Source organism: Lytechinus pictus, chromosome 16 (assembly GCF_037042905.1).
Source record: "Lytechinus pictus isolate F3 Inbred chromosome 16, Lp3.0, whole genome shotgun sequence".
Classification (NCBI taxonomy): Eukaryota; Metazoa; Echinodermata; class Echinoidea; order Temnopleuroida; family Toxopneustidae; genus Lytechinus; species Lytechinus pictus.
Window position 1 is genome coordinate 12,070,095 of NC_087260.1, and position 72,089 is coordinate 12,142,183.

At 37.1% G+C, this 72,089-nt stretch overlaps 3 protein-coding genes across 8 annotated transcripts in view; 1 reads left to right on the forward strand and 2 right to left on the reverse strand.

Annotated features, from left to right (window-relative positions):
- The window catches only part of LOC129279093 (coiled-coil domain-containing protein 28B-like), a 14,293-nt gene extending 6,978 nt beyond the window's left edge, over positions 1–7,315 (forward strand). The window contains exons 4-8 of one of the 3 annotated variants that reach the window (XM_064111171.1): positions 262–415; positions 1,524–1,623; positions 3,113–3,173; positions 5,067–5,089; positions 5,511–7,315. In XM_064111171.1, the coding sequence (XP_063967241.1) occupies positions 262–415; positions 1,524–1,623; positions 3,113–3,173; positions 5,067–5,089; positions 5,511–5,568 (396 nt within the window). In that variant the 3' untranslated portion in view covers positions 5,569–7,315. Of the gene's footprint in view, positions 1–261; positions 416–1,523; positions 1,624–3,112; positions 3,178–5,066; positions 5,090–5,400 lie in introns of all 3 variants that reach the window. The other 2 variants (XM_064111173.1, XM_064111172.1) reach the window with 2 other exon arrangements.
- A 19,671-nt stretch (positions 7,316–26,986) lies between these two features.
- On the reverse strand, positions 26,987–38,890 carry LOC129278475 (S-formylglutathione hydrolase-like). 2 transcript variants are annotated; one of them, XM_064111174.1, is made up of 9 exons: positions 38,373–38,890; positions 35,040–35,131; positions 34,076–34,164; positions 33,410–33,633; positions 31,476–31,540; positions 30,903–30,957; positions 30,250–30,348; positions 29,158–29,328; positions 26,987–28,386 (listed from the first exon to the last, which is right to left on the reverse strand). In XM_064111174.1, exons 2-9 carry the CDS (start codon positions 35,108–35,110, stop codon positions 28,309–28,311), a joined length of 852 nt encoding a protein of 283 aa, XP_063967244.1. In that variant the 5' UTR covers positions 35,111–35,131; positions 38,373–38,890; the 3' UTR covers positions 26,987–28,308. The 2 variants fall into 2 exon arrangements, with proteins under 2 accessions (XP_063967244.1, XP_063967245.1); XM_064111175.1 differs by lacking the exon at positions 38,373–38,890 and adding an exon at positions 36,547–36,674.
- A 1,989-nt stretch (positions 38,891–40,879) lies between these two features.
- On the reverse strand, positions 40,880–59,609 carry LOC129278487 (S-formylglutathione hydrolase-like). 3 transcript variants are annotated; one of them, XR_010296036.1, is made up of 10 exons: positions 59,477–59,600; positions 56,512–56,590; positions 54,088–54,176; positions 53,037–53,260; positions 46,959–47,023; positions 45,610–45,664; positions 44,510–44,608; positions 43,728–43,895; positions 41,951–43,151; positions 40,880–41,814 (listed from the first exon to the last, which is right to left on the reverse strand). XR_010296036.1 is itself a non-coding variant. In XM_054914635.2 (9 exons), exons 1-9 carry the CDS (start codon positions 59,484–59,486, stop codon positions 43,077–43,079), a joined length of 864 nt encoding a protein of 287 aa, XP_054770610.2. In that variant the 5' UTR covers positions 59,487–59,609; the 3' UTR covers positions 40,880–43,076. The 3 variants fall into 3 exon arrangements, 1 of the variants encoding a protein (XP_054770610.2); XR_010296037.1 differs by having other exon boundaries at positions 41,281–41,814; positions 41,971–43,151; XM_054914635.2 differs by having other exon boundaries at positions 40,880–43,151; positions 59,477–59,609.
- Positions 59,610–72,089: the final 12,480 nt, after the last annotated feature.

The window sequence follows — 72,089 nt, forward strand, 5'->3', positions numbered from 1 at the left end:
TGTAGTATTGATATAATGTATTAAGTTGGTGGGGAGGTTTTTAGGATATATATTGAAATATACACAAAGAATGCATTTTCAATTTATTGTTGCTGTTGTCAATAGGCCTTTAATAAATCGAAATTGATGACGTACAAGGGTTTTCAATTCTTCTAATAAAAAGGGGTCTAGCCTAAATCCCAAGTGTAAAGCTTACCTTAAGGTAGAAGCAAAAATCCTTTAAATCCTTGAAATTGATTTGACCTCATTGATCTTTTGCAGGAGAAGTCTAAGCATAAGACCGTTGTTGATGGTGCCATGGAAGCTGGGTGCAAGGAGCATAGTTTCATCACCAATGCGTCGGATATAAGACAGATGCAGAATGGTCTTCTGAACCTCCTGGAGGAATTCAACTCTGGCAAGCTACAGGCCTTTGGTAAGTACTCACTGTAAACCTACCGACTTTCTAAGGATATTTTTTAAAGATTGTTTCATGAATCAAATAGCAATTTTAATTTTGAAGGCACCGATTTTTGTGAGATTTTTGGTTCATTGAGGGGGAGGGCCAGACTAGCCAGGAGGTTCCTAGAGAGTAAAAATAATTTACTAACGTATATTTACTCTGCACGGAGCCAGGGATTGTGTCCCATTCATGTAAGTGTAACGCAAAAATCTCGGGGGCGAAAGTTTCAGTTTCCGTGTTACACGCACATGAATGGGACACAATCCCTGGCTCCGTGGAGGGTAAGCATACGTCAGTAAATTATTTTTACTCTCTAGGAGCCTCCTGGCTAGGCCAGACAATGTTCTCACATGGGACACGTGGAGATCTTCTCATTCTTCTGGAGTATCTTGTATTTCAACTCTGACAAACTACAGGCCTTTCTTGAGTACTCATAGTGCACCTGCAGAGTTTCTTAGGATGTTTCGTAGGATTGTTTTATGATTTTTTTAAAATCGAATAGTTCAGTGATTTTTGCTGACCCTAGTCGGCAATTCTGTCAGGTCTTTGATCCACTGAGGGAGGGAGATGACCCTCTCCCGTAGGACACGTCGGGATTGCCGCCAATGTGACCGATTTTGCCCTGACCTAATTCGATGAGAGGATTTCAGTAGCTTATAACACTACCGGTAGTCATTGAAAATCGGTGACTGTTTTGTGAAATGCTCCCAGGCCCCTGAAAAACACTTTCCTATGGATAGTTTGAGAACGAAATGGGGGCATGGATAGCTCGGGTTGTAGAGTACAAGTTATGCAAGGCAGGGTCCTATTTTTTCTTTTGCATTCTTTCTCTGAGAAAATGTAATTTTTCTATGGATATTGATTTCCTTCAAGTTCATTTTTATTGCATACATGTGAAGTTATTGTTGAGACAGAGTAACTCATAATTTCAGTTTTGCAGTAAGTTGCATAATGGACCTTATTATAATTAGGACAATATGGAAATGTGTTGATCAGTTCCATTTAAGTTTTTCTTTCTATCACTGCTGAACAGTCTCTTTAATATTTCAAAAAAACATCACAAATTTTGATATTGTAACAGATGAGAGCTGTTCATATGAGAAGATGAGCAACGTGAGAGACCTACAGGAAAAGCTGGCAAGACTCCATTTTGAGATGGACGATCAGTTACAAGCTCAAGGGTGAGTTGATATGTTTGTCCTTCCCCCAACCCCTGCCTACTATAATGATTGTCTTGCTCCACCCCTCCCCCAGCTGCCTACCCCTTTCCTCAATATTCCTGCGATCTTGTCCCTTTCTTACTCCTATGCCCCTTTCATACTTACTCCACCCCTCTCCTGTTTGCCCAATCAGAGGGTGTTTCACAAAGATTTAAGTATGACCTAAGTCGCACTTAAATACCGACGCGTACATGATATGCAATGTGCGATCTTATTGATAGATACGTAGTAGTGCGCGTCCTCGTGACAAGATCTGACCAATGCAGTCAAGCCTTTCATACCGAATGCAACTCTAAATTTTAGTGCGACTCCAAGTCATACTTAAATCTTTGTGAAACACCCCCAGTACAGTTTTCGATTTTTGACACCATGCCTCTCCGTTCTCTAACTAACAAAAACACTGCATTAATGTTTATCTTTGTCCATCCACCCTCCTTACGTATACCCCTTCCCTCCTTACCATCTGCCCTCTCCTTCTTTCCTTCTTCCCAAACCCTCCCCCACATGCCTTTTCTCCAGGGAGAGAAGTACACATGGCTGGGGCAAGTTAGTCCCCCAAATGCCCAAAAGAGCCCTGGAAACCAATAGAGGAGCCCAGGGAACTGTTGCACAAAAGTTACCATTATGGTAACTTTGCCAACCAATAAGCCAGTTCACGGTTAGCTCATGATCAACTTTTCTCAAATGACCTTTGTGATTTTTCATTAGGATAAGCACTATCATTTTTAAATGTAGATGTTACGTAAGCTTTACCGGTAGAGTATTCAAATTCTAAGAACAAAAGGCATTGTATAGACCAGGTGACTAGAATAGTACATCAGGGATAAAGTTTGGAAATCTGTTTTATTGTCTGCCTTTGGCACATTTGACTATTGTTTAGGCTACTGTCAAATACCAGTGATTATGAAGGCTCTATTTATTACCCTTCAGCTTGGATGTGATAAATATTTTGAAAGGAATACATGAATAATCATCACAAATGCCTATGTCAGTGGATTTGAAAGCCACCTTCATGGTTGTCTCCAATGACCTTTTTCTGCTCGTGGGCAGTTAATTTTTACAACCGTGAACAGGCTTATTGTTACTTGACTTGAATCCTTGATTTTGATTGGTTGTTGAGCGTTGTTACCATATGATGGTAGTTACCAATGGATGTTAAAGTTACCACAATAGTAACTTTTATGCAACGGGGGCCTGGAAATTATCATTCGTTGCAATGTTAAAGGTTACCCAATGTTGCAGATTTAGGCAACAAGTGAAAAGTAGCCCCCCCCCCCACCAAAAAAGAAAAATAATGATAATTTAAATATAATAGAAAATTGTGTTTTTTGCCTGGCTTACTGCATGTATCTCCCTTCCCCTTTCCCATTCCTTGTTTTTCTGGACTTGCCACACTTTCCCACTAGGGATTGATGATATTAACAAAGGTTTGGTTTCTTCTGCTTTACAGAGTTGGAAGCAAAGAAGCCATCACATTGGCCAATCAGAATATGGATCACTTATTATCAAATGTGAGTATATCCTGTAGGAATGATTTCATTAGCCAAGCAGTAGGTCAGTCTAGAAATACAACATATAATCCAGACCTGCCAACCAGTACGTTTTAGCCGTATTTAGTACGTTTTTGCAACCAAAATACGGCAGTACGTTTTTTCTTTGAAAAATACGATTTTTGTAAAAAAAACAAAAAACTAAATTGTAATTTGAGAAAAAATATCTCTATATGTCTCTATTTCATAAAACGTCACAAATATGGTTATTAGATCAATGTAATTTCAGGTAACTTGTTTTTTTTTCAATCATTTTGTTAAAACCAGGGTGAAGATATACACATGTTTTAATATATTTTTTTTCCATCTGCAAGAGCAGTGCGCATTTTAGCTTGCATGCAGCTTGAGCGCCGCGATGAGCGAGTGCGCCAAGTATTTTATTATGAAATACACTTTTTTTTGGAAAATACAGTTTTTTTTATCACAGAATACAGTTTTTCATTCCCAGAGGTTGGCAGGTCTGATAATCCCTCTCCCACCTAGTGAGACCTGTCAATTTATAATAGCTTGACTGGCTCATGATATGCAATTTAAAAGAATAATGGTTGTTGGACATTCATAAATGTAGATTATTTTAGATTTATGTATTTCAACTTATATCATTGTAGGTATGTGTGTGTGTGGGGGGGGGGATAGTAAAAAGATTGACCAATTACTGACTTGCACATAATTATCATGACGGTAAATTTACCAATCTGAAAGTTTTATGTCCAAATTTTAAATGAGAATCAATTCCAATGTATTAAATATGTTGCTCTTTTTCTGCTTTTATGCAGGCTTATTTTAAGGGTAGTCTGTTTAAAGGATGTAGTTCTCTGTAAGATGCTTACTTAAGGACGTTCCACAGTTATGTTTGTGCGCATTATTATCTGCGCATATTTTACACTCTGCGCGCTGACGTCACAATGGATAAACAGGCGATTAATTAGCTGTGGTTATGAGCTGATTTTTCTCATCATCTGCATGCTAACTACAGATCCGATGCGTTATTTTATGAAGCTAAAAATCCGGAATTATTCCATGGACCATTTTTAAAAATATGTCTACAATTTTGAAATACTTTACTCTGCAATGCTGCCAAGAATCACGAATATGACCCCGTGTTTGAATAAATGGTAGAGTGGTTTTGTTTTTTTTCTTCACATAGATACAAAGCATTTGGCGCATTTTTGGTGTTTTAAAAAGCACATTTGCTCTAATAAAAATACTGATAGTTTTAAAACAAGCACATGAACCCCTATTTTTTAATGTTTGCACCTCTTATGTATACCTTCCTCTACAACTTTGCAAATTTTGGTGAAAATGACATGGATTTTGAATAAAGGGCAGCATTTTTTGTACTTTTGTAGTTTGTTATTGAAATTTCACATTTTTGAGATTGGGTTTTTGTTATCTCTTACGCCATTTCTAAGAACTGACAGTGCTGTTAGACTTAAAATTGCAAATTACAAATAGCACTATAAATAGATTCTCCATTCTAACAATACAATGATTAACTCTCTTGCAAAATTTGATGACTTTTTCATGTATCTTGACTGAGTAATATAGGTTTAAACTCATTGTAGTGATCTTGCGAGGTCTAAAAATGCCAAATTCTTTTGAATGCGCAATTCTTAAGAACATCCATTTAGGTGAACTTTGAAGCTCTATAGCAAAAAATCAAGCACATGGACCTATGCTAATTTTTGCATATTTCAAATATTCAGGTTCTAAAGTATCTATGTGTAAAGTTTGGTGAAAATGACATGGATTTCAATTTAACTGTGGAACGTCCTTAATAGACTCCCATCAATAAATTGTACATTTCACATTGTTTATTCTGTTTTCTTTAATTTCTCGTCATATCGCATGTAGCTCGACCAATTAAGTATTGCAGTGTATCCTCTTATCATGTGACTTCCAGACTTTGTCACTTATTTTTATTTGTTTTGTTTTTGGTTATTACAAATTTATTTTAGTTTCAAGTTAGAATCAGTTGTTGACTAGCTCTCTCTCCTGCGCTAGCTTTTTTCTTAAGGTCACTTGTAAATAATACAAACAGTTCTTTTTTTTTTATAGAAACTTTTCAGGCTGTGAGTTATCAATATGGAATGCAAGAATTTCACAAAACATTTTATTTCAGACAGACATTTAGATGTTCTTAATAATAAGATTAATAATAATTGAAGTTATATATCACTTTTTCCAGAGGATACAGAGTGCAACAGGCTTAAGCTCGAGCTGCCCCTTCATCAATAGCAATTAGCATATTCAAGGATCAAATGAATTTTTCCTTGACTAGATTTTTATTCCAATCAGACGTAGCTTACATCCTGCAGGTGAAAACAGCGTGTTTCCACCGGAACCGCGTATGTGAAGAAAAATCATCGCCAATCCTTGTTCATTTCCTTCTCTGAACCATTATCGTCCATCCCATCTAAGACTTCTGAATCCATCGCGAGAGAGGTTGAATGGTGTTCATGTTCTCGTGTTCAAGGTTTTATCATTTTTAATATTCTTTATGCTGTCATATTTATAGAACCATGTTACTTTATATGTAATATCCATTATTTGAAAAAAATATTTTAAAAACAATTTTTAAAGCTTGCACAACCGATTAAGGGCAGGTCACGAGTGTGGCATGCATCTTTTACTCTGAAAAATTGTACACAAGTCTGAAAAGTAAGACTATCATTTGAGGGGTGTAGAGGAGCTTTGAGTGATGCCTATATTATATTTGTCTGGGCATATTGAATAGGGTAAACCTTTAACAAACCTGTTTTGGGAGTCTATTTTCCATAGAATTGGTTAACAATGATATTATTATTCAAGTCAATCACCAATTTTTATAAAGTCATATTTGAAGATGCATGCCACATCAGGTTCTCGATGTATCCCTTTACTGAACCACGTTTAGTTGTTAGCCTTACAGAACATCTCTGGATCTCCAGAATCGTGTATTAGTCCATCGGTTTTAGACATATTGTAGCCTTTAAATAGCAAATGACAATTAAGGACAAATGTGCATTTTATTGATATTCTGAACTGCACTGTAATGCATATTGCTACATGCACATGATTTCATTCATATAACTGATTGTTTTGACCAATGGCATTTCCAGGGTGTGCAAATAACAGTTTTAAATCTGCACAGAACTTATTACTTTTGGTATCATTGACGCAGGCTTTGATCATGATTTGCATATTCAGTAAAGCCTGTTTCTGAAAGAGTTTCTATTAAATGCAACTTCAATCAGTCAGAAGCGTCAATTCGGGACTTGCGTTTAATTTTCTAAGTTGCGTTTAAATGGAACTCTTTCTTCAACCTACTCTTGAACCCTGAAGCTCAAAAATAAAAGATCATTTGCTAATTGGTATTAAAGAACAATTCTGATTTGTCACTGATCAGGCTTATCAACAAACTATGTATGTAACAATGATCATGATTGGCCAGCTTGGGATTGATTTTAACTGTTGTAATAGTTACTGGGCCCAGATTTAAAATACAAACATTAAAATTAATGGCCTGCCATAGTTTAGTGCATTTTTAGTTGGCCTTGGCCTATGTGGAAACCACCCCCATGTTTATCAGGTAGCTCACATGTATACCACCTGTATCCTTTCCTTGCCCTTGTGTAGAATAGTTTGGTTGGTTTACACAATAGAATATGAATTGAGCAATACATATTTAAAAAAAAAGAAACATTCAACTATTAATTATAAGATTATTATACGGAAATGAAGGTTAAATTGAAGGGATAGCCTGCTTGCTTGAGATTAACCATGAATTGTCCCAACTGTTTTTTTTTCTCTGGGTTAGCTCATGTAGCATTGTGGAATGACTTCGACCTCCAATGATAGCCTTGGTTTAGTTGACTATGACATTAATTATGAAGTTTTTTTTTGGGGGGGAAGCATCCTACTCTGCCTTCTTAACACTTCTCATAGATCTGCTGCGTTCTGATCTGAATGCTCTGTAGGTTAATAGCGGGTCTGATTTTTTTTTTTAGTATTGCTCTTGCGGCATCTTGCATATTTGGTTATCTGACTGCTTGTGTTACTGTATTGTTCCATAGCTTCTGCAAATTTGAAAAAAAATAGAATATGACACTAATGAAAGATAATTAGACCCGGATCCTCTGTTCTTGCTTGTTTTGGGGTGAAACTTTTTTGTGTTTATCCTGCAAATGAAAGGTTCATTGGACACGGATCCTCTATTCTTGCTTGTATTGGGGTGGTAGGATCACCATGCCCAGTAGTGGATCTGGAGAGCTCCGTCGCTGTCACAAGAGCACTTCAGCCAGTCAAAACCCCATGCTTTCACGGCAGCTTCGCTTGACACAGGTTTTGTTTTTCTTTTCCTGTTCGCGTCGGTGGCGTCACTAGTATTTGTCTTTTTCTCCGACACGTCTGACTTGTCGTTCAAACGGCTCGAGTTGTTGGGAGCGTTTGAGCCCCCGGCTCGAATGAGAAATCGATCCATGATGGCGCCTGTGCTGGCTAGCTGCCGTTAGCATTGTATGTATTGTGCGACCCGCGACAATTCGCCCATAAGACATATCACCTTGGGAGAGGTTGCCTGGGCGTATGTTCGGCGACTTATCTCATCGGTTAGGACGAGTTCAACTTGTCTCGCTTACTAAGCGGTATTGCAGATCATGCTGACGAATCCTGAAGAAAGTTTTCAGTATCATGTGTGGTCGTTGGCAAGACAACCATACCTACTACACCCCTGAGACGAATTGCTGTCATCTACGTGAGAACGAACTGTCTCAGGGCGACCTGTCTTGAGGGCGAATTGTCTGGAACGGATAGCCCAATTCGCTGCTGCATGCCGGGCCCACCTCGGTTCTATCCCAGCGAGCTAGTGCATAAGTCAGCTCGTTAGCTCATAAAGTGTGTCAATCGTCATGCAAGCGGAGCTCGAGCACATGGCGCTACATGTAGCTTGATAGCGAATCATGCACAACGGTCCGGCTGGCTTGGGGCCGCTGAGCTAGCAGCGCAGCCTAACCAGTTATCACTCTGCAATAATTTTAGGGGCGACTTCCAGATTTTATGCCGCCCCCGATAGGGAAATAAGGCTTTTCCGGGGCGAATTCGCCCGCCGCCCCCATTTTTTTCCCCGCTGGATTAAAGCCTAGAGAAAAGGATGTCCAAAATTCTAGACGAGACAAAATTCTCAGTTCAAAATGCAATCAAAATATCACACACACTATCTAGATAACAACAATGAACTACACTACAAAATCAGAGATTGTAATGAGATAAATTAAGTTGGATTACTGGCTCGTTTGCCTCGTGGAACCTGATAAAAACACCTTCAAAATTTTCTCATATTCTTTGTTTCTGTGTACATGTACATTAACCCATACCATGAAAGGACAAAAAAACAGACATAAAGGAACAAAAAAATTAGATATTTCTTTGCCAGTCATAGTTACTATTTACTTTATTCATATTCATACTGCCCAAAGCAGAATAATACTTTTCCATTGGGGCACAAAAAACATTTAAGGGTATTCCGGTCACATTATATCCCACCTTTCTGCATCTGACCGCTTACAGTGGCACTGGTTGGAGGTCTTTCTTCCTTTTGAGGCCTTGGTAAGTGAATATCTAAGGGAATCTTGACTCTTGAATTCTTAATTTCATTAATTGATTTCTACAACTTTTTGATGAACAAATAAAAAAATACAATAAACAGTGTATGTAACCAAATATTTTGTTATAATTATCCCAATACAAGAGTAAATGGGATCTATATTTTTTTTAATCCATAAATATAGTTCTAGGCCCAATTGTTGGCCATACTGATAAGACTTGGCATGCTTATATGAAATCCGAATACAATAAAATATATTATGATAATTCAAAAAAATGATGTAATGAAATTAGTGGCAATAGAATCAAAATGCTCCAGAAACATATTTCTCACATGGGTAATACCCTACAATCTAGCACACAGAGGGACCGTCTCTACAGAAAGCTGGGGACTGGTTTCGCCAGCCCCAGCCGCTTGCAACTGGATTTGTCGCTCGTCAAATGACGAAATTCTTGACACCAAAAATTGTACTAAAACAGCTTATCATCGACCCATCCTTTCAATCCTTAGAGTCAGTACGGTGAAAGCAGACTTGCGAATTGGCGCCTTGGCAATTCGCGCAATCATGAGCTTAGACCGATGTGAGACAGGCGGTTCCACCCGAGCCTCTGCAATTGGCAACCTGTTGTTTGCTTCTCAATTTGTGCGATCTCACTTGCAGACGACCCGGGCACGCACCGGGCGGCCGCCCACAGCACAGCATCCCCGCTGCGATCCGCCGTGAGGGGCACCTTTCTAGGATCCGAGGGATTCGTTAGGGCAGACGAACCCCATATATTAGTAACCAGTGAATGATATACTGTACATCAAGTAATGACATGAACAATATCCTGATGGTGGATAAATGTAAATGTTAATTATCACATTGCAAATGTGTTGTAAATGTATCTATGTGTATAATATATGATTATATGAAATAAGTTCCAGAGTCTGGAATGGGTAAATACCCCATCCAACTGCACCGTTAAAGTACTGTACATATATACAAGTATAAAATATATAAATTGAATCCGACAAACATCGTATATGACAAAATATGGACTGTGAGTTACATAGTCGTCCACTAATACCAGAGGTATTTATAAAGAACATATACATATATTGAATTCGACATAACATGTATGCAGTAATAAAATGAATATTAAAGAGTTTATGCTACTGCGTGCATATCCAGTTTCCATCCAGAGTCGAACCTTGATCAATGTCACCCCAGATTACGGGTAAGTCATGGGTGGAGCAAGATTCCTTATCTGTTCATAAAAGCCTTCACCATCCGAATAGTGTTGCATAGTACCTTTTGCAGTATCATGCTGACACGGCCTCTACTGAGGCCTAAGACCTTCACCACCTCCTCGTTGAGCGGACACCAGGTGCCCTTGGCTCCGCAAACGAACCCGAAAAAACGTACCGTGGAGGGGTTGTATTGTTCCATTATCACCGGTCTCAGCGGTGTGTACTTTTGCACTTTTCCAACCATGCCCTTCGTAATCTGCTTGGGTCGTCATCCCAAATGACTCCAGGGTCTATCACATAACAGGGTCCATTGTTTCCTGCCGTGAACACAAGATCTTTCAAAGAGGGGCCCTCCGAGACCCGGAGGCCTGCCACCTCAGCGGCCTTAACCAAAGCTTTGCAGACTCTTTTGTGTCTGATAAGACGCAATTCCTGTACCTTTTCGCAGAATCCGGAGATATGTCCAACCGTTTCTGGATAGTCTTTACAACTTCGACAGTTGGTGTTTGCACCAGCCGTTCCTCCGGCCATCTTAACTCTAGTAGGAACGACATTGACTCGAATTTTAAGAGCCCACAGATACTTTTTTTTTTTTCAGGAAACTGTCTCCTGATCCACCTATTACCTTCACGATACTTGTAGCATTGCACCCCTTTACCCTGGCTGGGTTGGGCCTTCCAATTTTCACGTTGCCTTTTTCTCCACTTTTCATGGGCTTTCTTTTTACTAATTGGTAGTGGGAGATCGGCATTCACCCCTATTTGCCTAGCTTTCTCTTCCAACTGTAAGGCGTTGGCCATGTCTGCCACAACCGTGTCTTGTGAATTAACTATCTTTACCAATTTTCTCATGCGTTCTGTCGGCACGTAATCGGCCAAACAGGTGATTCCTAATCCACCTTCCCTTGCTCTGGTGTACAGAAAACCATTGGTGGTGGAACAACCACTTTTTGACGAACGACTTGATTGAAAGATCAATCAACCTAACCTTGGTTATGCTGAACCCTCCTTCTATTAACATATATGATATCTTAGGAATAACCTGGGTTGTCAAAAGATGCAGGCGTTGTCTCGGTTTAAGACACGCTTTGTCTATCGATTACCTTCTCATGAACCTGCCCTATCCCGGGCCATGGGTTGCTCCTAGGACCCAGTCTGTTCCCCATGAAGAGTCCATTGGTTCCCTTCATTAACAAGGAACGACTTAAGAATTGGTGTGATCAGAAAACCCTCGCACTTTCTGACGTTTAGTCTTTAGCCACTCTCGCCCAAGTACTCGATAGTTTTATTTAGGTTCCGTTGCATTTCCTCTTGGTTCTCAGCTAGGAGAGCCATATCATCAGCGTTCGCTAATGTTGTGATGTTGTGCCGACCCAGTCGGACTCCTCCATGCTTTTCCAATGTATTCAGTAGCGGATCTATGACCATGTTGAACAGCATGGGGGACAGTGAGTCCCCCTGCTTGTCTCCATTGCTAATTTTAATGGGCCTTGTCTTGCCCTTTTCTGTCTGGAACGTAGTGAAACCTCCTTGATAGAGGTCGTGAACAATCTGCGTGAACTTATCGTCCACTCTGTGTCGCTGGAGTGCTTTAATTATGTGGTCATGCGATACTGTGTCGAATGCCTTGCGAGGTCCAGAAGGACTACCGCGAGGCCTTTCCCCTGCCTCTTTCTCGAGGCTATCAACTCCCTCAGGACAATTGTATTGTTCTCGATCCAGCTTTCTCCATGAATCCTCTCTGTCTGGGACAGATCGTGACGGCTTTACTCGATCTCTTTGCCAGGATTTTCGAGTATAATCTGCCAATTGTGCTGTTATGTGAGTGGTCTAAAGTCGTTCACGTCTCGAGAGCGTGGATCTCCCTTAGGAATGAGTATTGAACGATACTGTTTGACTTGGCTAGGAGTCTTGCCGACAGTTAACCACGTGTTAAATATGATCTGCAGCATTAATACACCATTCTTATGACCGCAAATGGTCTCGTACGTCTGCTTAAACTACTAAGCCCCTAACCTTCGATCAGCCCTTATGGCGTCTTGGCTCGCCAAAAAAGACCTGGCGGCCTTGTCTTACATTCTCGTTTCTAGTATTACCATCGCCCTTCGCAGAGGGACCCGGAGTTGACTCTGAAGCTGCCGATGCAGCGTTTATGGTTACATTGCTAAACCGAAATTGTAGTCTGACGACTATTCCCTAACTCTTTCTCAATTCAAAGGTTATCAATGTTTCTTTATTGCCACCCGGCTGTACGGCTAGACTCAGCTTGAGCTGCCTTCTCTTAATAGTCCGCAGACTATTGTTCCCTAAATCCATTCTTATGATCCCTCCCCCGAGGGGATATTGATCAAAGTTCTCTTTGTTGTCCAATTGTGGACTTGACTGCAACGCTCTTTCAATAGATTGAAACTTTTTCCACTCAGACTTCAATATTAGAATCTCAGACTACCTGAAAGACACAATGTATACGATACAGTGGTTACTATGTTTTACACAACACTCAAAACATACAAACATATATATACATATCAACCCACTGGGGGTCAGAAAGTATACATGTTATCGTAATCACCATACACCCCAAACTTAAAAGATGGGGAAGAGCATTTGCATATAAAAGCGATCATTACAAAAGTTGGCTTAAAAAGCATCTTTTCCCCAGGTTTCCGATCGCATAAGGCGCTCTTGACCTTGGTCCAAAGGATTCTCCTGCAGTGCCCCAATCTGCAGGCCGTTCTATGAATGTTTCCAGCGGGAGCCACGTGGAGGCCCTCCTCTCTGTAACCAGGACTCTTGTATGGGGTGCTCGCCGGGGGCGATTACCATACCTTGTCCAAGAGACTTGGACATCCCAGCCCCGGCCCTGGTTCAATCACTATTCTTTCCTTCATCCATCCTTGCAACTTGGCTCTAACCATATTCCATTGTTCCGTCAGACTACATTTCCTTTGTGGGGAGTGTGCCGTCCTCCTCAGCTTCTTAACCGAGTTCCCCTCGGGATAAGCCAATGCGCTCGGTAGTTGTGGGGTGTCCCCAGCCCCCTTATAGGAGTATGCCGTCCTCCTATATCCTGGTTTATAAAGTATACGAGTGTCGAAAAGAGTCAGTATGTCGCCCCAATTAAGGTTGGAATCCGTACCAAAATAGGATAACCTAAGGCGGCCGCACATACCTGTGGACAACGACAAGATTCTTGTTGGACTCGCCTTGCATTCCCCCCAGGTCGACAGATCGATGGTGTGCAAGTTTTTAAACAAGGTTGTACCTTGAGCCAGTCGATGTCCCCTGAGGAAGAATGTGACTGGCCAGTCACCGATCCTTGTGCATTCCGATTGCCTAATCCTAATAGTAACCTGTTTCCTTCTGACCCCGTGTGGTCATGGTGGAGATCACTCCTCTTATGTCCAACCCCAACCTGTGGACGACTTACTGGAAGGTGCCACCGACTCATCCCCCAGGCTATCCATTGGCGCAACAAAACAGTGTGGTATAAAATAAAATAAGCAAAAGACCGAGATAAGACAGACATTCCGAAGAATATCTGTTTGGGAGAGACCCATCAAGCGCTGCGGATCTCCCCGGCGAGCGTTTCCACTTAAGAGAGTCATAGTTACTCCCGCCGGTGGTACATATTTCGAAACTTGCTTAAAAGACAAAATAATGGCGGTGGTATCGATGAGATCGCCGTTTACACGTTTTTTTATTTTTTTAACGGCAGTCACTCCTTGAGGGTTAAACTCATCAAGGAGCTCCTTGTCCGTGACTGATTGGGTAATGCCTGTAATTACTCTTTGCTGGCGGGTTTTGCGTACAAAGTAAAGCTTATAAGTGCATGTTATCCAGGCTGTCTAGGTTTGAGGCTCTTCTGCCTTTCATCTTTGCACTTTAAGAGGATACAACGTCCCCATTTTTTTTATCTCTTTGGTTCCCCTATTTTCGATTTAATCTCATTTGCAACATGAATGGGGTTACTTCAATTTAGAAATTGATTTTTACTGCTCAATTGGAGCAAGGCAAATTGTTTGGTACATTGAAACATTGGATTGAGCCTCGCTCTTTTCTGGCGAGCTGTTTCTCGCTCTCTTGTGAAATCATCGGAATCATCAACACCAGCCATTATTTTGAATTTTGGGATGTTAGTTGGAGGGACAGGTTGGGGGGGGGGGAGAATTCCAATAACCTCCTACCTTGTCTGCAAGCTGGGTCCTGTCACCGGTATCTCTGACAATTGATAAGCAGAATTAACTACAAACTGGTCTGTGAGTGAGAAGCGAAGGTGAAGGCCTAAAACAAATCTCCAGAAGAGTGTGAATAGTAACAATAATGTCGCAGCAATTTGGTCGTCTGTGTCTGGTAGAAGACGAGATGAATGAGGAATGCCTGCATGATAATGCTATTCTATTATTTTATTTTTTATTGGCACGTAAGTCAATTTGACTATTTGTGCCAGCTAATAACTTAAATTTGTATTTGGCTTTAATGCCTGAAAAATGAATTTTGATTGGCTTTTGTGCCAGCCTTTGATATTTATGCACCATTTATCAAAACATGGTGTTATATTGATTTTGCTGCACCATTTATGTTTTCATGGTGTTATTTTCATGCACCATTTATTATCATGGTGTTATAATAAGAGTTATTTATGGGTCTTATATGGTAATATTATTTTTCAAATCAATTTTCATTATCTTGTTGCGACAAGTCAATCCAGGTGAAAAAAACAGATTGTGACCGAAATTACTCTGGAAAAACTGTGAGAGACTTTTGCAAACCCCCCACTGAATATGTTTATTTCACATTTTAACATCTGCCGTCACGTCGTGACGCTAGTAAGCAAAATTATGTTTGGAGCGTAACTGCCCAGGAAGATCAATAATGATTATTATGAATTTTGCCCGGAGAGGTCGTAAATTTTGGTGGCTTTTTGGTCCCCTTGAGAAGAGCAATTTGATGAGGTAATTTTGTGCCTGCTTAGATGGTAATTTTGTGCCTGCTTAGATGGCAAATTTGGCTGGCGTTAACCTGGCGTTAACGCTTTAACCCTACCTTAAATCCTACCAACTTATAGAAATTGTTAGTTTTTTGTTATCAATTTAATGTTTACTCATAAACGCTTATTGATTTTTAAATTTTCTATCAATGAATTATTTTAGTCGGGACATTAAACCCACCTTGTTTCTCGTATACACTTCTGTTACGTGACTATCTTGCCCCTCACTGTAAAAATGCTGTTTAAAAGTTAAACAGCGTTTCTATTGTGTTTATCTTAGTACGCATCTCCCATGCTAGGCCTCCACGCCCCACCCCATTGAACTTTCTCACACTTGTACTCCTAGCGAGAAGAATTAAGCCTTAAGCTTATTTAAAAGTATTAACGATTAAAAGTTATAATCGAGGTCGTTGAGATAACATGTGCTATAGATAACAACCGTTTAATTTCAAAGAGGCCGATTATCTTTGCTTTACTTTTGGATTACAAGTCATTTATTAGTCCAGTCGCCCTTACAAAATATATGAGAGACGACTGACCCTTTTCGCTTTCAAATAATGTAGATAGTGATATTGGTATATTTGGATCTGTTTGTAAGAATTTTGTTCTAGCGTTTTGGTATTTTCTACAATGGAGGACATAGTGCTCCACATCATCATTGGTTTTACAAATATCGCAAAGGCCGTTTGGATGCCTATGGATTTTGAATAGGAAATAGGCTGTTCTAATCCAACCTGTACGCAATCGATGTATAATTATTTCATGTCGTCTACAATAGCAATTAAGTAGTGGTTCTTTTCTGAACGCCCGAAATTGTTGTTTCAGTGAACTGATTTGTTCACTTACATTTGGAGAAATTTCGACATCGATATCTGGTTTGGTTAAAGCTAATTTAGCTAATTTGTCTGCTTCTTCATTTCCACTGATACCACAGTGTGCCAGTATCCATACAAATGTTATCTCAACACCTAGATAAGAAAGTGCCCTACATTTTGTAAGTATTTCTAATATTAGGGGTAGCTTAGTGTTTTCATAGTTAGATATCAATTGCAGAGTGCTGAGAGAATCAACTAGCAATGTTGCACGTAGAGGGCGGAAATCTTCCAGCCAGGTAAGAGCCATAATAATTGCTGCCTGTTCAGCACGGCAGACCGATACAGGTGAAATACGAAGGTATTTTGAATATTTTAGGTCAGGTATATAAAATGATATGCCTGTTTTGGATGAAGTAGGATCTTTAGACCCATCAGTATATATTCGAAGGGTGTTATAATATTTTGAATAAATTGTTTCATAAGAGCTTTGTTGTAGTACTTAATGAAGGATTGTCTTTTTTAGAAATCCTTTGAGGCTAAAATCGATTTCCGGAGGAGGAAAGTGCCAAGGTGGTTGTGGCACTGTAATAATCTTTTCCACAGATGGTGAGTACTCCAAAGTTCTCATTGGTAATGGTAAATTAGTAGGTGATTTGTAGTTGTACTCCCAGCAGTCTGCAAAGGATTCTCTAGTTGGATGATATGAAGTTGAATGAAGTATATTTAGTTTATATTTTTTCGAGAGGAGTTCCCTGCGGTGGCTAAGTGGCAATTCGCCACGTTCAATTTGGAGATTTTTTAAAGGATGTTGAAGGCAATGTGCCTGTATTAATCTTTAAGGATTGGTATTGGATGGAATCTAGTTTATTCTAATGAATTTGAGGAGCCGAATCAAATAAAAAGCAACCAAAGTCCAACAGAGGTCTTATGAGAGCTCGATACAAAATCAGGAGCGTTTTGGTATCCGCTCCCCAATGGGTGCCAGTAATACACCTTAATATGTTTATTCTTTTTTTGCATCTAATTAATAAGTCACTGATGTGGTATTTCCACGTGAGCTCAGAATCTAAAGTTAAACCTAAAAATTTGAAATTCGATACAACTTCAATTTTATCGTCTTTAATATAGACATCAGTGGAAGCATTTTTCGTTTTTTTAGTGAAAATGATGATTTTGGTTTTGGTAGCAGATAATTTAAGTTTCATTTTGCTTGTACATTCCGCAATGGAATCGATATCTGTTTGGACTTTTTTGGTTGCAATTTTAAGGTTTCGACATCTATACCATAATGCAATGTCATCTGCAAAAATAGCTATATTCGAATAAATGCATGAATGCGCCAAATCATTGATATAAAGATTGAACAAGAAAGGACTTATGACTCCCCCTTGGGGGAGCCCTTTTGTTATTTCCTTTCGATGTGAAATGAAATTATTAACCCTTACTCTATAAGTTCGATCTTTGATGAATTCGGTTATCCAATCAAGGATATGACCTGAGAAACCAAAAGTTCGTAATTTTAATATCAAAATTTCGTGGTCAACATTGTCAAAAGCCTTCTCAAGGTTGAGGAAAGCTGCTATAACAAAATCGTGATTCATGAATGATTTATGGACATCTGTGTCGAGTCTTGTTAGATTATCAAAAACACTTCTATTTGGAGTGAAACCAGATTGAAGGGGTGATATCAGATTGTATTTTTCGTTTAGCCAAAAAAGTCTTTTGGTTATCATGATAATGCAGGCACCTCATCTAATATTTATAGGGATGCATCGGGTCCGTAACACCATCGCTAATTATGGATTGACCAATGAGCAGGAAGCTCGTGCATTCTATTGTCTCCGGTGCACTGAACTGGACATAAGTCCTTTCTAGTTCAGTGCACTGTTGCTGATCAAGTGCCCTCTATGTTTGCTGGCAAAGATCTACTCTCACTGTCTGCTTTCGGATTAATTATTTGTTCTTAAACAGAGCACGGCCGTGGTGCATCTACTCACTGTCATCGTATGACGTTGATGGTGCATGGTGCAAGACCGACCCTAGCCGGCCAGCATACATGTACCACTCCACTCCGCCGACTTGTTTTGATAGTGCAATAATCAAGACTTGATCATTTGTTTTTGTTGTCAACAATAACAACAAGAAATAAACATACATGTATGTACCTTTTCGTGATCTGTTCTTTCACGTCGTTGATGGGTGGATCTCCTTTGGTAGGGGAGTTTCCGATGGGGAAATATAATGGGGATGGCATTCGACTTCAGGAGTTTCTTTAACGGAGTATACCCCATCACCTTGACTCGGATATCCTCCTCGAAATGATCCTCCTCGAAATGGTCTTCGCAAACCACTCGATTTAAGTTGTACTTGCATGTTTTTATGTTGAATTTGTCTTTGCCAGTATTGTTCAGCCACTCAGCACACCTCTTCCTCTCTCTAAGCGGATGTGGTATGGAAAAGCGCTTTTACTGTTGCCTTCTCCAGGCCGAATCGTACGGCCGTAAGCCTTGCACATAGCGATCTTGTAGCTATGTAACGTCTTATGCATCAAAGTGTTGCGAATCAAAAGTGGGATGGTACGTTACAGGGTCGTGTGACCGATCTCAATTCTGTGTGCTATTCTTTTCCCACAAAACTGTTACGAGAGTGCTCTTAGGAATCGCCAAAGATGAGTTTGGAAGAAATACTTGATGATATTACATGTACTTCTATAATTATTTGCTACAGGCCCTATATTTTTTTGTGCTGGCCTGGAGTACACCTTTAATATACAAATAATATAACAAATGATAAACAATAAACAATACAGTGATATATATATATACTAGTACCCTTTGGGCAACTGTTTCTGTAGAAAAACTAATAAATTACAGTACATACAGAGGCTTTAAGTTTCCCAAACCAAATGCCTCTCGTGTTTCCTGCGTCTGTCAATTGTTTAAGATAATCACCCCATGACTTCTCTACACACGTGCATCGGACAGTAGTGGTAGCAATGTTATAAATTATCCTCTTATTGTCCCTATCATCCATCAGTAAACTGACAAATGACAGAGACTGAAAGTTTCCCATACCGAGTGCCTCCCAAAGTTTTCTGCATCTATTAATTAATTGGAGTTAAATCATACCATGGCTGGCTGTGCTTACATGTATATGCCATTTGGCAAGAGTGGTAACAATGTCACAAATTTTACCTTTACCTCTTCCCCTTCCCCTACCTTGGGGTGGCGTGTTGGTATTGTTCCTGGCTCTTGTCGCTGGGGCATGGCCAGGAACTCCTTGAGTTACTTTTTGGGGCTTAGCCTAGGAGAATCCCTTGACCCCACCCTAAGCTGCCTTTTAACCCTACGTAACTTACATGTACGTAGCCATGTTTGTTATCCGTCCCAGGTGGTGGTGCCGGACCCATCCTTGCTCTCAACTCTGGCATAACGCTTAGGGTGGCGAGAGGACACTGCTCCCAGCTCCATTTCAGTATTTTCAATGTAAGGCTGTTCTTCCTTGGGGATCATCAAAAAGCCCTTCCTCTACATTGATTTGAATTTCAACCTTCTGAAGATAATTATGTGAATGAAGGCTTCTCGTCCAAGTTGCTTTACGGTACAATTCCATACAACTTTGTATTTCCATTACATAACATTCACGTCTACACATATACAATCTTGTACATGAAGAACTAATTGTAATAACTTTAACAACTCTTACATTTTTTAATTTTATCATGCTGCCTGGCTTAAAAGACAGTGTAACTAATAGATTTGACCATAACAGGTAATTTTACTCCCGTCATTGGGCTTGTATCACGAAATAATACGAAAATAAAAGACAACTCTGGGCAATACTTTCCCACGACGAGGCAAATTAGTGACACCCCCAAAGCGGTCAAATTCAAATAGATACATGTATATCTCACTGCTGCAACATTACAAGAAAATAAGAAACTATAGTTTTGAATGTGTTGAAAAAAGTTGGAATTGCTGCTTCCAAAAACACAATTTTAAAGAGTAGCATATGCAGCATTTTTGAAGGGGGGGAGTTCGTGCTGAATGAAAAGTTGACAAGCAAAATAAAAAGTCTTCACCAAAAACAAAGTGTAGGTCATATTGAAGTCATTTCGTACCAAAAAATTAACAAACAAAAAAATGAAAGAAAAAAAAGGGTTTCAAAAAATTTGAGGTGGGGGATTTGAACCCCTGCAACCCCTCCCCTGCATATGCTACTGAGTTTAAAGAAACAAGAGGTGACAATTTTCATAAATAGCTTTGGGCCAGTCACATTCTTGAAAAGTAGCACAAAATAAAGATATATATAATTGTAAAATAGCCTTGAAAAGGGACATGCACTCATCAGAGTAAAATCACATGGACGGACAGAATGCTAGATCTGCTAAACTGCTGGGTTGTATGCCCTATGTACCGAGCTTCACAATGGCACTGCTGCAGTGTGAGATAGTGAGAACGTCCTTTCGAACAGCCAAGATCATTTTGTGTGTGGTGAATATACCATGTGCGCTTCAACACTAGAGAAAGCACAGGATACGGTTTTCTTGATTTGCATCTCGACATTTTGTAAAGTTTACCTTCGGCCCAGGCAGTTGGAGATTGGTTGGGCATTTCTTGGGTCCAAAGACCGGTGTCTTTGTAGGCAGATGCAGTGTGCACGAGGCATGGTTATTGATCACATGGTTATTGATCACATGGTCAGGATAACCATTATCGCGCAAGATATCTCTGCGGTGAGTTCGCATGGAGAGCAAATGCTCTGTACCCCGTCAACAAGAATGCTGATCAGACTATATTTTGTAGTGAGTGGGGCTCAACTTTTCCACCAGTACGTCCAAGAACAAAAGTATACCATCACATTCAATTTCAATTGTGTATTTGAGAGACGTATAGAGCGCAAGAGAACATGCTGCGCAGTGGGTGAACAAGGCAAAGGTATCGTCTACATAGCGATAATACATTTACGGTTTCAGGGATGGTGGGGGCCCACGGTTGCTGCAGAAAAGAAACTGGGTGCAGATGTCAATCGCTTCATTGAGTGGGACGTAAGTAAAAAGGCTAACAATATCGATAGGACTCATAGTAACACTATCACAGTCATCAAAGCAATCGCGCATGGATTCAGCAAAGGTGAATGAATCCTTTAATGTAAAATCGGATACCTGTACTTCATCACAAAGGGCGGGCTGCAATAGTTCAGTGATCACTGAGCCAATTAGCCACTTCATGCTGTGCAGAATTACTCGTAGACAAAATGGGACGTAACGGTACATTGCTTTTGTGTGTTTTAGGCAAATTGTATATTCTCGGATGCTGCGACCCAATAAATTTGTACATGTATGTTGCATCAGATAATATACTACCTCTTTTGTGGAGTTCTAACAACCTTCTCAAAAGTTTTAGCTCCAGCAATGCAGTGTGGTCATGCTCAGGTGCATCCCCAGGCTTCCAGAATTTTGACATGTTATCCAAACTGTCCTGCATTTTGGAAGCATAATCAACGTGATTTAATACCCGGCTTGCTGATATGAATGTCGGTATTGACCCGAATATGGCACGTGGCAGTCAAACATTCATGCAGAGGGTGCAGTTTGCACCATATGTAATCGATTGTTTTTGCACAACTTTAGACGACGACGACGATGAAAATGAAGTGCACAATATACAATTTACACATATATATACCACACGCGACCCCGCATTTCCGAATGCTACATGTAGTATCTACATGGTTCTCATCTGTTTAATTACTATGTTCAATGCTTGACCAAGCCTTAAAGTTCCATGAGCCTAATTACAACAGGAAAGCTAAAGATATTCGTTCGACCCAACCCATTCAAATTTTTTCAATTTGATATTGCTGATTGACAAAAGTGTATGAATATAATAGAAAATCTAACACTGATTCTAGAAATGGTAACTAACTTAACTTCCTTTGCCCAAATTTGAAAGATATATCAATGACTTTGGAACTATTTTTTGACTGGCGGAAGAATTAGGGCTATTTTACTGTTGCAGTTGATAAATTTGATCCCATCATAGTTATCTTCATAAATGGCGATTTCTTTTTTAAATGAGCTTGCTACGATACCCTTTTCTGGTCAGATATCGAATGTCAGATATATATCCTATCCAATGGTAGTAAACATTCGACCCTCTAATTTTACGTTTATTTTTCATGAATTTTTCAAAAGTGCCATATAACACACAAGTCCATGGGGAATGTTTTACGCTTGTGACACCTTCAAGACTCATCGATATTGCACTTAACTGTGGTAGGCATCTAATTTTTTTTATTGATTTTAAGAGAGAAGTGTAAATTTAGATATATTATTTTTATAAAGTCAAAAAGGGGCCTAAGCTTTCGATCCTAGCAGAATCTTCGTCGGAGGCAAAATGACAAACATATAAAGTGGAACAACCATAATATAGACCACAAACAAGCTACAGCAACACTAGAAACAAGGAGACAAAAGGGGCATTAGTGAGTAGAGAAGACCAATCAGGTTAGTGAAGGGGATGAAAGAAAAGGAGTAGGCAGACACAAAGGGAAGTTAGTGTAAGTAAGGCCAAGAGGGATTAAGATAATGAGGCAGGCAACATCAAACAGGATCTGGAACAAAACAGTGATAGAGGGATGAATAACTAGAGAATTAGTGAGAGGTGGGTCAAATAGGTTACAAAGAAAGGCTTAATAAACTGGTGCATAAGAGTGGGGGGAAAAAAGAAGAAAAAGAATGGGGAACAACTGATAATGTGCAAAAGACATAAGTATATATGATAAAGCATTAAACAAACTAAGAGAAGAAGGTAAGTGTAAATATGTATCTATAAGTGATATGAATATAAATATATCCAAAAAAGAAATGTATATGAAAAAATATATAAATATATACACATATGGTGTAACTGATATGGTAATCCGCTAGGTGTGACGGGAAAAAACATAAGACTATATAGTAGGAAAGAAAAAAAATCTGTATATGTGAAAAAGAGGAAGCAAATTGCCTAAAAAGGTAAAAGCAAATATAGAAGAGAGGGGGTGTATTATGAAGAAACCATAGTATACATGTAAATAAGCAAATGTGGTAAATCTAAAAGAGGTGAGTGGAGAAAAAACAAATATATATATATATATATAATGATTATTATATCGCCTGAATAAGGAAGGAAAAATTGGAGCTGAGCATGTATGAGATATGGGAGGAAAGTAGAGTAAGAAACTATAATGTAACTATTCAAAAGAGCTGAGGGGAAAAATTATATGTATATATAAATTGAAAGTGGATAGGAAAGAAAAATCAGTCGTTCCCCTCTTGGATGTTCAGGCCATGAGGTTGGGTGGTGCGAAGTCGTCTCATCCAGAGCTTCTCCCTGCTAGTACGGACTGAGTCAGGACGGGTACCTAAAGATTCGATGCCCTGTAGCATCATGTCAGTGATGGAGTGGTTGGGGAGGTTAAAATGGCGGCCAACTGGAGTGTCCAGCTTTGCTGTGTTGACGGTGGATCTGTGCCCGTAGAATCGTTTCTTGAGTGTGGTCTTGGTTTCCCCTATGTATTGTACCCTACAAACTCTGCAAGTGATGAGATATACAACATTAGTGGTAGTGCATGTGATGTTGCCCTTGATTTGGTGAGACAGGCTGGTAGAGTCTGCCAGCCTGTCTCACCAAATCAAGGGCAACATCACATGCACTACCACTAATGTTGTATATCTCATCACTTGCAGAGTTTGTAGGGTACAATACATAGGGGAAACCAAGACCACACTCAAGAAACGATTCTACGGGCTCAGATCCACCGTCAACACAGCAAAGCTGGACACTCCAGTTGGCCGCCATTTTAACCTCCCCAACCACTCCATCACTGACATGATGCTACAGGGCATCGAATCTTTAGGTACCCGTCCTGACTCAGTCCGTACTAGCAGGGAGAAGCTCTGGATGAGACGACTTTGCACCACCCAACCTCATGGCCTGTACATCCAAGAGGGGAACGACTGATTTTTCTTTCCTATCCACTTTCAATTTATATATACATATAATTTTTCCCCTCAGCTCTTTTGAATAGTTACATTATAGTTTCTTACTCTACTTTCCTCCCATATCTCATACATGCTCAGCTCCAATTTTTCCTTCCTTATTCAGGCGATATAATAATCATTATATATATATATTTGTTTTTTCTCCACTCACCTCTTTTAGATTTACCACATTTGCTTATTTACATGTATACTATGGTTTCTTCATAATACACCCCCTCTCTTCTATATTTGCTTTTACCTTTTTAGGCAATTTGCTTCCTCTTTTTCACATATACAGATTTTTTTTCTTTCCTACTATATAGTCTTATGTTTTTTCCCGTCACACCTAGCGGATTACCATATCAGTTACACCATATGTGTATATATTTATATATTTTTTCATATACATTTCTTTTTTGGATATATTTATATTCATATCACTTATAGATACATATTTACACTTACCTTCTTCTCTTAGTTTGTTTAATGCTTTATCATATATACTTATGTCTTTTGCACATTATCAGTTGTTCCCCATTCTTTTTCTTCTTTTTTCCCCCCACTCTTATGCACCAGTTTATTAAGCCTTTCTTTGTAACCTATTTGACCCACCTCTCACTAATTCTCTAGTTATTCATCCCTCTATCACTGTTTTGTTCCAGATCCTGTTTGATGTTGCCTGCCTCATTATCTTAATCCCTCTTGGCCTTACTTACACTAACTTCCCTTTGTGTCTGCCTACTCCTTTTCTTTCATCCCCTTCACTAACCTGATTGGTCTTCTCTACTCACTAATGCCCCTTTTGTCTCCTTGTTTCTAGTGTTGCTGTAGCTTGTTTGTGGTCTATATTATGGTTGTTCCACTTTATATGTTTGTCATTTTGCCTCCGACGAAGATTCTGCTAGGATCGAAAGCTTAGGCCCCTTTTTGACTTTATAATTTACTCCATTGGCTCTCTTTTATTAGATAAGCAGTTTTCAGCAGCTTCTTTTTGCCATATATTATTTTTTTCTTAGTCAATATTGAATTTTACTTTTTCTTACAATTTTTATATATTCTTTTGATCTGTAACCTGATTTTGGTAAAATGATGCTTTGCAATTGATTGTATCTGTCTTTTTAAGATTGCTTTCATTCATAATATGCAATCAATCTTGTTTTCAAACTATTATTGATTGCTATGCTTTACTCTGGTACTCAAAAGTTAGTGAACCCCACCAGAAAATGAACATGTTTTAAAAGTGTTCAAGTTCTGCCATGTTTTGGATATTTAATTGTGAAGTCCGGTAATAAAACATTACATTCAATAAAGTCTCCTTCTCTTGGCTTGCCGAACATTGTAGTGTTGACATTCAACACTCGGCATTGAGGAGTGCATTTTTTGAGGTTTACTAACTTTTGAGCACAACTGTATATGACAGGGTCTAAACTTCGCACCTACTGTATGAGATTCATTCGGAGCTACTACGGCCCTGCAAAAATGCTGTGAGAAAAGAAAGTGGGCTATAAAGCTCAACCCTGAACTCTTGGTGGGGCTAACTTGCCATTTTAACACCACCTATAGCACAGGGTTAAGGAAAATTTTGCCTGTGAGAAAAAGCAATATCTGGGACCCATTGCATAAAATGTTTGCCATAAAAAATTCTGGCAGTTTTGCCAAGAGTTTTTTAATGTGTAATTATCAATGGCATAATTTTGTTTGCCAGAGTTTTTTATGGCAAAATTTTTATGCAACAGGTCCCTGGTTGGCCATATTTTGCATTTAACATGGAAATGATCATTGGAAGAAATTAATGGATAGATAATGATTAAATCAAGTTCTTTCCTCTTCGTGAAAGACCCCAAAGTACTGCTTATTGTGGTATCCTGTTGAATAATATTTTTCACTAACACCTCTTTGGTTATATTTACTTATTATATATGTACATGTATATATATTTTTATGACAACCTTTCTTTGTGAATTATCTACATGTATTTACAATTTTTACTACTCAAGTGCAATGATAATATATGTGTAGATAACTATCAACTTATGAAAAGTGATTTTATATTGTTTGTATGTATATGTGTTTACTTCCACAATCATTTCCTCCGAATTCACAGCATTGAAATCCTTTGGAATAATGAAATTCAGTACAAAAGCATTTAGTCTTCGGCCACTGGCAAATATATTGACATTTTGCTTCCAGTACTAAAATAAAGGATTTTGTTCAGTTATCTGAAGTTGCTTTGTCTTGGGATATGATTCAACTTTTCTGTGTGATTCTCATTAATATGAACATGTGTGTTTGTTTTAGCAGGTATTAAGGAGTTATTGCTCCTCGATGCTTGACAGATTCAAGTACATAGAAAATGTATTATCAAAATGCCATTCGTGACAATGAACACCCAAGAAGTCTTTGTCTAAAATTGGTAAATCAAAACAGCAGTTTTGTCTTGGACTCTGGACAAATGGCGTACTAGCAATTTTCCGCCGGCTTCGAAACGTAGGACGAAACTGCTGTTCCATTTCCCCACTTTTGACAAATACCTCCTAGATGTTCATTGTCATTCGATGAGCATATTCAATACATTTTGTGTTCTTGAATCTGTTGTTTCGCGGAGCAAAAACTCCCTTATTCATTACTTCTGGTTTGGGTTTTGACATAACTCTCTCTATTCAATTTTATGATTATTACTCTATGCTGCATATTGAAGGAATTAACTTTTACCATTAAGACATTTGTACCCATACATCCTGAAAACATTAGAGTTGTTTAAAGACTATCACCGACCCCTTTCTCTCTCGCCCCCTTCTCCTTCACTACACCCTTCTACCCCCCCCTTGTTCATAATTCCTCTTTAACTCTCTCCTTTTCTCTCCCACTTTCTGTTGCTCTATACTCTGTTTTTCTTCCACTTGCCTCTTTCTATTTTTATAGCTCTCATTTTATTTTATTTTTCCAAGTCAAAACTGCCATTCCCATTCCAAATTTTCTGCTGTTTAATACCTTGTAATATTAAACCCAACAGCATTGTATGTAAGACCTGTTAATTGTAAATCTAACTCATAAGAAAAGTTAGAGATGTCTTATGTAATCTGAAAACATGTCAATTCAGAGGTATTAAACATTATGAAACCAAATACATGTTTTCATTGATTCTTTATTGTTTTGAAACTCATATTAACCATGAGGTAGAAGACATGTTGAAAAAATAGTCATTTGATAAACTCAGTGCATACAAAAATTCACTTCCTTGGTAAAGCTAGATAAGTGTCATGACATTTCAGAGTAATTGATTAGTTGAGCTGCAGCAGTAAGGCCTACATAGATCAATGGTATAGCTCCAATAATGTTAGACATTCAATTCTTAAACATAAAGGGTTGCTGTTTTCATTACTTTATGAAAAAATGTTAATATTCCAGCCACAACACTCGACCCCCCCTAAAAAAAAACCCTCAGGGAAATAAACATGTACATATACCCATTGTGTGAAAGAGAAAAATACTGTCTGTACAAAGAACAAAATGATTGCATATACACTAAATTTCAACAAGTTCATGGTTCAATTTTGCTTCGATCTGCCTTTCTTGACTTGTATTTGTTTAAGCAAATAACTTATTTAGGAACCTAGAAATATAATAAACCTCTTCTTCAGGAGTCGGGGATTATGCCCCATCTTTAGAGTTAAGATGGTCTAAACCATCAATAAGTGAAAGCCATAAAAAAATCGTGGAGCTTTATGCTCTGCCTCTCTGAAAACAAAAAGGGGCAAACTGATTGGCAAAAACCATGCTGCTTTTACGAGGGTTTCTCCTGTTTTGTGCACACTTTGAAAGGATACTGCATTCTATATGTAGTTTTTGGCTTTCCATACTTATAGATCAGTCGCAGCTCTCTGTGATATGGGGCCCTGATGTGAAAGGTTTGAAGAATTGATGGACTTTCAGAAAGGACTAATGTTTGACCCCTGAACAACAGTAGCTACCATGTTACCACTGCTCAACAGCCAATCAAAATCGACACGATTTCCTCAAAAGTTAGCATTAATTGGACTGCAAAGATACCATAAAAGCTACGTTGATGCAGCATACATTGCAGGGCTCTCATCTTTTATAAAGAAACGAGGTTATCTGTCTTTCATTTTAAATCAATCATTCATATCCGACAGACCTCAAGATGAACTAACATCTCAAGATACTGTAATGTACTTTTCTGTTTCACGGTCCATGTGAATTTATTTGAATCACTCTTAAATGATTATTTAAAATGTAAATGAAAATGATTATTTAAAATGAATTTCCACTTCAACCAGTTCTCTTCATACATCTAATCAAAATCTAGTTGAAATGAATTGATATTTTCTCTTCTGCTAACCCTCGAGAGCTCATCCCTAAGCTCCCTCTCTCCTTCTTTCAGGGTGGGAATGCATCATCAGTGTTTTACATAGCAACCAAGTTATGACGTCATTCCATTTGCTGGATGTGGAACTTAACGTGGTCCTCCATGCACGAAGCGACGAAAAAGTAGCTGTGGTCGTGACCCTGAAATTATTCAAGAAAATCAGAAAGAGATTGTATTTTAATTGGAGGAAACAAAATTGTTAGTTTGATATTCCACACTTCCATCTGTTCGTCTCATTAACAAGAAAAAATACTGCTCATTTCATATCTCCCTTAGATTAAAAAATATACATTTTCAAAACTCTTGTCTGATCCTTCCGGATTTATTGAATCGATTCACTTTGAAAAATCCTGGGTTTAGAATTGGCCAGGGGACTTTGGTTTTAAGACAATTTAAAAGGGTCCTTGTTGATCGGATTTGCCCCATACACCACCCTCCCCCCCCCCCCCCGGCCCGAAACATGCCAAAATGGAAATGCCCATTTGTTGTGTATTTCAATCAAACGTTGAAAGTTAATTTATTGATTTCAACCAGGGCCACATCCAGGATTCACTTGGGGCCCCGTCTTTCACAGATCGAGTTGCAATTGATCCAATCAACCACAACTATGGACGGCCAGCAACGTCAACATCTAAAATGCAATTTTTTTCGAATTATTTTCTAGATATGATGTATAAATCATGCATTCATCATTCTCTTGAAGATTCAGTGTGATTCTCTTTGCTTACTATGGAGATGCAAATTTCCTGTAGAAAAAAATTATGGTGTTGATGGATTTACATACAGTCGAGGTTGATTGGATCAGTCGTAATACGGGGCCAAGATGTTTATTCCAAGCCAAAATAGAGGTCAAAGGTCACCACGACAGAAGCAATACCCCCACCCATCACACTAAAAAAAAAACCACTAACCTCGCGTATATCCATGTTAAGGGTGACAGTGTCGCTGCCTTTGCAGACTTCGACCAGGTTCTCTGGGAGGAGTTGTTTATCAGGAGTCCATGGATCGTTGGTCCCTTGGCTTAGGAAGATCTCTCTTGGTGGTCCGTTGTAAAGAGGAACAAGCTCACATGTGTCGTACTCCTGCAAAGTGAAATATCATTCAAAAGGAAAAAACAATGATAACATTACGTTACCGAAAAACAGGAGGATATCAGGGACCTGGGAACGATTTATAAGAAGTTTCTTTACTATCATGGCCGTACGCAGCGGACAGTCCGCCCCCCCCCCCAAAAAAAAAAAAAAAAAAAAATGAAAAGATACATTATTTTCACTGAAAATTTTCACATTCCCCAAGAGTGCGCACAAAATCCTTAACTTTCACTTTAGAATATGCAAAAGCGCCCCAATGACATGCTCGGTCACTTTAAAACCCCCATTCCACAGAGAACAAGACCGCTGAAAGACCATGAATTCTGGTTGATCTTTCAGAGGTCTCTCAATGAACCTACAATGGTCTTTTAGGTCTCACACGAGTCCTGACCGATCTTTCAGTGGTCTTCATGGGCTCCAAAACTTTTTGAAACGGTTCAAAACAGTCTACAACGGTCTTACATGAAAGTGGTCTTTCAGTGATCTTTCAGCAGTCTTTCAGCGGTCTTTCGGTAAACTTTGTAAGGTCTTAATAGTCTTTCAATGATCTTTCAGCAGTCTCTCAAGATTTTTGCAGAGATCAACGTAAGACTCATGAGAGATCATTGAAAGATCATTCAAAGACCATTGAAAGATCTCTATAGGACCACTCTAGGACCCGGAAGACAAGAAATATCCATCAGTCTTTCAGAGTTCTTTGAGGGGTCTTTCTGAGCCATTCCACAGAGATGACAAATTTCAGTGATCTTGAAGACCGCTGTAAGACCTCACCAATTTTAAGTCTTTCAGAGGTCTTTCAATGGTAACCGTTCTGTGGAATGGGGGCCTCTTTACCCGTCCTGCCCACCACCCCCCCCCCCTCAGGAAAAATGTATGCGTACGGCCATGTTCCCTTTTAATAAAAGTACCTACCTTCCATGTGCTGATATCGTTTCCAAGGTATCCCTTGAAGGCTCTCACTCCCCATGGACTGATCGAAGGATTACAGATAGGAGCAAAGGCTGATATAGACTGAAAAATAAATTCAAAACTTTCGTAACTAATTGAACATTTCATACTTTTATTTATGTGAATATGTATGCCCAGCAAGCTAGCCCACTGGTTTTTAGTCAAAGGATACTTGAACGCGAATGGTATAGAAATATGCCCCCCCCCCAAAAAAAAAAAAAAAAAAAAAAAAAATAGTAATAATAGTAATAATAATAATAATAATAGTAAATAAATAAATAAATAGATAAATAAATAAATAATTAAATAAATAATAATTATGATAATGATAACAATAAATTGCCATGCATGATAGACTTTGGTATTTAAGTATTATAACTGTTGCATAAAAATTAGTCCGACATCCAGTTGTGGTTATTACCATGGTAACGATAATCAATATGCAATCGAACCAAGGATTACATGGAAGTCATCAAGAAATGGATGGGAAACTTACCATCAGAGTATACCGTAATCAGAATGATAAAAGTAACTTCTATTGAAGAGGCCCATACACACGATTGATTCAAGCACTATTAAATCCCTCATTATGATAGTCGATAAGGAAAATCAATTACCTTAAAGAGATGTGGGTTCTTGAGGCCAAAAATCATAGCTCCGTGTCCTCCCATGCTATATCAATAATAAATATAATTATATAAGAATTACAGACTTGAAAGATAAAGCGAATTTAGAGGCACTAAAGAGATCAAAATGGTAACGATCACAAATCACAACCAATTAAAAAAAATGATCATCACCAGATCATTATGATAGTCAATCCAAAAGCACTATATAATAAAAAATATTTAATAGTGGCGGGTGGGCCAAAACTGCCGGGCAAAAAAGGCAAGATTAATGATTTAAGATTTAAAAACAAAGGATGAGTTTTAAACATGATTTAAAAAATAATCACATCTCTTGCATTGCGAGAAATAAAAATAAAGGAGATCACACTCGCGCTTTTCAAACGGCGCTAAAAACACAAATTTTTATGGTGTAATCAAGTTTTTGGGGGTCTAGCTTTTTCTGGCAGATAAATGTTTTTTCCTCGTGAAATTGTCTTTAATCACGTGAGCATCAATAACCAATCATTAAATTGAAAATACTCATGAATATTCATAGAAGGGGGATACAATCGTATTAATTACCTATGGCCTGTGATTCCAACTTTTTCTGGATTGACGTTGAAATGCTTTACGAGGAGATCGAGAAACTGTGTCGATGAAAGAAATAAAACATAAATGAAACAGTTTGAGGAGAATGATGTTCAAAGCCTGTATTCCAGGGGCCGCGGAACAGTTTTGAAAGCGGGGGGGGGGGGGGGGGGGGGGCTGAGCCAAATAGTTAGAGGCTGATCATGCAAAAAATATCACAATCAGATGGTAATTGTTACGTTTTTGTACACTGTTTTGGAAAAAAAAGTTGGAGGTTGAAGCCCATCGAGCCCCCCCCCCCCCGTTTCCCCGGCCCCTGTATTTAACTTTGGTAAATCCCCCAAAATGTGGCTATCATTATTCAGATTAATTTACCAGATTGTATACATTTGTATGCCCTAAAACAGTTATGATGTGCAGGATATGAAATGATGTATTTTACATGATTTTTTTTTTTTTTTTTTTTTACTTGAAAAGTTATTTTTGTCAGGTGTCCGATCAAAATAAAATATATGCGTGATTGTTTCATATGACATAAAACTATGCCAAAAAGGGCTATTCCAAAACAATGACTGGGCTGAAAATTTCAAGATAATAATCTTTGTCTGTAGCTTCTTGAAATCAAATGCATAAATTTGTAAGATAAATGGTCAAAGAGCTCTTTTAAAGGAAATTTAAAAAAAAAACGTCGTCGAGAGAGGGTGCTTGTATATGAGGCGCCGAATGTACCAATATTATATAGAACAATTATTTGTTATATAATCATTATTTATTAAATAATAACTATTATTTATATATAATTTACATTTTATTTGTAAATAACTACTATTATATAAAATATCATTTCTAATTATTTATATATAATTCCAAGTAATACTTCATTATTTGTAAATAATAATAGTTTGACATTCCATTATTTATAAATAATGATTATTTGTTTTTCATTATTTATAAATAATGAAAAACAAATAATCATTATAATGAAAAACAAATAATCATTATTTATAAATAATGAAAAACAAATAATCATTATTTATAAATAATCATTATTTATAAATAATGAAAAACAAATAATCATTATATATATTATTATACCAGACAATTGATATGGTTTTAAAACCATATTTTGCCCTGCAAGAAACTTTCCATTGTATTTTTATCTAGCAGTAAAAGGGGCCACTTCTTTTGGATGGTCTATACGTAAACACAAAACAAACAAAAAATGGAGGGGGCCGGGCTCCAATATCTTCCATAGAAGTCGCACCTGGAAATCCTCGTCAGGAAGGGGAAAATTCGACGCCTTGAAAGGGGTTACCGCAATTTTCGGAAGCTTTACCCGTGAAATTTCCCGCAAGAAAAACTAAAGGATGATTTTTTTAGAGGGGGTCATCAACATTATGCCAGGAGGCAGAGGCAGGGACGGAAATATTCACGCTAGTATATTATAGGCTTATATACCAAGTGGCGTACCATGGGTCACGGCATTGGGGGGGGGGGCACGAGCAAAAAAAATGAATCACTTAGTGAGCGCGCGAAGCGCGCTCAGTTGCCAGGTATACTGACGTAATAGACATTTTAAGGACGGTGCCATTAAACGGATATATATTTGGTGTATATTGACTTGAAACGGGAGGTTTTAGTACAACAGGATTATATATATATCGTTAAACAGACGATGCGAGCACCAGGAACAATGCAGACATAGGCCCTGAACAAATTATGTTTCATAAAGTTATGATTTTTTTAATGTAATATAACATAACATTATAATGAACAATAATTTCTTCTTTGCCACTACGTTTCTCTCATTTTCTCCCTCTTTTTTTCCTTTTCCCGGTTTTTTTTAATTATTTATTTTATTTTATTATTATTATTTTTTTAGGCTAGCCGTGCCCCCCTGCCCCCCTTAGTTACGCCACTGTATATACCTCTTCCGTGATGTAAGAGTACATTCTGAAGTGTTTCCTCCATTTTTCCTCCGTGGCGTCGATGTAAAAACCAGCCCCGATACCAAATTCCCACGTGTCCTCTGCTCCTTCGATGTTTAATCCACGGGGGCTTGTGTCTGGGCACGCGACTATCATACCATACTGGGCTGCTAAACGCTGGAATCCCGATTTGATGGCTGCATTTTGTTCGTTGGCGCGCAAACCTGTAGAGAAAAGGAAATTGAAATCGAAATACAAATTGAGCAGTTCGTATAATTAAGTGTCTCGACCGTACATGGCTCCTTTGTCTTCAAACTTACAATAATGTAAACCTCTCATCTTCATATGAAAAAAATGCACTATTCCTATTCCCCTTTTTGTATTGAATTCATTTAGCGCTCGCTTTATCTATGTTTTATCCCCGGTCATCTCTCCCTCTCACCCCCCCCCCCTCTCTCTCTCCACCTCTTTTCCTCTATCTCCCCTCTTTTTTCTCTCATAATATACTTCCCTTCCTCTTTCCCCCTCTTTCCATTTTAAATTGGCATCGACACCACAATTGCATGTTTTACTTGCTAGTTGCTTGCTTGCTATTTTGGCAGTCGAAAGACATACGATGTCCCCCCCCCCCCCCCCTCTGTAGGGGGTTAAGTTTACTGAACTTACCGGCAAGAAATATAAGAGTTGGGCATTTGCCTTTCTCGGCCTGCTTAGGAATATAGATTGAAAACGGCATCTTCGCCTTGCATTCTGAGCTGTAGATTTAAAGTACACAACAACGGTGTGAAATCCTTAAGAAATAGAATAATCTCCTGGTATATCAAAGTGTTCACACTTTGCAAGAAATTGACTGTCCTTATTTCATTGACCAGTGATGGCTTTGAAAGAGAGAGAAGTGGAAGACATGGCCGTACGCACCGGGGCATTTTTACTGAAAATCATCACAAAATTCCCCCCAAAATATGCACGAAATCCTTCATTTTCACTTTCCAAAATGCAAAAGCGCCCCAATGACCAGATCGGTCGCTTTGCTCCCTCGCTTTCGAGTTTTTCGAAAAAAATTGTATGCGTCCTGCCCTCCCCCTGCAAAAAAATCTGCGTATGGCCATGGTGGGAGATGAATTAGAGGAAAGAGCGAGAGGGAAAAGAAAGTAGAGATGGATTGTGGGGAACAGAGAGGGAAAGAGAGAAAGAAAGAGAGGTTGAGAGGGTGGTTGCGGGATTGTGTCAAAAAGGCTTAATTAATGCAAAGATCAAAGACAAAATTATTCCAGTAATATGTTTGTCCCATCCAGTATAAAAGCCATTACTCCCGGTAATCCAAACCATTATGATACTTAAAGGTGGACCATGCCTAGCTTTTAAATGAATATGCTCAATGTAACAGGTCTAATATTAGGTTGCAGAATTATGACCCCCACCCCCAACCAAAAAAGCTAATAATGATAATAAATAAATATAATAAATAGATATATAAATAAATAAATATATAAACAATTAGATAGATAACTAAATAAAAGAAAATAAACAAATAAATAATAAAACAATAATAATAAATTTTAAAGAATAATGAAAGTAAAAAATTAATAAAATATAATAAATATAAGGAATACAAAATACATAATCTTACCTCTCGTGTGTGAAAAACTTTTGGTAGCCACCAAAGCACTTGTGGCTCGATACCTCGGTAAGCCCGTTCATCTTTCCTGTCTTTTATTTCAGCTGATGGGGAAAGATACAAAGATTATTTCATTTCAGACGTTATGTGAAAAAATATTTTTGTTCTCACTTTTTTATTTGAATCTGTTACGTTGCGTAGAGGAGGGTTATTTTGCTACCTATTCACAACTTTAATGGCACTTTACTTAGGAAGAAATTTCGAGATTGGTAATTACGAATTACATACTAGACTAGTATGGCATAATGGACCTGATATTTCATGGGGGCAGACATGGCGAATGGGGCAATATTTTGTAAAATGCCGCGAGCGATGCAAAATACTTGATACGAAATTCATTTCTTTATAGAATTTGACTTCATTTTCAGAGAATTGTGACTTATGATACCATTCTCTGAAAATGAAGTCAAATTCTATAAATCTTTTTCTTTCCTTTTCTGCTAGTTTCCTTGGTCGTGAAAATGTCTGGGGTCTTTGGTCCCAAGCTCCCCTCCCGATTTGTACGCCAGTGTATTGGACTATTGGACCAAAATGGAAAGAAAAACATTTTCATTAATCAAATATTGAAAATGAAAATTGCGTGCAAAGCTAACATGATGATGAAGAGGATTATGACTAAAATATTATAATAGTTATCATTATTTTGATAATGATAATAATTATGATAACAATATTATCGTCATTATTATTGTAATTGAAATGATTAACATTATCATCGTTATCATCATATTCTTTACTATTATATACATGTAAATTATAACCAAAATATCGAAAAGCTTTGTGATACATCTCATCAAAATTTACTTAATTTATATGGACCCTTGTACACAGTTAAAATAATTTAAACAACACTGTTTTACTATACTGTATGTCAATCGCACAGTACTTGTTTAAACATTTTAAACAAGTGTTTAAAATCTTAAACAACAAAGTTTAAATTCAAATATTCAATTATCAATAATTTAAGCATGGTTTTTAAAGATTTTAGACACTTGTCTAAACTGTTTAAACAACCACTGTACGATTCACATAGCACACAACATTGTTTAAATTAATTTTCATCAGTGTACAGAATTCACATGCAGAAGACTTGATTTTGAATAACTTATGGGGCGTTGCAAGAAACTTGCGATCTTTATTGCAAGTCTATTTTCGGTCCCTAAATCAGTCATATCTGTAATTAATATTGTGAATTTGTGATTGATTGCTGACCTTCTCCTTGCAACAAGTAGTGTAATCTGATTTCTTACAGCTAAAATTGATCTATACATTGTAATATTGCAATAGAATATTGAATTGAATTGAATGTATGTATTGTCCTGTGTAGGAAATTCCTTTCACAACGGGTTTACAAATTTACAAATACATATTCACATACACAGAATGAATAGACTTACAATACCATGGGATTGCATACACATACAAAATGCCGTTATTTGAAATATAATAGAATAAGTACAATTGAAAATATATGAATGAATTAATTATTCAAGTATTAATTGGTTTGTGATTCCATCTCCAGCCCGAATACGAATGCGACTGATTGAAAATATTTTCTTGCAACACCCCCTTAGACTGAGTTATACTATTGAGACAAGATGTAATCACTTGGGTAATAGTATGATAACAACTAAATGCAGGTTGATTCTAAGGATTAAGCATCAACAGCATTTCTACACTAATCACATTGTTTAATTGGGTTATATAATAATTGGGCGAGAGAGCAAATTGAATCTCGAAAGAGACGTGAATAATTTTTTTATCACAGCAGTGGGCTCACAATTGTATTTACATGTGTATCCCGGCGCCACAATGGAAGAAAATAAATGTCTATATAAGATAAAATTTTAATAAAAACGTGGAAATATAAACATAATATTATACATTGGAATAAGTCCAGGTAATGACGTATGTCTACCAATGCTGGGCCCTACTGCTGGTAAATGCAATATATGTATAATTATATTTTTTTAAAGGTGGCGGGACGAAAAACCTCTGGATACTTTTTGCTTCTAACCTATATACGGCTACTCATAAAAGGAAAATAAATTCAACAATATATAGTTGGGAATTTATTGTTTTTATACCTAACTTCTAGGCACACTCATAGGCGGCGGAAGCGGGGGGGGGGGGCGGGGGGACCTGTTCCCCCCTAAATTTTTTGTTGATAACCTTTTTTTTTTTTTTTGCTTGTCAATTTTTTTTCCTGCGTCCCCCCCTAAATTGACGTGGGCCCCCCCTGAAATGTTTGTGGTCCCCCCTAAAATTTAGGTTGATGACCTTTTTTTTTTTTTTTTTGCTTGTCAAAAATTTTCGCGATCCCCTCCTAAAATTTAGGTTTAGGTTTTCCCTGTGTCCATCAAAAAATTTCAGGTGGGCCCCCCCTAAATTTTTGGGCTTCCGCCGCCAATGGGCACACTAGTGTACAGATGGAGAGGGGGAGCTTGGGGGCCACCACCCCCTAGAAAAAAAAAGTTTCACGACCAAGAAAAAAGGAGAAAAGGAAAGTCGAAAATACGATATTATTTTCTGAATAGAATTGTCGAAATCTATCACAGATTTAGATACGTCACAATTTTGCTTACATAGCGGTATTGAATTATGTACGCATAGGCCTACACTGTTAAAAATGAAACTGTAGAAATCAGTAATTATTACTGGCAGCTGGGACTCACAAAGAGTATAAACTGTTAAATTACGATGGGCTGTAAAAATACTGGATAATTGTAAAAAAAAAAATCAACAACACTACTTTAACAATGATTTTACATGAAAATCGCCGTTATTTTACAAATACGAACACTATTAATACGATAGATTCACTACAATCAACGTAAAAACACGATTCATTGTCAAGTTCGTTTGTATTTTCTACAAAGATTATTATATTTTACTTTGATTTACATTTAACTTGTAATTCTACATTACGTATGACTGCATGAATACGTTTGATTTGTTAAATCATTGTGTCGTCTGTTTTTAAAAGGTATAAAAATCCTGTAAATTTACGATTTTTCTTTGTAAAATTACTAGTATTTTTAACAGTATGGTTGCATGAAGGTACATATATAAAACAAATTAACCTTTATGCATCATGAGCTGCAAATGAATAGAATGTGTGTTTTGGGGTTGTTGTTATTTTTTTTTACTTAAACAAACAGACCTAGGAATAAAGAGAACTACATTGTAATTATAAATCATAACTACCACAAAGGATTCCACAAGTTAATACATATACCTCATATTATTTGCAATACCCATTTCGATTCATATAACAATACTTACTTGAAAGAATTCCTGTTGTTTTTTCCGTGATTCGTCGTCGCATTCGCACAGGTCCTCATATGCGTTCGTTCACGTCTGTTGCATTCTCATTTTGAGCACCCAATTCAAGCCACGCCCAGTTTTTACATTAACGTTAGCTGATTGGCTTGTGCCTCTTTTCGCCAAGCTCAACTTCAGTTATCGTTGGAAGCTCATTGGCGGAAGAAAATAGGCACGTGCAAAACTCGGAGGTTTTAATACCCCGATGTGCACGGCAATCAGGTGGAATATCCCCGGGTGTGCAAAGTATAGTACTAGTATATGTCGATTACAAAAAAAAAATCAGTAGTAAATGGGTCAAATGGCTTACAATTCTAAACCGCTATCGAATTATAATTCATTTTACTCACACCTACAGTATATATTCAAAATATTGTTCAAAGTTCATTTACTGTTGAGGTATACAGGTACGAAATAAATCCAAGGAGCAAATGAGGAGGAAAAGAGAGGGGTGATTAAGGATGGATCTAAGGTTGTGTGGCGAGAACATATAGAGATAGAGGCTATATTTTAAGAATACACCTCTATCATGTCTATAGGCACAGATAACTGTTCTTTTTTATCTTGATTTTCTTCTTTAAAAAAAAAGTTTCTCTTGGAAGAATTTGAAATATTTGTCGCCCCCAAAAAATTGCTAAACAAAAATCACTTTATTTTTAAAAAGAAACTTAAGGAATAAATATATTCTTTGGACGGAGCCGTCAAACATCGGGGGACCATTTCGTGAACAGTTTTTGTGAGTGATTTCCACAGCCTAACTTGCTCTCATCCATACAGATGCAAATATTTCCTGTAGCTTATAACATAATTGTGTTGCCGAGAATCGCAGACAAAAATTCCAATGAAACACTTACCAAAATCTTCTAATCCTGCACAGTTAAATACTTTCTTGCATTATTTTTATCCGAAAACATAGAAAGTTTCTCGCGAAATAATTTGCTTTTATTTTCGCCCTTTCCCAAAACGTTTTCCGCTTTCTCATTTTCAACATGATCTCTCTCTCTTCTCTTTTTGTGTCTATTCGTTTCTTTCTGTCCCGTTTCATTCCTAATTTTTTCCTTCTCCCCCTCTTCCACACGGTTTATTTCCATTTGGTCTAATGCCAATTCGTCTAATTACCAACTCCGTCTACTATCATTTGGTCTATCATCAATTCGTCCACTATCCACAGTGTCTAATTGCCATTTCGTCCACTCATCTTTTTCTCTAATAACCAGTTGGTCCAATAGCCGTTTAGTCCATAAACAATTTGGTCTAATTTGATTGTGTTAATTGGGCAAAATGAATGAAAAAAAATGGATATTAGACCAACTGGTTATAAGACGAAATGGTCTTAGACCAACTGGTGATTAGACGAAGTGATTATTGGACCAAATGGTTATTGGACCAAATGGTTGTTAGACGAAATGTTGATGGACGGAATGGCATTAGACTAAATGAAGTTAGACCATGTGATGAGTGGACGAATTGGCAATAGACGATACGGCAGTTTACCCTTCCACACGTCTATTATATCACCATCTCTTAACCCCACCACTATCTCTTCTCCTCACTCTCTCTATTTCTCTCTCTCCTTCTTCCCCTCTATCATTAATTACCTTTCACCCTCTCCACCGTTCCCCTCTTTCCATACCCCCCTCTTTCTATACCACCTTTCTCCCTCTTCCACTCCATGTCTCCTTCCCCTCTATCATCCATTACCTCTTTTTCTTTACCCTCTCCCCCCTTCTTCAACCTCTGGCTCCACATCTTCCTCCCTCCTCCCCCTTCCCTCTATCATCCATTACCTCTATTGTTTTACCTTTCACTCTCATTCCCCCTCTTTCTACACCCCCTCTCCTTCCACATCTTCCTCCCTCCTCCACCCCTCTCTTTCCTACACCCCCTCTCTCCTTCCCTCTATCATCCATTACCTCTTTCGTTTTACCCTTCACCCTCATTCCCCCTCTTTCTACACCCCCCCCCCTCTTCTTCCACCTCTGGCTCCACATCTTCCTCCCTCCTCCACCCCTCTCTTTCCTATACCCCCTCTCTCCTTCCCTCTATCATCCAGTACCTCTATTGTTTTACCCTTCACCCTCATTCTACACCCCTCTCCTTCCACCTCTCCCTCCTCCACCCCTCTCTTTCCTACACCCCCTCTTCCATCCCCTCTCTCCTTCCCTCTATCACCCATTACCTCTTTCATTTTACCCTTCACCCTCATTCTCCCTCTTTCAACACTCCCTCTTTAACTCTTCGTCCATCTTTGAATCCACCTCTTCCTCCTCCTCTACCCCCGCCCTCCCTTTTCTCTCACTCTTCAACATCTCATTATTCTGCTTCACTTCCAAGTTTACACGGATCACAGCTTTTCTCTCTTTTTTTCTAGTTCTTGACAAACTGGTCTATAATATATTCAGTTTATAAAATCAGGAAATCATCTGAATGTGCACGACCAAAATTAAAAATGAAGTATGAAACATTGGTGTTTCTGATTATTTATAATTTTCTTGGAAAATTAATGAACATCATGATTCACAAACATTATCATAACTTACATGATAATTCATCCCCGTAACTCATATACATGTACATTACAAATCAGTTGCAAAGGAATTTGAGTTCAATGTGTAGTGTTAAGTCTAAGATTCTACTATTTCAATGGAACAAATGAATGAATGTGGAGGGTCCAAATTTGAATGAAATCAAATAAAAATATGAACGTGATATTTTTTTTCTCAAAATGCTTTCACTCAAATCGAAATTATAAATGACAATTTCTAAAATTTGTACGGTGAAGTTAGGGTTAAAATACTTTTTAAGTTAATTCTCTCTCAAAATTTATGATTGAGGAGTACATTTCCTTTTCAGAGCAGCTAGAATCATATGATAACCACAATACATTTTAAGCTAGGCTAAAAGCTAAGGCACATGCTAGAAACAAATATATAAATGAACATGGTTGCAGGCATGACAAATGAGAGAGGGTTCCCTTTACTCTGTAACAATTATTTGACAATCGCCAATTTAAGAATCAAATTGATTTAGTGATCTCGCATTTCAACTATCTATAAATCCCACAATAATGTCCAAATTGAATTAAAACTTTAATCAATGTGTTTCTCTTTTCCATACTGCATTATCAAAGTATACAAGACAATATAACTTTGAAGAACAGGTTACGACCACACCGGAAAGCTGGACGAAAGACTATTTAATGCCCATCCCCCAGAGATGCTGCCATCAGCATTGAACTGAAGTATGGGAGTAGCTCAAAACACTCATCCAGCATAGTAAAAAGTCAAACTCCAGCAGATAAAGTTAAACATCTGTAAAATGTCAACTCAACTGAATTTAGTAACAGCATTTTGAAATCATAGCTTCTTCATTGGATACAATCTGGGGCCCATTTCATAAAGGACTTGCAACTGTTGTAACTTTGCCATAATGGCAACTACCATGGTAACGGGGCTCAGCAGCCAATCACAATCAAGGTTTCCACGGTAGTTGCCATAATGGAAAAGTTACAACAGTTGCAAGTCCTTTCTGAAACGGGCCCCAGGTGCTTCATAGAAGCAAAGTTTTAAATTTAGTAATACTGTTTTTTTTATAGATAAATACTGGATACGTATGTGAGCGATTCATTCTGTCTTTATTGAATGTGATCCTAGTCCTGATGCACACACAAGCAATGTGCTTTCATTGATGCTTAATTAGGTGAAAACCCTTGGTTTTCTCTGTATAGATGTAACCCCTATTTTGGATTTGGGCCATGGGCTATAATGTGAATATCTTCAATGATCAAAATCGTAAAATATAATTGTTCCCTTAAATATAAAATCGCTCAGCTTTCTTTCTTTTGCATAAAAAATCACCACACACATTATCTAAAAACAATATTTATACTTATTCGACAAAGCCACATCCCATGATGTGATTTGCATTACCTTATATGAAAATATAGAAAAATCACATATGAGTCTGCTTGAATAAAATGTACGTTCATACATAAACCTGGGTGATACACGGACCAGGATAACTTTGCCTTCAACCATAACTATCATGGAAATCTTATTTTGATTGGCTGATTAGCAGTGTAAACCATTGAATCTGGGGTAACTAATATTTTGTGCAACTGGGCCCTTCAGTTTTTAATTGGAGCAGTTCTCGAAACCAGTCGATTTTGCTGAAATAATCAATCAGATCATAGTATCATCATACTTAATCTTCACAAGTGGAAATCTTTATTTTGATTTTGGCTAATGAGTAGTGTAACCATGGTAATTACTACGAAAGCTAGGGTAACTACTGTTTCATGCAACAGCGCCCTCCAGTTTTGATTGGAGCAGTTCTCAAAACCAGTCGATTTGATGAAATCATCAATCAGATCATAGAGATGTACTTAAAGCTTCACATGTGACATCGTGAGAAAATTACTGTACATATTTCCAGTTTCAGAATCGGTAAGCTATCTAACCTTGTTCTCTTTCCTTTATTTCGGAACGCCATTTAGAATTGATTAAAAACTCTGAAAATCACCTAGAATGACCCCTAACCTACATGAAAAAGGTGTTTTCAATGGCTGAAAATATGTCGAAAATCAGACTTTTGTCTGAAAAGGGGCATCACTGTTATTTGACAACTGATGCGTTCCCAATTTCCCATGGCAACCAGTTGACGTCATCACAGATGTTGTATGTGAAATTTGATATGATCCTCCATGAATGTTGAGATGAAATAGTAGCTGTGATCGTATCCCTGTAATTAACAGATTGAGATCGGAAGATTTAAAGAATGTGGTATATACATGTATGCAGTGTAAGTGTTGGATCATGGTGAGGTTACCAACAAAATTGAAGTCCATAAATTTTTATCGAAGGAAACAGAGATGATATTAAAATCTCTTGCCATTTAAAGGAACATAAAGCTTATCCTCATTTTACAATTTTACTAGGTGCTCCTCCTCCTCCTCTTCTTCTTCTTCCTCTTCTTCTAATTCTAATTCTTCTTTTTCTTCTTCTTCTACTACTACTACTACTATTATTACTACTACATGTGCTTCTACTACAACTACTACTACTACTACTATTACTACTACTTCTACTACTACTACTACTACTTCTACTACTACTACTACTACTACTACTACTACTACTACTACTACTACTACTACTACTACTACTACTACTACTTCTACTACTACTACTACTTCTACTACTACTTCTACTACTACTACTATACAATACTAGCTTGAGGGTATATAATTGTGCCACTAAACAGGCAAAAACACTGCATCTTCCTTCAACAGATTCATTTCTTATGGGATACACTTACCTCACGTAGATTCATGATGCATGCTGTGTGACTGGCTTGACAAGCCGTTACAAAGTTCTCAGGTAGAAGTTGCTTTTGAGTATAGAAGTTATCACCTTTCCCTTGATCAATGAGAATCTCTCTTGGTGGTCCATCATAGCTCCGGACAAGTTCACATGCATCATATTCCTAGATGATCATCAATGAAAAATACATTCAGTTATACTGTAAGATGCAAACATTAAAAGAAGTGGATGCAATATGCAGTAGATTTCAAATTCTGTAAAACTGATGAGGGTTGAGGACTCCATCACCAATAAATAGATCGCTTTTCTTTAATTCATTATCATACATTTGTCCGTCTGTCTGTCCGTCCGTCTGTCCATCCATCCATCCATCCATTGTACTAATTTGTTGACTTGTTCCTCATTTAGCGTTTTTAAGTATATCAGACCCCAAAACAAACAAGAAATTCTTGAAAGGCATCTTTAACGGTACCTTCATAAAAGCCACACCTAAGTTGGATTAGAATTAGTACACAAGAACAAGTGCATTTATATTGCCATCATGTAAATATTACTGTATATCATGCACTTACATGCAAGTCTGCATCTTCGTAGCATATTTTTGTCAAGTCAAAGCTATTTTCCACAGTACTCAAAGCATGTTTATTCACCTCTTCCCAGTCTAATTTTGCCACCGTCATACAGATTTCTTTAATCATAAGAGTTTTGACTTGGGCAGACCCATCTGCATTAATATCGTATAATATTACCATCATCATAATTATTACAATACCATACCTTCCAAGTATTAACATCTGGTCCTAGGTAGCCCTTGAAGGCCTTCTGACCCCATGGGCAGTCGATGGGATTACAGATTGGAGCAAAGGCAGATACAGACTGCAAAGAGCATCAAAACAGTCAAGGCATGATCAGAAATACAAGAGTTTCAATATATTCTATTTATTTCTGTGTATCTGACAGATTTTATACAAAACGGCAGACAGGACATTTAAAAATATGATTAATATCTTATTTCTATAACCATCACTGGCATACGCAGGGGGGGGGGGTACAGGGGTTCAAACCCCCTTAAATTTTTTATACCCAACCCCCCCTCCCCAAGAATTCAAAATCCCCCCTAAAATTTTTTGAAGACCTTTTTTTTTTTTGCTTGTCAATTTTTTGGGGAATAGGAAACAAATCTCTTCTACAACCCCTTAAAAAATCCTGTGTATGCCACTGGTAACCACCATGTTAGTGACAAACCTCTTCTGTGATTTTTTATTTTTGCTCTATAACAGGTCAAAAGTAAATTCTCAAAATTCTAGTGATTTTTTTGTGATTTCGCTTCAAAAGGGGTTCTGGAAACTCACAAGTATATTTCGAAATTCTGTTGTGAAAGTTGCAAAAAATAATAAAGATATTTAGGTAATTAGATACAGCACATTCTTATCTAGTATGTAAATATGCATGTAGGAATGTCTAAGATGTTTTCATATCATCCCACAATTCCAACAACAATTAGCCACCAGCAGTCGCTCGCTCTCTCTCAGCTCAGCAATTAACAGCATTGTTTACATTCCGCTGTTGACAAAAAATCCTATAGAACCGTAATTCTTTGGGCATATTAAGAGTTGACAGTTTGAATATTGCCAAAATATATATTTTGCCAAATTTGAATCAAGATTACTAGACTTATAGTTAAACCTTCATCTTAGAAGGAGGAACAATTTCAGGCACCCCATTTTGGCACTCCATAGTATTGTAAATTAATGGGCACTGAACTATATCACTACGAAGTGGTATAGTTCAGTGGTCATGGGTAATAGTATGAAGAGCTTCATGAAACACTCCATAGATATTGAAAAACACATTTATTAGAGAGGAAATAAATTTACCTTGAAGATATGAGGGTTCTTAAGTGCAATGGTCAAAGCTCCGTGTCCTCCCATGCTGAAAGAGAAAGAGAAAGATGCAATGGATTTATAAAAAAAAAGAGAATATAATCACTGTTAAGATCCTCAATTGGCAGCATGATGGAAACATGAAAATTACATCATATTTATGATGTTCATTATTGAAGGGTGAACTGCAACTTGGTTTCTAACACGGTGTCATAGACATTTTGTCCGTTCACACATGGAGCTTGCTGCTTAAAAGAAAAACTATTTTCCCATTTTTTGGTCAGAGTTTTGTTTATTTGCTGGAGTTTATTTATGGCAAAAGTTTTATGCAACAATCAAAATCCTAAATTGGCAACACTAACTTGTTTTTATTGATAACTACATGTTTTGGGTCTACTATTGCCACTTTATAGCAAATACAGTGTATTTGGTTTATCATTGCGACTCAATAGCACATTGCACATACATTAAAAAAGAACAATTCCTCCAAAACCAAGGATGAAAGCAAAATTGTTAATACTTGTTTCATGCAGACTCGAAAAAATAGAGATTGAATTGATAAAAAACGTTAAACATCAATGAAATTCCTATCAACCCGTCGGAGACTGAACAATTTCGCTGTAACACATTTTTTCCATACACTTTGCATGGGTGTTTCATAAAGCAGTTCGTAAATTAAGAGCGACTTTAAGAACGACTGGTGAACTTTTCTGAATAATCACTAATCATTTAATGGTGTATATCATTTACCACAAGAAAGGATCACCAGTCGTGTCTTAAAGTCGCTTTTAACTTACGAACAGCTTTATGAAATGGCCCCCAGGGCCAAGTCTCCATCGGTAAATTGCCAATTCATCTACTGCCAACTCGTCCACTCACCACATGGTCTACTTTCATTTAGTCTAATGCCATTCCGTCCATCAACATTTCGTCTAACAACCATTTGGTCCAATCGTCACTTCATCTAATCACCATTTTTTCTATGACCATTTCGTCTCACAACCAGTTGGTCTAATATCCATTTCATTTTCATTCATTTTGCTCAATTTAACACTTAGTCCAATTAAACCAAATGGTATATGGACTAAATGGCTATTGGACCAACTGGTTATTGGACGGAATGGCTTTAGACTATAAAATGAAAATAGACCATGTGGTGAGTGGACGAACTGATGGTAGACCAAATGATAGCAGACAACTAGACAAGTTGGCAATCGGACGAATGGGCATTAGACAAATTGGAAATAAACTGTCTCCAACAGGTACGAATACCATAGTATTACATATTGACATTCCTGAAAGATTCTATTTGAAAGAAGAAAATATAGAAAGTAGATATTAACCTGTGGCCAGTTATTGCAAGCTTCTCTGGATTGATGGGGAAATTCTCCGCAATCACTTGAATCAGCTGTACGAAGAAAAGAGAATAGATGAAGACTACGATAATTGATAAGCGAGTTTGTATTGCTGAAAAATTCCCATTTTGAGAAATATATCCACACGTTTCTTTAAAAGTTTGATGTAAAACTGCTTATCAATATCAACAAAGGATTGCAAACAAGGGTCAAGTTACATGTACACAAATTTTACAAAATATCAGAATCATGACGTCTGTTAAAAGCTACAGAAATAGCCAAATCTGATTGGTTACCAGCATAAGTGCTAGAGAAATCATGCATTTATAATTAATAAGAATGAGGAAACATGATCCAGAATCATAGTCAGAATCACTTTCATATTCATTGAATGTTCAATGTCTATTCTTAAATTTTTTCCCTTAATAAGCAATTTTTTTTTCAATTTAGGTAATCCTTTGACATATATTGTCATAGTCACATTTCCCCTATAGAGTACTTATTCGTATGATGTCATTAGTTTTCACTTTTTGCATTTCAGCGTTTTTTAGACCATATTTTGGTAGATCATGATGAAAAACCCCCACAATCCAAATATGATTGGAATCGGTCCGTGGGGCCCCAAGATATGACCTCATCAATACATTGACTTCAATGGGCTTATTATGTATTCATGAGGTCATATCTCAGGGCCCCATGGACCGATTCTCACCAAATTTTGGAAGAGGGGTTTTTTCATCATGCTCTACCAGAATATGGTATAAAAAACGCTGAAATGCAAAAAAAAAGTTTTATGTAAGTCACTTCTGTACTGTATGGTGGCCGTACGACAATTGAAAACGGTCATTTTAACATTTTTTGTACCAGATACATATAGGTGGTTTGAATTATTTGAATAAAACAGCTGTTTTTGACTCGCCGTACGGCCGCCATAAGGGAAATGTGACTGTCGCATAATGCTCAAATTCATTTTGTTCATAATGTAAATGTCAATCATGTAATATTTTCTATTCAGAGAGTAACAGATGTCTGATAGATTCGGAAAAGAAGAACACTAGAAACTAGAGAGTGATAGAGAGAAAAAGAAAGAGAAGAGGGTGGGGGAGAAGTAGAGAGAGGAGGAAAAAGTACACATGTGTGGATGAAAGGTGACATGACATTTGCTCCGGCGATAATTGCTCTAGGCTTAATTTCGTCTAAGATAGGGTTTAGGGTTAGGGTTGCAATATGGTCTTACATGTATGTTAGGTTTCGAGTTAAGTTTAGGATAGGGCCATATGCTGTTAAATCTCGGGTTGAATTTGGTAATTCTATTAAAGGAGAATGAAACCTTTGGAACAAGATAGCTTGTGTGAAAACAGAAAAATCAAAGAAACAGATCAACAAAAGTTTGAGAAAAATCGGACAAATAATGAGAAAGTTATGAGCATTTGAATATTGCGATCACTTATGCTATGGAGATCCCCACATTGGCAATGCGACAAAGATGTGTGATGTCACTTGTGAACAACTCTCCCCATTACTTTAGTATATATTTCACTTAAACTGCCTCTTTAATCACATCTATCAGTAGATCTTGTGTTCTTTCTATAGGAGGGCATGTAATACAGATTTTTAATGAATACATCATGGATAAAGAGTTTGTAACACCATAAGAAAAAGCAAAAAGATACATTTTGGGGGTATTTTATAGTCCATCAAAGGGAAAGTTGTTCACATGTGACATCACACATCCTTGTCGCATTGCCAATGGGAGGATCTCCATGGCATTAGTGATTGCAATACATATTCAAATGCTCATAACTTTCTCATTATATGTCAGATTTTTCTCAAACTTTCTTTGTTCTTATTCTTAGATTTTTCTGTTTTTACACAAGCCTACTTGTTCCAAACGTTTAATTCCCCTTTAATGAGTGGAATTTGCAGCGGAGCAATTGTCGCCGGAGCAAATGTCATGGAACCGCATGGAAACTGCTGATGTACTGTACATTATCATGCATAAGGAAGAAAATGAGAGAATATGAGGATAAAAGACACAAAAGTGTACTAATAATGAATAAGTGTGCACTGCAGAAAACTATATAAAAAAAACAATGTAATGAATTATCTGTATACTAAATTGTAAAGCTTAAAACAGAAGCAAGAATGACACATGAAACCAGACTGTATGGCTTACAAATTGCTACATCCCAATTGAAAAACAAATTGTTTATTCAGCAAACAAATACTCTGGACATTAACCAGGCAAATCTGAATACAGTACACACTGCTTTTATCTACCATCTTGCATAAAATTATGTAACATCAAACACAACAACAGATTTAGAAGAGATTCAAATCAATGACACCCCTCTAGGAAACACCCCCTGGCCAGAATAAGCCCCAAAGACTGATTAAAAAAGGGATTAATTTCCTGATGGATAGACTTTGATGGCCAACTTTGGTTCTTACTCTGAATGCCAAAGTCACACCAGACAAAAATGACTTCAGACCTAGCAAAGCTATTACGTTATTTCCAATGACATACCATTGGTCAATTTGGAGTCTGTTTCATTGGTGGGACTGTACCCTATGGCAGATTGTACATTAATTGAACAAGAATCCTGCATCTGGTTAAACCAACAATCTGGTCAAAAACAACAGGTCATCTCTTAGATAACTCAACCCATTGGAAGATTAACGAACTTGATATCAATGGCCAGTAGATCTTGAACATGGATTACAGATATGGGCATCGCAGAAGACGGCCTTGATCGTCAGGCTGGGAGCGACGTTGTCTGTCATTCAGGACACGATGCCTCCCCTGCACCAAAGATACCCCAGAGAGGGACTTCCATGCAAATGACTGGCAACTGCGAAAAAGGCGGCCTTTATAGACAGGTTCTATCATGGGACATTCTTGGTAACCACTGGAGGTTTTCACCATGGCCCCTGAGACATCTCTGAGATATCTCCAGACCAGTATCTTCGTTGTTTGGGACAGTACTTCTTCAAGGTTGAAGATCTGAGAAAATAGAGAGCATGTTGCAAAGGTTTGACTATGTCTGCAGAACAGCAACTTTCCCTTTTTGGACAGTATTTCTTCAAGGTTCAAGATCACAAAACCCTAAGAAAGCAGAGAGAAGCAAATGTTGATGGCCATTGAAACAGATTTTTACTATATCAAGAACAGTATCTTTGCTTTTGGGGACAGTACTTTTTCAAGGTTGAAGATCCCAAAACCCTAAGAAAGCAGAAAGAAGCAAATGTTGATGGCCACTGAAACAGGTTTGACGATGTCTCCAGAACAGTATCTTTGTTGTTTGGGACAGTATTTCTTCAAGGTTCAAGATCACAAAACCCTAAGAAAGCAGAGAGAAGCAAATGTTGATGGCCATTGAAACAGATTTTTACTATATCAAGAACAGTATCTTTGCTTTTGGGGACAGTACTTTTTCAAGGTTGAAGATCCCAAAACCCTAAGAAAGCAGAAAGAAGCAAATGTTGATGGCCACTGAAACAGGTTTGACGATGTCTCCAGAACAGTATCTTTGTTGTTTGGGACAGTACTTCTTCAAGGTTCAAGATCTGAAAAACATTCCTGAGAAAGTAGAAAGCAACAAATGTTGGTTGCCACTGAGACAAGTTTGACTATGTCTGCAGAACAGCAACTTTCCTTTTTTGGACAGTACTTCTTCAATGTTCAAGATCCAAAACCCTGAGAAAGCACAAACAGCAGATATTGATGGGTTTGACTATATCTCAAAAATGGCCTCTTTGATTTTGGGGAAAGCACTCCTTCAAGGATCAAGATCCCCAAACCCTGAGAGAGAACAGAGAGCAGCCATTGTTGGCTAAATCAGTCGGCTGGGAGAAAGTCCACAGGTGTGGACAAAATCTGGCAAAGTAAACCTCAAGGTAAGTGCATTTACACTTTATGTTTAGCAGCCTCATCCATTTCCAACCTGTTTGTATCAATGTATGGTTGTCTTGATTATATTGTGCACGTCAGTTTTCCTTATCTTATTGATTATGTATCAAGATGCATGGAAAAAAAAACTTTTGTAAATGTTGGAAATGGAAATAAATGAAATGAAATGTTTTGTTATTGCGATAAAGTTTAGATTTTATGACAAATTTTGAATATCTTTTAAGAGGCATTTTTTTCCTTCTATTCTCTTTCCTGACAGTGCATAGACTTCATTTTACAATTATGATTTTTAAAATACAATCAATTTTTTTTTGTATTGTTAGGTGTTTTATTGACTACGATTTGTATCATGTTTGAATTAAAGTGTCTTTTAATTTACAATTACATGTAGGAGTTTTTAAACAAAATGGCCATTAAACTTTATTTTGTGACTGATGATAATCATATGTTCTTGAATAAATTGTTATTGACCTCAAATGAAGGCCAGGGCCTTGGACATTTCGATTATGCCTTGCAAGTCTCCTCACAAAATTGGTAATAGTCAATTACCCTTGTCTGATTTTATGAAAAAATATATCTTATGCATTTACGTAATAATATATTCTGAAAATTGAAAATCTTCATCACACTTAAGATCACCAACACATATAAGCATATGTGGGGCAGTGTATTATTATAGCTTGGAAAAAGACCTAAAACCTGGCTGTAATGCCATGCATATTTTGCTAATTTCTCAGAAATTACACTTTCTATCAGAATGATTCCATATTATTAATACAAACAAATACTTGGATGGCCAATTAGCCATATTATTGGATTCTGTTCGAGCTCATTTTGAAATCCATATAACTGGCGTATATGTTTAAACGCAAGTTCTTCTGCAACAGGCACTGGAAATGCTAGTAAAATGTATATTGCATTACTCACAGGACATTGGGACTCTTTTGGGAGATGTATTCACTTCATGATTTCCAGTGAATCTCAGTGTAAATATTTGAAAAGAACACAATGTAAGATATTTTTAGATAAGATCAAGATCGAGCCCTATATGTACACACATGTGATCACATTGCTTCAAACACTACAAAGATACACTTATTGATTCAACTCAACACATGTGAAAATCTTTATGTAGAGGTCAAGTAGCTGTCCCAAGAAAGGACTTTTCCACAAACTATTTTGTTTACTCTATTAATTTTCAATTTAAGGTGGAAAAAAGGAAAAAAATCATATCATCTTCATCTTGGTGTTTGTTACAATGTTACTTTTGTTTTTTTATCAAGACCCCCATTTATAATGTGAATTGAGAACACCTATTGGCTAAAGTCACAGTAATGAACACTGTCCATGAACATAATATAGGGGGCGCTCTTCACAATTTATATTACAGTGGGTTTGCACATGTACAGCTGGTTGTAATATGCAGCAAAGGTCACCTTAAACAATATGAGAATGACATAACGATGGTGAGTTATTATGTAGTCATCTCCTCTTCTTATTTCAGTAAGAACAGTTCAGTTTCATCTTTGTTTATCAAAAATAAAAAAATCAAATCATATTTAATATATCAGACCAAATCATATCAAATCAATTCGAATTCAAATAAAAATCAAAAGAAAGACAGACATAAATCAAATCAAAGCAATTTAAATCCAATCAAATTCAACGAAGCTCAAATAAAAATTCAAGTCAAATAGAATCAAATCAAATCAAAATGATTAATTCAAACCAAACATATTCAAATCAATAAAATTCAAATTATCTCAAATCAACTCGAACAAACCAAATCAAAACAAATCATGACAAATCAAATCAAACCAAATCTAATCAGACAGAATCAAATCAATCCAAAACAAACCAAATCACCTTAACTCAAGCAAATCATATCAAATTCAACTGAAATCAAATCTTATAAAAATCACACTCAATTCAAAGCAAAGCAAACCAAACTAAAGAAATATAATATTTTTTTTAATTTTAATTAATTCAAACCACAACAAATCAAATCACCAGAATCAAAGAAAACAAATCAAATCAAATCTAACCAAAACAAATCATATCAAATCAAACCAAATAAATTAAAACATATTCAAGCACAAACAAATCAACTTAACTTAACTCAAGCAGATAAAATCAAATGTAGAAAACACCGATACCTCTTTTGTAATGTAAGAGTACATCCTATAATTCTTCTTCCATTTCTCTTCGGTGGCATCGAGATAAAACCCAGCCCCGGAGCCAAAGTCGTACGAATCATCCTCTCCTTCGATGTTACATCCACGAGGGCTTGTGTCTGGACATACAACGATCATTCCGTGCTGAGCAGCATAGCGCTGGAATCCACCTTTGGTTGTGACGTTTTGATCCGTACATGTCAGCCCTAAATGAACGTTACACAATTTAAAGATAAATGCCAATTGTGGTGACAATTTTCAAAATGAGTTCTTTTATGAGGCCACAAAACAATATGCTATCTATTTTATATTTTGATTACTGCCCCAGGGGAATAGGAACTTAGGGGAATCCTGAAAAAAAAAGAGTGCTTGAATTAAAATATGACAGAACATATGTGGTAATTTTATGAACCACAGCATTGGCCAAGTTCTGCTTAAAGCAAATAAGTACAAAAATGTCTGATGGGTGAATTTACAACTGGTTTAGAATCTGTGGTTTCAAAACATGCAGATAGCAGATTTTCATCCTCAATTTCGCTTCATTCAGTCCCTCAAAACTCACATATTTCAGCAGATGTGTAGTACTAGCAATTAGCTTAATAATCGGATGAGCCTGCGCCTATGAACGTTTTAAACAGAAATATGGCACAATATAAATGCTGTAGGTGTCATCATCATCATTAGGCCTATATCAAAAAGGCAAAAAAATATGAATGCAAGCTTTTATCACAGAGTGTTACAGCATTAAAAAGTATTCCACCATGTTTTTATTAATGAGTTCACCATTTGTTTGGATATATGATTTACATAAAAAGTTGACTCATTAATAGAGTGACCTTTGACCTTAGTAACAAGCTCCCACTAAGCTACCTTATTAAACACTTTCTAAAATATACACCCAAAATAGAGCGAATGAGAATGAAATCTGCCTAAACCCTGGTTTGAAACCACAGATTCAACACCACCTTTGTGAATTTGGGCCAAAGATAATGCAAGATCGATCTCAGAGAGAAGACTGCCTTTGCATGCTTACCTGAGAGATATATGAGGGTGGGGCATGGTCCATTCTCAGCCTGGCTTGGAAGAAAGACCGAGAAGGTCATCTTGCAATCGCATTCTGAGCTGCAATATAAAGTTATTGAAAGAAAAAAAATTCATATAGAAATACAACAGATGAGCTAAATGGTCTCAAATAATGTGTGGTTTATATTCATAGGGGCTGTGGAACCAGAGGGGAGGGTCTAGAACCATGTAAAAAAACATAAGAAATGACCATCTGAATGTTTTTTGCATGGTCAGCGCCCCCCCCCCCCCCCGTAACTTTCAAAAACGTTCTGTGGCCCCTGGATTCTCTTTGTCTACTACAAGAGCAGATGGTCTATAGTCTGCAGGCACAGACCCTGATTGAAACTTTGATCAGCAAGTGTCTCCATGCAAAGACTAGCACATACAAAACTTGCTGTCCTGAGCGAGAGCGCCTTCAGTACACGAGGCATTACTAGGCTGCACATTCAGACCCTTAATTCTAGTGAAGGGTTTGCACAGCAGACTTGATGGTCTACTTCTCTGATAGCAAAAAAACCACACAGGCTATTCAAACCATTTGGTCTGTTATCAATTTGGCCCGATTGCCGTTTGGTCTATACTACAATTCGTCTAATACCCACTTAATAGCCTAATTATCATTTAAATGTAGTTCAATTCCCAATAGGCTTGATGTCCACTTCATCCATATTACTAACTTTTATAAACTTTGTCAAATACAAATTTGGTTTACAAACGTGTACATTCATGTATAATATGTACATGTACTATCGATTGATTGGAGTCAGACCAAGTTGTTATTACACAAAATGCGTACTAAAGCTTTTCTGGAGATTCTACAAATTGGTGATGGGCTAATGACAATTAGACCAAATGGTTAGTACTGTAGTGTCAATGAACTGGTTTTAGATTATTTGGATTAGACCATGTGGAATAAGACCAAACAGAATGTAGGCTAAGCGGAATTAGACCAATCAGCAATTTACCTGTACATGTATGTACTGTTAAAGGCGAGTACTAGCCAAGTTCCACCAATATAATGTATCTAGATCTGTCATTCTCCCACCTTGACATAAAAATGGCGCTATTCACTTTGAGTTTACATGAAACTCTGTGGACCTGTTTCATGATTGCTTCTCATAAGTTTTATGAATAGAAGTATTTCATGAACTTAATAGAAATATCGCTTAATTTAAATATGAGTTTTCTCATTCCACAATTATTTTCATTATTTTCATTGGTCCAAAGCTATGGAATTGTTTAGATCCTGATATTAAAATTTGCCCTACACTGTCTAGGTTTAATAAGGCATATGTGATACTCATATGATCAAGTCGTATACCCCCCCCCCCCCCGATTCTATTTTTTTATTTTATGAATAGAATAACTTTTTGTTTTTTGTCTGCTTATTGGTTTGTTTATGATCAGGGCGCTGTTTCATACTCATATGATCAATTCGTATACCCCCCCCCCCGATTCTATTTTTTAATTTTATGAATAGAATGACTTTTTGTTTTTGGTCTGCTTAATGGTTTGTTTATGATCAGGGTGCTGTTTCATACTCATATGATCAATTCGTATACCCCCCCCCCCCCCGATTCTATTTTTTAATTTTATGAATAGAATGACTTTTTGTTTTTTGTCTGCTTATTGGTTTGTTTATGATCAGGGCGCTGTTTCATAAAGCTGTTCGTAAGTCAAGAGTGACCTTAAGAACGACTGGTGATCCTTTCTTGTGGTAAATGGTATAATATATTGGCGATGGTTTAGCATATAAGAAAGGATCACCAGTCTCTTACTAACAGCTTTATGAAACACCCACCAGTTATGATATCTTTTATATGCTGGAGACAAGCCATTGATAGGCCTCAGGCCTTTGTTTGTCCCTCCACTTGTTGACATTTTGTTTACTTTGTCTATCCGTTGTTTTTGTAAGCATTTATCTATTAATTGTTTCATTGTTTTTGACTGACAATTGTGCAATTTTGATGTGATTTTTATTGAATAGTGGAAAATAAATGAATTGAATGAATTGAGAAGCATTGTAGGAAATAACCAAGTCATTTTTTTTACATGGATACTATGATCAGGGCCCCATTTTACAAAGAGTTATGATTGATCCAATCAATTGCAACTATGGACGGCCAACAACGTCAACATCTATTATACATGTTTGTTCCAAATATTTTCTTGCTATGATGATGTATATTCATGCATTCATTGTTTTCTTGAAAATTCACTGCGCTTCTCTTTGCATACAAAGTACATTGTGCAAATTTTTCGTAGAAAAAAATTATGACACTGATGGATTTCCATAGAGTTACGATTGATCGGATCAATCGTAAATCTTTGTAAGACGGGCCCTGGTCTATTGCAAGTAAATGAACGAGACTGAGAGTGGAAAAAAACTCACCTTTCGTGTGAAAACACCTTCTGCAAGCCATTGAAGCTCTTATTACAGGATATCTCAGTGAGAACACTCTTTGGCTTTCCTATATATCAACAAATATGAAACAAAATAGATTATCTGAACACACATACATGTCTCCATCATCTGCAAAACATACATGTACAATGTCAATAGTTTTTCCTGCAATCTTTTTATCATATCTCAACAGAAAATTGACTCATTACCATTTTATTTTTATAAAGATCATTTCAAAACACATTCACCAAATGCAAAACATACCATGTCCATAATTTTGCCTTCACAATACCAATATTTTTCATTTATATATCTATCTCAACAGAAAATTCACTCATTACCATTTTTTGTTATAATGGAAATAAACAGGAATTTCTTATCAAATTTGGAGTTATGTTGAAACACAGAGGAGTAACAACATGGTGAATTCTAACTAAAAAAATTGAATAGATCTTATTATTTCTTAAAGGTCAAGTCCACCCAAGAACAATGTTGATATGATAGAGAAAATCAAACTAGCATAATCAGACCTTCATTTTTGAGGAGCGCGATCGCGCCGGCGCTCCTACCGCGCTCCTTAAAAAAAATAAGGAGAGCAAAAAATCGCGCTCCTAAAAAAAAAAAAAAAAAAAAAAAAAAAATGAAAAAAAAAATTGTTAAAATTTCACATTTCACATCTTTAAATCCTTGAAATGGTCTTCTTTTTTCCATGATTCCTTGAAATTACTTTGATTTAGTTGAAAACTATCAGAAAAATGAAGAATATTCATCTCTTTCCCGACTCTGATTTTAATTTAAACTCGGTAAATATTTGCAGTCCCATGTAGTCCCATATGTAGATTTTCATGGCAGCACCATGGAAGTCTACATGTGGGACTACAATATTTACCGAGGTAAGTTCAAAGTCTCACACAATTCACCCGATTCTCATGCTCTCACACTGATCATAGGAATTCTCACGCTGAACCCTGAAAATAGAGAGAAAAAAGTTTATTAGCCTATATCGGATATATATATTCAATAACATTATAACCCGGCCAGGCAGCTAAACCGTCAATGCAAATTGGCTTCAGTTTGCCGCGCAAAGACAAGATATTGAGTTGCGATTGGCTTACGTATCCCGTGTGTGAGAGCTGGTGACGTCGAAATTTTACTATGAAGCGGGGTGCGATCGAGTGTCAATGCAATGTCATGCCATGACGATAGCCCGCCGGCCCGGCCATGATAGCCCCACATTTGTGTGTGTGTTGATACACTTGGTTTCTTTCGTAGCTTTAATTTAATTGAGCCAAAAAGAAACTGATAATTTATTTATGATAGTTTTAGCTTTCTTCTTCTGTTTTCTATCTTCCTTTGTTGCTTCCCTCTCTTCTTTCATTTTTTGTTACTGTCTTTCTTTTTAAATTTTCCTTTTTTGTCTTTATCTTTTGTTCTTTCTGTCCTTTAAAAAAACATTTTTCTCTATTTCTTTTTCTCTTTCTTTCTTTTTTGATTTCTTTCTTTTTTTCTTTCTTTTTTCTTTAATTCTTGAGTCCATCCATCCTATATTTATCTCTTCTTTCTTTCATTCATTCCTTTCTTTCCGTCTTTTTCCCCCTTCGTTCCAGCTATCCTTTTACTTTTTCTTTCTTTCCTTTATTCCTTCCTTTCTTTGTCTTCCGGTCTATTTTTTCTTCCTTTCATCTATTCTTTTACCTTTTCTTTCTTTTTCATATCGCTTGCTTGCTTGCTTCCTTCCTCTCATTCCTCCTTCATTTCTTTCCTTCATTCTTTGTTCCTTAAGGGAGCAGCAGATAATCACTGGTTGAGGTTTCACTGCTAAGCTTATAAAGACAGTTGATTTGGAATAATGCACTAAAAAATGTGGAATTTTTTCAAGGTCAGTGAACTTTATTAAAAACGTCAATCAACTTACTTGAATCCTGCCTTATGTATTTATGGAATCAGAGTTAAAAGTATGTGCCAGATTGCACCATTTAAATTGCAAAAATTGTAAAAGCTCCCTACCTTCAGTAGAGGCGCACGACCAATATGGGAGACTCTCTCCAATAGGGGAGACAATCTCCCACATTGAAGACTTGCTTTGCAAAAGGACAAAAGAAACAACACCAACAAAAGCATGATTTTTTCCACCCAAAATTTTGTCTCACTGAGGTCAGAAGCCCGTTTGTTTTGTGTGTGATTGACAACAAAAATCCTTATCAAAACAAAAGTAGACGGTGAATTTTTAAAGTAGATGGTGAAAAGGGGTAATTTTTCATGAGGAATCTGCTTATCACATTTTTATTTGCCGCCAAGGTAATCCTTTTGCAGCAAATGTAAACGAAGGAAATTGGACTCCAAAACTGGAGACCGTCTCTAAAATTGGATACCAAAATTCTTTACAAGTCTCTGATATTGGAGATAGTCTCCAATATTGGCCGTGCGCCTCTACTGACCTTGGAAGGGGGGACACCCCTCTTCCACACCATCCCCCCCCGGGCGCTCCGCACCCTCGCAATGTCTCACTTCAAACTCTTGTTTGGCAGCCCTGAAATCAAGACAGCAAATTAACCTGAGGGAGTGAGGCTGAGCAAGTGACGTGACTTGGCTCTAGCTCTTTACCTTGCCAATAATTAATGGCCTATAGTACTTTTCAGGCCTGATCTAACTAAGTCAAAGTGAAGAGGTTGTGAAAAGTATACTATTCTCCCCCCCCCCCCCCCCTTGATATGACGCTGACAGTCATGTTGCTGTGTACACTGCACTGCACGTCAGGCCCAGGGCATCGACACACCAGCTGCTCCCGCCTCGCGCCTGCCACCGGGCTAGGGTTTGCCCGAAATGAACCGGCATCCCCGACTCCCGAGCCGACGTCCGCGTCTCTCTGACTTAAATTAAACTTAACTTAGACCTAAAAAAACTACGTCATTCAAGCTCTCCGATACAGACTAAATTTGTATTTTGTTATTACCTTGGTCCATGATGATAGCAACCAGAGTATTCGTAGCAGGTTCTTATAATTGACAGGTTTTACCCCCTTCCTTGTAAAATGTATTGAGTATACTGGTCATGTGACTTGACCCTGGGATCGGAATGATCAAGCCGGCGATTTGTACGTACATGCATTGAAGCTGGTCTACGGTGTTTTAGACTTGACAAATTTTTTAATTTAATCCCATAAACTGTACCGATATTATAGTCCAGGAAAAATAAGGTTTGACCTCAAACAAATTGCAACAGAATTTTTTTCACCACAATGCATTTCCATGAAGTCCCCAAAATGACATACTAAAAGTCCAGAAAAATCCAAGTGGTGGAAAGACGTCTAATTTGCATAAATCCAAAATGGCGGCCATCGTGATAACTTTTTATGATTATTAATAGTAGTACAAACACTAGTCTGATCATAGCACCTTTAAAAATAATGATTAAAGCATCAAAAGTTCACCAGTGTTATATCTTACCATAGGCTTCATTCTAAAATTAGAATGCAAGTCAGATTTGACCTCTGATGACCTCTAGAGGTCAATGACCTTTAGGTCAATGACCTCAAAATATCAGAAAATTGATGATTTGCATCATTAGTTCATGATTAATATGGTTATAATGCAAAACAAAATTTAATATTGACTTTCAGGGTATCCTGATATTCTAGAATGAAGTTTGTGTATTATAAGTTTTAACCTTTGACCCCGGAGCACAGGCAAAGGTCAATGACCTTAACATATTTGAATATTGACACTTAGCATCAGTGGTTTATGAAAAATAGGCCTCTTGTGTAAAATTGCAGTACAATTTATTTCAGCATGAAAATATTGTAATGCATTTCCATAAAGTCTCCAAAATGACATACTAAAAGTCCAGAAAAATCCATGTCGTGGAAAGACGTCTAATTTGCATAAATCCAAAATGGCGGCCATCGTGAGTATTTTTCATATTTATTAATAGTAGTACTAATACTGATCTAATCATAGCTCTTTCAAAAATTATGATTAAAGCATTAAACTTTCACCAATTGGTATTATATTTTACCATATGCTTGATTTCAAAATTAGGATGCAAGTCAGATTTGACCTATGCTGACCTCTAGAGGTCAATGACCTTATGTTAAATGACCTTAAATATCAGACAATTTATGTTTTGCATCATTAGCTCATAATAAAAATGGTTTTAATGCAAACAAAATTATTAAATATTGACTTTCAAGGTATCCTGATATTCTAGAAAGAATTTGGTGGGTTTTAAGATTTGACCTTTGACCCTGCAGAGCTAGAAAAGGTCAATGTCCTTAATATTGTGGAGTATTGATGCTCATTGCTCACTGTTTTATGATAGGCTTAAATAGGCCTATCATGTAAAAAAATTGCAATACTATTTATTTCAACACAGTGCATTTCCATGAAGTCTCTAAAATGACATACACGAAGCAAAAGTCCCGAAAAACCAAAGTGGTGGAAAGGCGTCTAATTTGCATATATATATATCCAAAGTGATCCAAAATGATTAATCGTAGAAGTACAAACACTGGTCTGATCATAACACTAAAATTATGATTAAAGCATTGAACTTTCACCCATGTTATATTTTATCATAGGTTTCATTTAAAAAAATCGGATATAAGTCGGATTTGATGTCTGCTTAACTCTATAGGCAATGACCTAAATGATTATTGACGTCGAAATATCATAAAAATTGTTAGTTTGTGAGAATAGTTAATTTTAACTTGTAATAGATGAGTATTAAAAGTTGTGACCTTTAACCCTGAGGGCTTCAAAGGTCACTGGATTTAAAATATGAAACTAAAACCAGCTTCTGCTGAATAGAGCAACCCGGTACAAGCCACAGCAAAGTGAATATCTTCCATGGTACCAATCGCTTTGCAGCACGCTTTGCTATACAGTAACATTTGGAGGAAATTTGGAGGAAGAGTGGAGTAAATACTATCCTCAAACCTGGGCAAGATCCAAATGTGCCTAAAAGCTTCAGGCCGATCCCCCTACTATGATATCTCTACAAGCTACTTAAACATCTCATCCTGAACAAAAGGTGGTCCAATTATAGAACAGCATCCTATTCCTAACCAGGCTGGTTTTTAACTTGGGAAATAATATACAGGCTAGGTTTTCAACCAGACTCAGTTAACTAAGGACAGTTAAGTAACTAACGGGTGTAGAACATTTTGTTGAATTAACAACTGCATCTGACACTGTGGTCTACTCATATAATGGTACAACACATTGAAGACATTCATCTGACCAAACTCATCAAACTTCTACTAGAAAAAAGATATCTCTTGATAGAGCTCAACAGGAAGACCAGCTGTAAAGAATTCAAAAGAATTGACTCTTTCAAGGTAGTGTTCTCGCTCGAGTCCCGTCTTCTTCTAACCCAACCAAGACAAAGGTTAGCTTGTTTCATCCCCACAATCCTCATGCTTGGAGGAAACTCAAAACAACCTATGGTTGGGATTCCCTTATAGAACTGCAGCCATGCAATTTATCATGGTGTCACTAATGATCAGTCACATTAAGATGAAGGGGGAAAGTGAGGATCCATAACAACCTTGTCAGGAACTGACAAACTCCTCCTGGAAGCCAGTACTCTGCTACAGAGTATGCATGTACCGTCTTGGACCTACCTCTAGACAATAAGTGGGAATATCACACACTATCTAAGGCCAAAAAAAGTGAAGTCTGTATGTCCTGTCAGGTATTACCCATCTTATGCAGATCAGTAGCTAGTACCACAGAGCTCTTATCAAAGCGAAGATACCGTCCATCCATTCTTTGATACCAAACTAATTGAAAAAAACTAAAATCTAGGAAACATATTTGTAATTCTGTTCAACCTCTGACAGAGTCACCATTATGACTATTAAAGTGCAAGTTATGGGAAGAGAAGGGCAGTGTCATCCAGCATCATTGTAAGCTGCATCTCCCTTCTAAAGGGCAACTACACCAAGTTACAATCTAGATAGGAAAACTTCCATATCTGTCGGGGAGTTAACATAGATTATAACAGCAAAATTTTAATTGAGGCATTTCACGTATCATGTCAAACCTATACCCAATGCTCTAACCTCAGTCAGGAATGTACTAGCCAAAAAAGACCTGGGGTCTGTTTTACTCATGCAACTTTACCATTGTGTCAGTTGTTGTAACATGGCTCAGCGGCCAATCAAAATCAAGGTAACCATGGTAGTTGCCATCGTGGCAAAGTACAGCAGTTGTAACTCTTTATGAAACGGGCCCCTGATGACTACAAAAAGAAGGCTGTGCCATAGTCCAGGTCTAACATTGTCTAATCAAATATCTGACATTGATTTGTAGGGCCTACATGTAGACGATGGGCACAAAAGATTAATTTTTAGATAGTCAGAATAATTAAGAGGATATTGCTGAGTATTGCCGGTTTTAACCCTTGACATCTGAGGGCCTTTAGAGGTAATTTTCAGAGGCCAATGACCTCAAAGTATGAGAATGTTAGTACTTAGGATCATTGGTTCATAAAAAACAAGGCTATCGTATACAAATGATACAGTTTTGTCATTTTTCAACAGATCATTTGGGTAAAGTTGCAGATCTCAGCATTTGACAGCTGAGAAAAGTGAAGGTCAATTATCTCAATTATCAGTGATGCCGAGTACCAACATTTTTACATTTTAAGGACAATCATCTTTAGAGGTCTTCAAATTTCAAAACTCAAAGCCTGTAGCAATTATCTCTTGAATTTTCAGGCACATAAGAGTTGATATGACAAATATTTTAACACGAACATGCGAATCAAGAACTATCGATACATAACATCAATATGCTGATATTTCAAAGTCGTTGACCTTGAGGTCATTGCCCCGTAGAGGTTAGCAAAGGTCAAATTTGACTTCTATGCTAATTCTAAAAGGGAGTTTATGACAGAATATAACCACGGAGCTACTCACCAGTGACTGTTTAAGGCGTTCATTTCTACAAGGGTTATGATAAATCAGTGTTTCTACTGTACCTGGAATGGGATAATCATGTAACATTCTAACGATGACAGCCATTTTGGATTTATGCCAATTGGCATCTTTTCACCTCTTGGATTTTACTGGACTTAAAGTATATCATCTTGGAAACTCCATGGAAATACATTGTGTTGAAATAAAATGTATTGCAATATTTTTACGTGAAAGCCTTGTATATCATTAACCAGTCAGTGTCAATATTCTATAACTCATTGACCTTTGTCATCTCTCCAGACAGTGTCAGAGGTCAGAACTTCAATTTACAAAATACTCTCTAGATTAACAGGATCGATACCTTGAAAGTCAATAAAACATATTTATTTTGCATTTTAACCATTCTTTTATGAAATAATGATGCAAAACATCAATTGTCTGACATTTCAAAGTCATTGACCTATGATCTGACCAGTGTTGGTACTGCTACTATAGTAACCATGAAAAATTATAACGATGACCTCCATTTTTTATTTATGCAAATTAGATGTCTTTCCACTACATTGATATTTCTGGACTTTTAGTATGTCATTTTGCAGACTTCATGGAAATTCATTGTGCTGAAATAAATTATATTGCAATTTTTACACGAGATGTCTGTTTATCATATATACTACTTAAGCTAAGTATCAATATTCTAACATGTTAAAGTTATTGACCTTTGCCAGGTCAAAGGTCAGAATCTATAATACACAAAAATCTTTCTAGAATAACAGGATACCTTGAAAGTCAATATTGAATGATTTTGTTTGCTTTATAAATATTATAATATTCATCATGAACTAAAAATGTAAAACATCAATTTTCTGATATTATGAGGTCGTTGACCTTAAGGTCATTGACCTCTAGAGGTCAGCAGAGGTTAAATCTAATTTTAAAATGAAGGCTATGGTAAGATGAAGCCTATGGCAAGTGAAAGTGAAATACTTTAATCATAATTTTTTGAAGTGCTATGATTATACCAGTGTTTGTACTACCATAAATGATCATGAAAAATTCTCATGATGGCGGCCATTTTGAATTTATGCAAATTAGACGTCTTTCCACGACATGGATTTTTCTGGACTTTTAGTATGTCATTTTGGGGACTTAAGGGAAATGCATTGCGGTGAAAAAAATTGTTGCAATTTGTTTGCGGTTGTCCCCCCAAATCAGTTACTTTACCTGGACAATAGAGCTAACACAATTTTTACAAATTTGAAATGAAATGTGGTTGCGTTTATTTTGATACACACTGTACAACATGATATATCCAGAGGCGTGGCTTCGTCAGCCCCCTCCCCCCCCCCCCGAGAGGGGGCAGCACTTTTTATGTAGCTGACAGAGAAACGGCTAATCTTATCTCTCCAAGTGGTTAAAAAAGAGTAGATAAATACATACAATTTTTAACTATACACTATACATTATACATATAGTCTTCGAAAATGCATACAAAAGCGACATTTGTAAAATTTGAGTAGTCAACTTTGATACCTTATAAATTAAATTAAAAAGAAAGAGATCAAGTTAGAATTTCATCCACATGCTAATAGTATATCAATAAGGTTTTCTGGAACATTTCTAGGTAATTGCTTTATTTTTCTCAGATTTATGTAAAATCATGTATTTCCAAAATTTTAAATTTTTGGGAAAAATGACAAAATATGAAGTTTTCCACTTAAAATATCATCCAAATGACCTATTTATCCCGTATAAATAGTACCAAATTGTAGGAAATTTATTTCTGCTTCATATGACACCAATTTTGTGGCAATTAAATGTTCATGTCAAAATCTATGTACAAAAATTCAAATTTTCTGAAAATTTGGCGGCCATTTTGGATTTATGCAAATTAGGCGTCTTTCCACCACTGGGATTTTTCTGGACTTTTAGTATGTCATTTTGGGGACTTCAGGGAAATGCATTGTGGTGAAAAAAATTCTGTTGCAATTTGTTTGAGGTTTACCCCCCAAATCGGCTATTTTTCCTGGACTATTAACGTGTCTCATTCATCGTATATTTATGGTATCGTAGTATTGATCCCCGGTATTAATCCCGGGTATTAATCACACTTTCCACAGCAGTCTAAAAATCATCTTGAAGAAAAGACAGAAATTAAGCACATGAATTGTGATGTAACTAAACTATCCGCCATAAACATATGATAATAGCTATCATTTTGAGAGACTATCTATAGGTGCTGAAAAAAGAAACCAATATCTGTATGGAGTACTATTCCATTTGTCGACTTCTAAAAATGTGCAATAGTCCCATAGTGCACCCTAGCATCAAGCTGATAGTACTTTTTATCCAGCTTCTTGTCCCTTATCGACGCCAAATTAAAAGGTATGATTCTATCAACCATTTTATAAGAAATTTGGGAACATGACTATACACAAAATAAAGTTCACAAAAATAATGAGGAAATTCGTTTTAAAAAATCATCAGAAGTCTGACAAGCTGATAAAGTTAACATAATTTAGAATGGGACTTTCATATTAATGAAATGTTAAAAAGGGCCATGTCAAAAGCTCTTTACGTTTAGATTAGTGGAAGAATGTGAATTACAATTACTGATTTAGTTCAAATATATACCCGTCCTTTTTTAGAATATTGTGTGCCTGTGTTTCATGGAAGTTTTACTGACCATGTACACAAATTATAAAGAATCCAGAAAACAGTTTGTAAAATTATCCCAGGCGAAAGTTATTTAAATTATGATGATGCTGATGGCGCTGATGGCCCCAGGAATTTAAGCTCGCAAAATAGCCAGTGAAAGTTAAAGTTAAAGTTAAAGTTTTTTTTATGTTCCCCAATGCTTTTTAAAACTTTTTTCATTGCATTTCTTTCCTAAAAAGCGCCTTGAGCACTCTACAGAGTGGATTTGGCGCGATATAAGTCTAATTATTATTATTATTATTATTATTATATAAAAAAAAAATCAAGTTAAAATATTGGGGGGATCGATATGCCCCCACCCCTCAATTTTTTTCCATGGCCTATAGGCGAACGCCAACTGCCCCATAAACTGCCCCATAAACGACGCATCGGAGCTGGGGCAAGGGGGCTGTGTAGCGGTTTAATCAGCAGACTGCAGTTAGCTGACTTGAAGTGAGACAATGAGAGCCGTGTCTCGCCTGCATATAGCAGAGCGAGACTAAAGGCGCCGCTTTTCCGACGGCGGCGGCGGCGTCGTCAGCATCAAATCTTAACCAAAGGTTAAGTTTTTGAAATGTAATTGTAGGGAACTAGTTTGTACATTATTCAAGTTTATTGCAGTTTTGTTTGTCCATTTTTGTTTTGGTTACAAGTCCATTACTTTTAAGCCAGAGTTCACAGATTTCTTTAACCCCTCTCTCATTTTCAGGACATTGCTCTACTCCAAAATAACCTAGTTAACTTTCCCCTTTCCTTCAGTCTCCATCAGCATTCTTGCCTTTTATCCTCATTTATCTTTGTTATCCCCATCTCCTCTGTTATCCTCATCCATCCTTCATCCCTTGCACCCCACACTTGATCTTTCCTTTTGTTATCAAATTCCTTTATCTCTTGGTCCTCTCAGCTATATATGTTAATTACTCCCCTCCTCTCTCTTGGTTGACTGAATCATCAATATTTATGTTGTAAGACTCCTTATGTGTGATTGGTTCTTATTCATGATGATGCGTTACTTCTGTTATTGTCATCCTCCAAATTAATTTGAATATGTATTGAAATGTAGTACCTTGTGCAAATAAAGCCTAGAGAAGAAATGAAGAATAAATTATGCCCTGCCAAGCTAATAAGGCAGTTGAGCACAGACCTTCAAACCAGCAACATCTAGTCATGTACCTCTTCATCTGTTCTTGTTCTGTGTTGGAAGAACCCGCGTATACTTAGAGCTAATAAAATATAAAATACAGCTCCTACATCATCATATGGGCCTAGTTCATGAAACTAAGACATAATGGTAATCAAGTATAACTGACCATCCGACAAGAGTTTGAGGTCATATGACCAAGGTCAAAGTCATAGGGTCAATGAACTCAGATTATGTTGGCGGGAATCAAAACGAAATCTTAACTTAAATGGTTAAGTTTTTTAAATGTCATAACTCTGAAAGTATTATAATCTTGTTACTGAAACTTGGACATAAGAGTGATGAAGCATCAGTGAACATCCATCATGAGTTTCAGGTCACATTATCAAGGTCAAAGAATTTTGGCCGTGTTGGGGGTAAAATTGTTGAATTGCATGCCATCAGAACTGAAAGTTTTTGGGATCTAGTTCATGAAAATGTGGACATAAGGGTAATCAGTTATCGCTAATCATCTTGCACGAGTCATATGAATGGTGTTTATTGTGAATGATTATTATATAGTCCTTTTCAAAGCCAGCACTGCTGGTATTGAATCGCGCAATGCAGGCGGCATGTAAGATAGAAACGCTCCACTTGTTTTTTTTTTTTTTTCTGTCAAAATAAATGCATGAAAGGCCTGTGTCGAGTTTTCAGAAACGCCGCGGGGGTGCATAGCTAGGGGACGGAAGCAGGGGGGGGGGCACTCTTGCTGGCAAAGAGAATCTATAAGAATTGTGCAACACAGTATTTTTACTATTTTTCTGCAAAATCAAATCCATCATCTTATTGGAAAACATATCATGGTTGATTGATAACTATAAGGGAAAGACAATAAATTCGCGACAAGGAGGGGCATGTTGGGCGAGCTCACGTAAACTGGTAATCAGTGGCGTACCTAGGATTTTTCACAGGGGGGGGGGCAAAACTGTCCGCCAAAAAATTTCACAAGGAAAAAAAAAAAAAAAAGGTCTTCAATCACAAATGAAGGATTTCGTAAAGGTCTTCAAGCTCGTCAGGTGGGGAAAAAGGTCTTTCAAGCTCGTCAGGGGGGGGGGGGGGGGGCAGGGATACGTCCTTTGCATGGGTTGTGGCTCTGCCCCCCGTAGGTACGCTAGTGCTGGTAATTAAATGATGCAGTAAGTCAAGCCGTGTTGCAAGGGTTTTACTTGTTTGAGTGTGGTGTGTTTTGTCAAGGTCCTTTTTGGATTTGTATAATTTATTGATGTTATAATTGAAATTGGATGGGGTTGTGGTGTGGGGGAAGGAAGGGCAAGGGGGTATTGAATTGAATTTATTTTCATACTTCACGAAATAAAATACAAGAATCTAGATTACATACAGGATACAGAAGATTATGACAATGGCAGTAAATGAAAGTGAAATATGAAGGAACCTGCATAAAAAGCATAGCTTGTAATGTCTGCAGGTTCCTTAATTAATGAGGGGATGAGATTGACATGTTGATTATAAAGTATATATTTTTTTTATTTGCTTATCAAGAACTATTATCTTGGTAAATTATTAATTAATGTCTTGGATGGAAAAGAAGAAAAGTATGTAGATTTAAGTTGTTTTAAGTGTTTGATGTACTGGTAATATAATTAAGTTTGTAATAATTATATGATTGTTCGAAAGTTGAATGGAAAAGACATCCATGCATAAATAATTTGACATTCATATTTTCATTTATCATGGATAATAATTTTCAAGTTTGACGCGGGAAAAAATAAAATATCATCCCAAACAAAATAAGGGTTATTTAATGTGCACCGACGTAATATGAGCCAAACAGTTTGAGTGGTACAGAACACGGCGTATGAAAACAAGACTTTTGTGGCTTGATTGTAAAATTAATATATGATGATAATAATAATAATACTAATAATGATAATAATGATGATATCATGATAATAATAATAATAAAATAATAATAATAATGATAATAATAATAAAAGTAATAATAATGATAGTTTTAATAATACTAATACTTCTAATTAATACCTATGATAATGATACATGTAATAATAGTTATAGTATGATAATGGGGGTGATAATAACAATAATTATATTTTTTTTTAGTAACGAATATTATTTCATTTTTATTTGTTTTTCACTGGGAAGTGATTGTACGAGTATCCCCCCACCCGGAAAGTTTGGGGATGCATTCCCCCACCCCCTCCCCCCTCCTGTCTACGCCCTTAGCAGACCTCCTTCCACATTTCCACCGTCTTCTTCCACTTCGATCTATTTGCATATCCTCTAAAATTTCTTATATTTTTCAGTAAGCTCACTTCACTGATGGGGTCACTTTCTCAATACAATCGTAGGCGCAAGTCTAACTTCTAGGGCTTTCCTCAGAAGTAATCGATGTGGTCAAGCCCCGTGCATCTAAAGGATGTCCGTGAACTTTTGCCTAGAAAAGACATGTGAAACCTGCCACTCTAGCCACGTCCGATATCCGACGCGACTCGACTGCACTGAATTGAGGCGAGAATAGAAACGAAGGGGCAGCTCCGAGCTCGGGATGGAGATTTACCTCTAATTTCTAGCGTGCTTGATTGATGACCCAAATCTAGGTCAAGGTCTAGTTTGAGGATACTTTGTTTAAACTTTTTGGCATTTATGGCTTTTTTTTTATAGAAATAAAATGAGAGCAATGTAGCGGAGGCATGGGCGTAGGCTGTACGTTTGAGCATGGGGAGGTAGGTGTATATATTCCGGGATATATCCCGGGATATATCCTGGGGAGGTGGATCTATACCTGTATACAGTGCACTGTATAAATTGTGGTGTTAAAGCTGACACCAGTTCATGGTTAGTCGCGTGCATTTGAGTGTCCGAAAGTCCACACACACAGCTTCAATACAGGGAACAGTGGTTTTCATGAACGTAATATTGCAGAAATCCGGGTACATCTTTATAACTATTAATAATCTCACACCAGATTGATAAGTGTGGAAATTGTATAAATTCCATGAATTTGATGTAAATATTATTACAATTTATTCACTATTTACATCTCGCTGTTCATTTGAAAGTGTCCATGTTCACAACTCTTGCTATGGCAAACGGTCTGAAACCACCTATATTTTCGAGACATTGGCATCTTTGATTTCCCACTGGAGTATCCCTAAGGGTCCAAAAGGTCGAGATTGATTGTCATCTTAATGCTAAATAGATTACCTACAGTTTGATGTATAATACTTTATGACTGGTATAATGGATAGTTTCTGTTAATTCCTAGACCCCTTTCATTTGAAACAATTAATACAGTCCAAACAAACTTAATTAACGCATTTAATGTTGAAATAAACAGTGTTCTTGTACTATAAAGCTTTGCCTACTGATATTTATAATATAGCTACAGTTTGAGGAAGCAAATATCGAGTCCGGAATTGATTTTGATTTGCAATAGGGTCTGCGTATGTGTACTATATACTAGCAGGCTAGCATCGTCTGCTACGTAAACCAAATGAGCGAACATGACCGAAACTAACCATTATGTAATAGAGGACCACATCCTGAGGTGTTAAAATTACACCCTAGAGATTGAACATAACACCAAATGTAACAACCAATTGTGATATAACACGTACCAGTATAGGTGTTAAACTAACACTGTTAATTTAACACTGGTGTAAAATAACTGGTGTGGTCCTCTATGTACACCGGTTAACACCACAGTTTTTGCTCTGTGGTATGGGTGCTCATCTTGGGGAGGTGTAACTAAAGTTTGGAAAAAAATCAGCTGTTGAAAGCAGAACTTATATAGGGGTTCAAATTTGGTTTTGCTTGCCGGTGACGGAACTTCTCTGCCTACGCCCTAATTGGGAGCGACCAAGAATAGTTTGGGCTTTTGAATAGAGAAATTTTGTGCGGACTCCCGCCACCGGAGTGCGACCGGGATGTTGATATTTGCAAACAATTTCAATGCAGTTCCAATCAAGTGACAGAACTGAAGGATAGGCCTATAGTTGTTGATACAAAAAAAGAACCCGCCATCAACTTTGCAATAATTGTAAGACTTATATATCAATTTTGGTACGCGAAATTGACTTGTTTGCAAGTTTCCTATATAGGTCATGGGATGTAAAATTTACTGCATTAAAATCATTGATATTTTTTATGTGCTTTCTATTCATCAGAATTAGAAAGCCTAAAACAATTGAGAGAAAAATTACTAAAATGGGTTCCAAAAAAAAACTTATCAAACTTCACAAGTGCACTAGACAAATTTCACTCTGTCAAAATAAACAAATTTTTGATACAGGCTAGCTTTAAAAGCGCATGTCAATAATTAAGAGATTTGTTTGATCACATCTTATTAAAGTTCACAAAATTAACCATTGGCATGTATTGATTGGCTAAGAATTTACAGGAAGTTAAAATTAACATTTTAAAAACACCTATTGAGGTCAAAGAACCATAATGCATACTCAATAGCAGTCAAGCAAAAAAATACCATTTGTTTTAATCCCATCTCATTTTCATCAGGGAGGGGGGGGGGCACTTACATTGACGTGTGGATACCATGCGCGACCAAAAAAAAACACGTAAAAGGATGTCTTTTTCAAGATAGGACACGTTACGTACGTAACGTAATAAGGGTGTCAAAACACTATGACAATGAAAAAGGGTATTTATTTCGCTAGGAACGCTACGTGTTTTACTGTTTAGGGTCACTTGCGACGGTATTAAAAAATCAAGACTGCTAAAATATTTTATAAAGGATGTACTTTTTGCCCCAATAGTCAACACTACGTGTTTAGA

Bases quoted from the DNA above. Each gene is read 5' to 3' on its own strand.
- LOC129278475 (XM_064111174.1), bottom strand. From the start codon at position 35,110: ATGAACGGGCTTACCGAGGTATCGAGCCACAAGTGCTTTGGTGGCTAC. The intron at 29,329-30,249 runs GTAGGTACTTTT...TTCACTTTGCAG, and splicing joins ACGATATCAGCACATGGAAG to GAGTACGACACATGTGAGCT. The intron at 28,387-29,157 runs GTTAGTGGTTTT...GAATAATTTCAG, and splicing joins TTAACATGGATATACGCGAG to GGTCACGACCACAGCTACTT.
- LOC129278487 (XM_054914635.2), bottom strand. The intron at 45,665-46,958 runs GTTAATATCTAC...TTTCTCTTTCAG, and splicing joins CTTGCAATAACTGGCCACAG to CATGGGAGGACACGGAGCTT. The intron at 44,609-45,609 runs GTAAATTTATTT...TGCTCTTTGCAG, and splicing joins AGAACCCTCATATCTTCAAG to TCTGTATCTGCCTTTGCTCC.